Source organism: Phaseolus vulgaris, chromosome 1, assembly GCF_000499845.2.
Source record: "Phaseolus vulgaris cultivar G19833 chromosome 1, P. vulgaris v2.0, whole genome shotgun sequence".
NCBI lineage: Eukaryota > Viridiplantae > Streptophyta > Magnoliopsida > Fabales > Fabaceae > Phaseolus > Phaseolus vulgaris.
Genome location: NC_023759.2, coordinates 14,820,829 through 14,892,917, shown reverse-complemented (window position 1 = coordinate 14,892,917; position 72,089 = coordinate 14,820,829). Strand labels below are relative to the sequence as shown.

The 72,089-nt window shown below is 34.4% G+C and overlaps 5 protein-coding genes and 2 non-coding genes across 10 annotated transcripts; 5 read left to right on the top strand and 2 right to left on the bottom strand.

The window, feature by feature from the left end:
* The first annotated feature begins 6,485 nt into the window (after positions 1-6,485).
* LOC137813664 (probable protein S-acyltransferase 7) lies at positions 6,486-13,065 on the top strand. Its single transcript, XM_068616039.1, has 5 exons — positions 6,486-7,003; positions 8,605-8,787; positions 10,971-11,267; positions 11,647-11,880; positions 11,971-13,065. The coding sequence occupies exons 1-5, from the start codon at positions 6,917-6,919 to the stop codon at positions 12,475-12,477; spliced, it is 1,308 nt and encodes a 435-aa protein (XP_068472140.1). The 5' UTR covers positions 6,486-6,916; the 3' UTR covers positions 12,478-13,065.
* A 2,098-nt stretch (positions 13,066-15,163) lies between these two features.
* LOC137815566 (uncharacterized) lies at positions 15,164-15,694 on the top strand. Its single transcript, XM_068618681.1, has one exon. It carries the CDS (start codon positions 15,164-15,166, stop codon positions 15,692-15,694), a length of 531 nt encoding a protein of 176 aa, XP_068474782.1.
* Positions 15,695-22,949: 7,255 nt separating this feature from the next.
* On the top strand, positions 22,950-25,875 carry LOC137813662 (pentatricopeptide repeat-containing protein At1g77405). 3 transcript variants are annotated; one of them, XM_068616036.1, is made up of 3 exons: positions 22,950-24,538; positions 25,135-25,287; positions 25,437-25,875. In XM_068616036.1, exon 1 carries the CDS (start codon positions 23,064-23,066, stop codon positions 24,399-24,401), a length of 1,338 nt encoding a protein of 445 aa, XP_068472137.1. In that variant the 5' UTR covers positions 22,950-23,063; the 3' UTR covers positions 24,402-24,538; positions 25,135-25,287; positions 25,437-25,875. The 3 variants fall into 3 exon arrangements, with proteins under 3 accessions (XP_068472137.1, XP_068472138.1, XP_068472139.1); XM_068616037.1 differs by having other exon boundaries at positions 25,135-25,333; XM_068616038.1 differs by lacking the exon at positions 25,135-25,287.
* A 12,937-nt stretch (positions 25,876-38,812) lies between these two features.
* On the top strand, positions 38,813-38,915 carry LOC137816778 (U6 spliceosomal RNA). Its single transcript, XR_011081889.1, has one exon. It is a non-coding gene; the product is annotated as a U6 spliceosomal RNA (small nuclear RNA).
* Positions 38,916-39,474: 559 nt separating this feature from the next.
* On the top strand, positions 39,475-39,663 carry LOC137816770 (small nucleolar RNA U3). Its single transcript, XR_011081882.1, has one exon. It is a non-coding gene; the product is annotated as a small nucleolar RNA U3 (small nucleolar RNA).
* A 14,362-nt stretch (positions 39,664-54,025) lies between these two features.
* Positions 54,026-58,058, bottom strand: LOC137813661 (membrane-anchored ubiquitin-fold protein 3-like). Of its 2 annotated transcripts, none has more exons than XM_068616034.1 (3): positions 57,644-58,058; positions 54,589-54,762; positions 54,026-54,419 (listed from the first exon to the last, which is right to left on the bottom strand). In XM_068616034.1, exons 1-3 carry the CDS (start codon positions 57,771-57,773, stop codon positions 54,364-54,366), a joined length of 360 nt encoding a protein of 119 aa, XP_068472135.1. In that variant the 5' UTR covers positions 57,774-58,058; the 3' UTR covers positions 54,026-54,363. The 2 variants fall into 2 exon arrangements, with proteins under 2 accessions (XP_068472135.1, XP_068472136.1); XM_068616035.1 differs by having other exon boundaries at positions 54,026-54,509; positions 57,644-58,055.
* Positions 58,059-62,518: 4,460 nt separating this feature from the next.
* On the bottom strand, positions 62,519-63,348 carry LOC137813660 (glutaredoxin-C1-like). The gene has a single exon (XM_068616033.1). The coding sequence runs from the start codon at positions 63,229-63,231 to the stop codon at positions 62,851-62,853; it is 381 nt and encodes a 126-aa protein (XP_068472134.1). The 5' UTR covers positions 63,232-63,348; the 3' UTR covers positions 62,519-62,850.
* Positions 63,349-72,089: the final 8,741 nt, after the last annotated feature.

The window sequence follows — 72,089 nt, the reverse complement described above, 5'->3', positions numbered from 1 at the left end:
ATGAAAGTGAAACAAATTAAGAATTCCCTCCTAATTCAAATTAAATTCGGTGCCTAAACTAGCCATGAGTAAGGTGTGACATATTTTCTATTTCAGCACCTCCTAAAGTACTCCTACACCATCTCCTTAAGTCACATGAAAGATGTGACTTTGTTTTGTACATTAGTACTCCTTATTTAATATCTAAAACTATACAAGAGTAATTACAAGAAGAGTCATCAAATGATGCTCATCTCCCAAAGCTTTAGCCACGCTTCTAGTGATCCTTTGAAGCAAGAAGGATGCTGAGCTCATAGATTGGGCTTGGGCCCCCTCTTAGGCTTGGGCTTCGTGGGCTTGGGCCTCAGACGCCTTTTCTACTTGGTTTTCATCACACTTCTAGCTTAATTCTATTCGATAATTGTGTTTCATTTCTTGTATTTGAATTCGGTTCCAATTTATATTGAGTTTGTGAATTGGTTCTTTGTGGAATGGCACTCAATCATGAGTTTGGTTCATCATTTGGAAGACATTCCATTGATGTTTCCTTAAGTTCCTCCACTTGTACCGAATTTTTTACCTTTGTTTGCAGCTCCTATTTGTCATCATTCTTCACTTTTAATTGTGTTTTTACCTTGGACCTTTGGAAATGAACTTTCACATCTACTTAACACTTGTTAAGTTAATGTCCAGTGGGGATTTTCCTTAGGTGACTCGCCTTAAATTGCTAAGAACCTTGATTCTAATTCTTAAAAAGTGTCACAATATTAATGAATCTAAAATCAACTCACATCAACATTGGTCGAGCTCCTCATCCCTATAATTGTCACGCATTTGCCGGGGTTCGCCTCTATGCCCCTTTCAGTTAGTAGGAAGCAAAGCAAATTCCCTGCTTCTACCCCGAACACACACTTATCTGGATTAAGCTTTAAGTTATACTTCGCTATCATTGTGAATAACTCTTCCAAATCAACAATATATTGATCCTTCCTTTCCGACGTGACGACCATGTCATCTACATACTCCTGCACATTTCACTCGAGCATTGGGGCGAGAATCCGATCCATCAACCTTTGATAGGTTGCCCCAGCATGTTTAAGGCCAAAGGGAATGACCTTGTAGTAGTAACTGGTGACCTTGGCCATAAAGGTTGTCTTATTCTCGTCCTTCGGGTGCATACAAGTCTAGTTATAACCCGAGAACGCATCTAGAAAGCTTAATAACCGACAACCCGAGGCATTCTCAACCAAGGAGTTTATGCTCGGTAATGGGTAAGAATCCTTGGGGCAAGCCTTGTTCAGATCAGTGAAGTTGACACACATCCTCCACTTCCCGTTGACCTTCTTTACCAACACAACATTTGTCAACCACTCAGGGTATTGGATCTCCTTATGTGGCCAACAACCAAAAGCTTCTGAGTCTCCTCTTGGATAACTAAGAGCTTATCTTCATTGAACTTTCTTCTCCTCTGGACCACAGGCTTGACCCTTTCATCCATGGTAAGTCGATGGCATAAAAAGTTTGGGTCTATCCCGGGCATGTTCGCGGATGACCATGCGAAAACATTAATGTTCTCCGATATTACATTGGCTATCTTATCTTCTAACTCTTTGCACAACGAGGTGTTGAGCTTGAACTTCTTCCCTTTTATCTCCCTTTCCTGAACCTCTCCAACAGGTCTAGGTCGTCTCTCATTGCGTAAGTTCCCCTTTGAATCTTCAAACTACTCTTGTAGCATTTTCGTGTCGTCTTCTTATCAAACTTTATGGTAATTACCCCTCCTTCAAGGGAAGGCTGCTTCATCTTCATATGGGTTATTGAGGCTACCGCACCCAACTTGTTTAGGGAAGGTCGCCTCAAAAGCAAGTAGTAAGCAAAAGACGTGTTAACAACGATGTATCTAATGGTAATCGTCCTGATCGCGCTCTCATCGAAGAAGGTCATTGTACTTTTACCTGATCTCCCGCGAAGCCAACCAAACACTCATCGTATGGCCTCAACTAGTCAGGGGATAAATATAAACTGGTGAATGTTCCCCAGAACATCACATCAGCCAAGCTCCATCGATCAAGACTTTGTGTACCTTCCTTCCCACAGTGACGAAAGATATCACCATTGGATCATCCTCGTGAGGAACCACGTCCTCCAGGTTAGAACTCGTTAAAAAGAGAGTGGGCTCCAAAGGATGATCAGGTCCAAGGTTATCAGACTCGAAAGTCTACTCAGACTTGTGGGAGCCTTGTAAAATTGACTCGGAAACCAGACTTGTAAGAGTTTACTTCACATAAAAAATTTAACAAAAATAATAATTCATGATACCAATTCCATAATATTGAAATAAAGAAGTTCATACACCAACAAAATAACTAAAACAACACAAACATTATCATTTAAAAGTCTCATTCATCTAATCCTCTAAGGAAATCATCTCCAAGATCTTCATGATCATCTTCATCATCATCTTTTTTTCTGTTCCCTGAAGCATCAGTTCCACGCTTTCATCCAATATCTGTTCTATTTCCAGCCACATTCTTACTTTTAGGTGGTAGTGGTGGAAATGCTGAATTTGAATCAGTTCCAGACATCTTACAATGTGCCAAAAATTTTAAAAATAAACAATCGATTGGGAATTTTTTTTAAAAATTCCAATATATGCCCTAAAATTAAAAAAAGACAAATCTGCCCAAAAAGCTAAAAAAAATCAATCTGTCCTAAATCCAATCACCAAAAAAATCCCAACCCATTTTTAAAAGCCCCAACCTAATTTAACAAACCCTAATCAAAAACCCAATCTATCCTAACCCTAAAAGCCACCGCAGCACGATGCATTGCGGCGGGGATGCATGACGCGATGCGAGGCGACAAGCAGTGCAATGCAGTGTGACGAGATGCTTGGGCGATGGCGACAAGGAAGAAGATGGCACCGTGAGAAGAATGGAGCCAGGTAAGAAAAACCCTAAAAACTAATCTAATCAGAACGAAACACATTGTTTTGGGTTTTTTTTGTGCAACTCGGTGACTTGGCCTTAGACTCGCGAGTTTGACCGAGTCAACTCCGAGTTTACTCAAAAACGAGTTTTCTCCCAAGTTGACTCGGCAACCTGCACCTGACCCTTAAACTCGTAAGGGTTTACGAGTTAACCCTAGAGTTTGATAACCTTGATCAGGTCTCCTTGTATGCAGAGACATCACTGCTTGTGTGTATCGTTTACGTTTGGAGGTCGAGCTTCCTCCTTCGAAAAATCCTCCTGAGATGGTGTTCAACTCTCAATGGACCGGTATCTCATGTGCTTGGTCCTTGATAGCAACCTCTCCCTTTGGCTTTTCCTGGTTAGCCTCGAGATATTCCTTCAAGAACCCTTTCTTGACCAGGCTAGCCAGTTGGTGACCCAAGGCTATGCATCGTTCGACGTTGTGCCCAAATGCTTTATGGAACTCACACCAGGCATCTCTTTGTGATCTTAAGCTTCGATCCGTCTTCTGGGGAAACTTTAGCTTGTTTGCTACCCCTGGCATACTCAGGAGCTCTTTATAGGATACTCGAAATTTGGGTCGAGTTGTTGACTCTTCCCTGGCCTTCATCTTGGGCTCATCTTTCTTGGCTACATACGGTACGTACCTCGAGTCCGTTCTCTTCTCGGCGGAGGTTTCGTTGACCCGCATGGGCCAATCTAGGTTGCTCTCATTAGGCCTAGGTTGCCTTGAGTGCGAGATGTAATTCTTCCTGAGTACGGTCTCTTTCATCTCAATGTGGGTGATAACTCGTTCACGAACCTCGGAAAATGTCTCTGCTGAATTTCTGATTAACGAATCACTAAACGGTCCTACCGCTATCCCTTGTTCGAAAGCGGCGATCATCATCTCTTCATCATGTGTTTGAAGTCTTACCATAACCGCCCATAACCTATTTAGATAATCTTTTAGCACCTCTCCCTCCCTTTATTTGATGTTGAAAAGGTCATACAACCTCAGGGGTTTGACCTTGTTGATCGAGAACTGTTCTCTAAACATCCTAGAAAACTGAGGGAAGGAGGTGATTTGAGCATCCGGGATCCTGCTCAACCATTGTAGGGTTGTACCTGTAAAAGTGCCCATGGACATCTTACATCGGATGACATCCGATCCTCCAGAGATGATCATTTGAGCATTGAATTCCGTGAGATGATTTTCAAGGTCCTCTATTCTTGTGAAAAAGGCGATTTTAGGTGTAATATAATGAGGTGGCACGGGCTCATCCATGATTTCCTGCGAGAATGGCTTGGGATTATCTCTCGCTGACAATTTCAAAGATTGTTCCCTGGTGGAACTAGTCATGTTTGTGGAACGTAGTCTCCTGCTTGGTTTTGACTTTTTCTTGGATTCGCTCTTGCTCTCGTTTGTACTCCTCGTTTTCCTTTTGGAGGACCTTCATGGCATCCATGAGTTATTGTAAGGCGGGGGTATCGTTTCCTTCAGATCCCAGTGGTCCTTGCCTTGTGTTTCTCATCACGTCGGAAGGCACAATCACGAATGTCGATGAGATCAGGTTTTATCGGGCCCCACAGTGGGCGCCAAATGTTCTTGCCGATTGAATGGGCAATCTCCACTTCTGCTTCGTCTCCAATTGTTGCTTCAAGGTGCCACTTCACTGGGACAAAGGGAGCTCTACCTCTTGGTCACACTCCGACGATCAAGTCAGTGAGAGCATTCAAATATCAAATCAGTTTCAGTTTCAAGTATTTAGAAACAACATACCTTTACTAGGGGCCTCAAGCCCCTTTTATAGATATCCCTTCAACGGTTTTCTCCAATCTCAACAGAGCAAGATTTCATCATGGAGAATATAATCTCAATAAAAAACACATAATCATAACATAAAAAACATATTGCTTAAGTGCACCTTTATTTTCGGATGCTTAACAATAACATGCACCTTTATTCTTGGATAGTAACTACTTTATTTCCAACAACTTTTATTTATATTTAATTAGCATATATATTATAACCAATCTAAATATTTTTTCTATTTAATTATCTTTTTCGAATGTCTACAAACATTTGAGCCGAACTCATGAGCCACTCATTAAATCTGAACTGGTCCAAAAACTATGTTAACCTAAATACTTAGACCAAGCTCCCGAATAGTAATACAAAGATATTATTTTACATTTACGTTTAGCTTGTATTATTCAGAGTAAATGTTTCTTGTTATTAGTGCATAATATATGCATATTACTTTTTCGATTACGTGTGACATTTTCTATATCTTTTCATATTATAATATTGTTTCCTGATTTCGCTTGTTACACAATAAGTTCCTCACATATTTTAAAAAATTAATTAAAAAATTAATCAAAAAAATAATAAAAGTATTATTAAAATTTATATTAAAGTTAAAAAAAATTCTACATAAAAAATAATTTTTATATTTTGTAATTATATGATAGGAACTCACGTACATTTCTATCGAAACAAAAAGTAAAATTATAAAAAATATTTTAATTTTTATTTAAAATCGTAATTAAAATTATACGATAAAAACACTTTCAATTTATATGGGTAGTTTCTTAGATAAAAAAAAGTAAAAAAGGTTGGTTAACAAATATAGAAATGCAAAGAATAAAATAGGTAAAAGAAGTGCACACTAATAAACCGTTACAATATCTAATTTTCATTATTAATGGTTATAAATTGTATTTAATATAAAATATTCATTAATTTAATAACAATAATAATAATTAACGTTTAATAAAAAAAGTTACTGAAATCGAAACCTTACTAATTCAATATTATTTTCTTTTCAATCTAAATAAATAAAACATAGGAAGCAGAGATGAACAAAGTAAGAGCATTTTGACTCTATACATATTTTTCGAAATCAGTTCGTCCGAAATTTACTTTTGAGAGAATAAATTTTATAAAATAAAAATAGTTTAGAATTAGAGTTTGTGGGGGCTGAATTTAAAATAGAATTAAATTACCAAATATCCCTGAAAGACACCCAGCCACATACATATGAAAGAAGGGGTCACTATCTTTATTAATAATAATAATAATAATAATAATAATTATTATTATTATTAGAATAGTTGAGAGGAGAGGACTTCAATGCCACACCACATTCCTCCTATCACAATGTGGTCTAACCAAAATCACCTACCTCATGAGATGGGGTCCTAATAATATATTTTATTTATTTCCTAGAAGAAACCCTACCATGTAACTATTTTAACATTTCAAGATTGTACTAGCAAAATGTAAATTCACAAAGTAAGTTGTAATGTTCATGATCCCATCAAAATTGAACTCTAAACATTAGATTTAAAAAATATATATTTTTGTGTGTGAATATATTTCAAACATGGAGAGAAAAACACTAAATTATAGAAATAAAAATATTATAAACTTGAGAATATGACAACGCTAAATTCAGAATTGATTGATCCAATAATTAAAAGAAAGAAATAATTAAAAATAAATATTATTCAGAAAGTTGTACTAAATTTCCTCATCTATCCACATACAGTGACACAGTAATTGTCCAAAAGGGAAGAATCCTATTGCTAGTGCTAATCACCAAAACCAGCTCACACACATCACAATTCACAACACTCAACAATCATCACATTAGAAGAAAGAGAAAAAGAGAGAAAAAAATAATAGAAAAAAGTAAAAGAAGAACCCTCACTTGCACTGCATTGCATTGGACTGCACTGCAGCACCTCCTTTTGTTCCCTCCCAACCAACCCCTCATGCCTTGTCGCTGAACCGACCCGACCCGTTGAACTCGCCGGAAACTTTGTCCAAAAGGGTCTCCGGATTTGCCCATGGCCCTCCATATCCGACACTAGAGACCCTCAAGTTTTCGCCTTTTCTCATTTGCCTTTCCGTTTTGGGTCTCAATTTCTGAAATCACTGCAACTGAGAGAGATTTTTTGAGTACTCCTGCCTCGACGACATGTACGTGGTGCCGCCGCCGCAGCGCTCCGATCAGGAGTCAGGATCCGGAGATTTCCGGGTCTATCAAGCTTGGAAGGGTAGCAATGTAAGTTTCACTTCCGATTTTATTTTTGGTTATTTGCTTCAACAAGACTTGGATGCAGTACTTTTAAGTACTTGTGTTGCTGTTTTTCAATCAAAGATTACAATTTCATTTCATCTTGATAATCGTCATAATAAAAGTTTATTAAAGTTCAGTATGAATTAGATTAGATGTGAAACTCCGATTCTGACTTCAGAGCAACATGAAAATCACCTAAGCAACTATATTTAAGTCGTCAGTTTTCACAGTTTTTTTCTTGAGAAAAGGAAATTGCTTGTTGAATTTGTTAATTAGGGCTGTCACAGTTCTGCTGTCAGAAAATTTTCCCATTTTGCAAGTACTTTTATGCGTCTCAAATTAGGTAGCTTTTCTATTATTTGTGGTTGCTGTGGTCTTTTCTTTGTGTGGATTTAATTTGTACTGGTGTTGGGTTTTTGGGCTAGGAGTGTAATAATTTGGAAGGGGGTTCTAGTTGATATGTGCTGACTTTGAGACTCGTTATTGTAAAGAAAATGGATTGATTTCTGTGGATGGGTGTCAGGTTCTGAAGCAGTGTTATGAAATGACCAGTGATTGTAATGTAACCCAAAAACCACAACATCAACTGGTCTCCTTTGTTTGATTGATGTGTAATGTGTTAGGTTTAAGCTCATTTGTTTCCAGTACAATGTTTGAACCGAGTATTGATTGGACTTTTGTGTTGCTTTTTTAACTGTTACGGTCTTAGTGAAAGTGTGCCAAAGCTTTTATTTGCTCCGGAAAAAAATGGGAATGGATCAAAGATTTTTGCATTTTTAAGAACTGTAGAGAATGTTTACTCACTTACACACACACACACACACATATATATATATATATATTTGAAATAAAATATTAAAGCATAACATGGGTACAGGAAATCCTGGGTACAAGCTACTAGGTCTTCTTATTAACTGTACCATATTCAGTGGTTTTTGAACTACAGATGATACGGATCCAATACTAGCTTCCCTAGTTTTAGTTGCTTCTCACAGTTTCCTTCCTTCCTAAAATTATGCTTTGGAGAATCACAAGCACTTCACTTTTAGGATGTGTTTGGAAAGAAAGTCATCGGAGATCTGTTAAATTTTAAGAAAAAAAAATTAATGTAAATAATTTTTAATGTTATTTTAACAAGTCTGTCTGTGTCATAGTATTTGATTTAATATTATAATATTGGATGATTATTATATACTTAAGCAGTAACCAAATAAAATGAATCAAAACATTATACTTTGAACTATTGTGCTCTTTTCTCTCTAATCTTAGGCAAACCCAAAGAATAGGTGTAAGATATAAGAAAATCATTGAGGCAGCAATTTTCTGATGGTCTCTCCAAATTGATCATAAAAAAACCTACTAACCTTTGAGCCTCTACATCATATGATGTACCTTCTTTTGTCCTTTGATCATGAGGTGTGGAATCTTGATGTACTTATTGTTCAACTTTCATTTTATAGCTTGTTTGTTATACTTAATAAAGAATAGAAAAATATTAATTGCATTGAAATTTGAAATATGTTACAGAATCAATTCAGTTATGACTATGAGGGTGCTTATTCATTGCTTTGATCATTTTCTTGCAGAAATTTTTTCTTCAGGGAAGGTTCATATTTGGACCAGATGTGAGATCACTGGCGCTGACAATTTTTCTTATTGTTGCTCCTGTCGCATTTTTCTGTGTCTTTGTTGCCAGAAAACTGATGGATGCTTTTTCTGACCACTGGGGGATATCCATAATGGCTGTTGCTGTTGTGTTCACAGTTTATGTGAGTCTTTTTCTCTCATGTACGATATTTTCTTTCTCTGTCTGTCATTCAACTGTGTTGGTAATCTTCTATGATTAGAATCATAAGAAGCATTCCTCTATATTCAACCTCTCACACTTGATTGAAATGAACTGATTTGGTTAAGTTGTTAATGAAATACAGCATGCTTTTTAACATCTTCACTTCTTCATGTTTTCATTTGGAAAAAATAGTCAAAGCATAGTCATAGTCAAGCAGAACTAATGCATCCTAACAATTAAGGCAATCCCAATTGTAATGAGGAAGTTGGGTCCATGGTTAAGTCAAACGTCATGTTGTCCTTCTTTTAGATCAAAGACAATAGTTTAATAAGGGAGGGAATGACATCCTTCCTAATGTTGCAAATAATAATAATTAATCTTTTAAAAGACTTTTGCAAACCCTTTTTTCATGGCTATTAACACTTTGCGAACCCATTCTCAAATCAAAAGCTAGCTATTAAGAGCAAAAAACCAAGCACTAAATACTCTACCAAGCTTCCTATACTAGTCAATGTGGGACTTAGGCACCCCATAATACTCTATTGGATCATGTGTGAACAAATTAATTTATTGTAAGTCTATGGGTTGAGACTTCCCCTTGAATATCTGAATATTCTTGTGCCGTCCAGGATTCCAAAGATCGGACATTAGACGGTCGTACCATCCTAGTCGCCCATAAGGTGATGTCTCCATTAGAGGGTGAAAACGGTCTCTAGACGGTCATGTGATCAGTTCCTAAATGATCACATATTGTTAGTAAGGGATAGGCTTTGGGGTGATCATGTTACTAGGTTGTTAACCAAGAGATTGGCCTCTGAGGACCTCGTCAATCTCGGCTATATTCGCAGCATGATATTGAGATTCTCGCAAAAACTCTCAACTGGCTCCTAAAACATAGGCATTCATTTTCTGTTAGGCGGATTTTTCTGATTGTTTTCAGGGCTCTCTGCAGAACGTGAATTGTCTATAAAAACGGCATCTTTAGAAGAAAAAGGGTGAAGAATTTTTTTTGGCAGGACTAAGAAATTCTGAGAAACTTTCTCATTTATCAGGGAAGAGAATTCTCATTTGACTCTTTACCCGGAACAGTTCCTCTTTAATTAGAGGCACCAAATGAAAGCATATGTAGTGTTGTCATAAAACTTTGCGCTCCTTGCTTCTTCCATAGACACATCCAAAGAAATTCTCCAATCTATGGGCATCAAAGATTGATCGCCCACACAGATATAGAAGCCTACTCCATATGTAATCTGGCCATGACCTGCGTGAATTGCTATTTAAATAAAAGATTTTTGGAGGCAGTTTTTGGTTTCCAAGTTTCTTCATTTTCTTGGGGTACTTTAATGAAAAAGAAATCTTGTGCTCGTACACCTTTTCCTTTTATGTGATTTTTTATTCATGTGTTTTCTTTCTAGCATAGATAAAGGGATTCACTTGGTATAAAAAATAATGGCATTCTATCAAAACAAATATGTTTAATCTGTCATATAGTCTAGTCTTGTGGTGGTGGACTGTACTTGCAGCAATGACTTGATTATATAGTTTAGACTGTGGTTCGCAATGGTAATGCCATAATACTTCTACAACTCTACATGGTTATAAATGACTTGTGTCTGGAAAATTATAACTACAGGATTTAGGGAGCCAATGTGGATAGATCTTGTAGGATTAATGCAGTTGGCTCTGACGGTATTCATTTTATGCAATGCAAGGTAGCATGTGATAGTACAGTTGGGTTATGCTATTTTATCTTTGTTTGATTAATGTTTGGGTGAACCATCTCTAGTATCCAGTGACATATCAAACTTGAACTTCCTGGAGGCTATAATGAAATATAGCATTTGAAGGACTAAAATTAGTTCAGACAGCAGTTTTTGTTAGTTGAAAATTGTATTTCATACATGTGAAGAATTTATTTTGAAAGGTGAATTTTGTTATGCTACACGCCTACACCTAGATGTTAGTTCTTTATGTTCGTGTCTGGCTTATTAGTTGGTTGCCAAAATGATATGCTTTATTTTCAGCTATCAACTTCTTGTTTATTTCTTATTTATTGTTTGGTGCTTATGTCATATGATAGAGGAATATCACCAATTTACCGAAGTTTGCACCCATAATATGTTCTCTCTCTCCAACCCTATGCTGATGCTACAATATTTTCAGGTCTTAGTTCTTCTTTTGTTAACATCTGGTCGAGATCCAGGCATAATTCCACGCAATGCACATCCTCCGGAGCCAGAAGGTTTGGACAGTAATCTAGATGTTAGTGCAGGTCAGACTCCTCAATTGCGGTTGCCTCGCTTTAAGGAGGTTGAGGTCAATGGCATCCCTATTAAGGTCAAGTATTGCGATACTTGCATGCTCTACAGACCTCCTCGATGCTCACACTGCTCCATTTGTAATAATTGTGTGGAACGGTTTGATCATCACTGTCCTTGGGTTGGACAGTGTATTGGACTGGTAAGTTGGATCTTCTGTCTCCCAAGTGTTTCTTTTTTTATTATGCCCAGAATGTTTTGGGGGAAGAAGAGCTTGATCTCGTTATTAATTGTGACAGACTTTTCTGAGTCAGCTTTGAACTTGTTGAAATTGTTCATAATAATTTCATTTTATACAGGGTTTCTCCTGAGAAAACTCGTTTTATAAATTTATTAAATTCAATCTAGCTTTCTTGTAGTTTTGAATTTTAAGTTTAATTTTACTTTCAAGTTTATTAAGTAGCATTGCTTGCATTTGTGTTAATTATTTTTTTTGTCTTGAGATTACTTTTCAGTCACCATTGCTTTGTCATTCTTGAATATGCATTTTGTATCTTAATTGTTTGCACATTGTTATGCAGCGTAATTATCGGTTCTTCTTCATGTTTGTCTTCTCAACTACGCTACTCTGTATATATGTTTTTGCGTTTTGCTGGGTCTATATTATAAGAATTATGGCGGCAGAAGAGACAACAATTTGGAAGGCAATGATAAAAACTCCAGCCTCCATAGTGTTAATAATTTACACCTTTATATCAATGTGGTTTGTGGGCGGCCTCACCGCCTTCCACTTATATTTGATCAGTACCAATCAGGTAAGCACTGCTCTTTTGAATCCACATGCTTTAGATGTAAGCTAGCTTTTCCGATTATACAGCATGATATTGGCCCTTTTGCTCTTGCAGACTACTTATGAAAACTTCAGATACCGATATGATCGGCGAGCCAATCCATATAACAAAGGAGTGTTGAATAATTTCAAAGAGATATTCTGCATCAGCATTCCCCTGTCAAAGAACAAGTTCAGGGCAACAGTGCCAAAAGAACCAGCATTACCTACTCGATCAGTGGGTGGAAGCTATATGAACCAAAACATGGGGAAAGTTGGGGAGGACATAGAGATGGGAAGAAAAACAGTATGGGAGATGGGTGCTGGAATTGATGATTCTGAAGCTGGATTAAGCAATGATCGTGTGAATGTAAAGGATGGTGAATTGTCTCCTGAAATGAGGACCACAGTTGATGACACAGACCGTGCCGGAATGCATCCTAGGCGATCTAGCTGGGGAAGAAAAAGTGGAAGCTGGGAAATGTCCCCTGAAGTTTTGGCTTTGGCAGCCAGGGTAGGGGAACCAAACCGTGTGGGTGGAAACAGCAGTAGTAGTTTGACACAAGATAATCGTCATGTGTAGTGTAGCCAAATGGCATGGCCCAAGGGACCTAGACCTGGAAGATTTGATTTTACAGTCATGATAGAAGAAAATATTACACTGTTCATGTGGTCAGTCTACATCAAAATCATGTGCAATGTGGGGTTGTTAGTGTTTTTTAGGCATTCTGCTTCTAAGAAGAAATTGTTTGGTGTTCTGAGAGTGAGCTTTGCTTTGCTTTGCTTCAAATTGTATTATGCAATTGATTAGCCTTTCCACCTGTGAAAGTTGCTGCAGCTCTCTATCTGTGGGTGGCTGAAGGCTAGTCACATGAAATATCCTGGAGGAAATCAATGATTGGATCAAGCGGAATTGTTCTTGCTAACTTATCTTGATGCTTCAGTTAAATGTAGTTGTTGTGTTAGGATGAGAAACTTAATGAGACATAAATCTTCACTCTTTCTTACCACTCTAGTGCTATTGCCATTCTACTTTTAACTAGGAAGATTGCGTACCATGTATAATTCCATAATGTTTCTGTTACAAATACAATCCATGGCTTGGAACACACTTTTTATTATTCTTTTCATCCAATTATCTATCAATGGATGTTAAATCATTAAGTTTAAATCTGAATTAGTTGTTGAAAAGGGATTATTTAAATACTAAAACTTAAATCCATTCCGGTTTGTAATGTTCTTCTATTAGATTTAGAGTTAATAGTTAGGATTAGGTAAATGTCAATTTGTGTTAAAATTAAGTAATCAAATTTGATTGAAAAATAGTATAAACAATACTTATGGTGGGAATTTTCAAATTTGACTGAAAAATGGCATAAGTAATAATTGAGGTGTTGAATCTAAGTTTTATCTCACTTACACTATTTTTAATTGATCATACAATAATTGTCTATTTAGTTGTTTCAGAAACTGCTGTTGAACAATTTTGAATTTCTTTAACGGTTGAATGTTATCTTCAAAATGAAAGCAATTAATGTGCATGATAATAAAAAATAAATGCATTCAAAACAATGGAGGAAAGCGAATTTATGAAAATAATTTAATAACGTTGGAAAAGGAAAAGGTAATATATATTGATGTGATAAAGATTGGATGTGATAAGATTAATAAATTATGATTATTGTTCACGATCATTTTGATTATTATGATAAATTTATAATTAAATATTTATTCATAACTAATTATTAAAAATTGAGTAGTAGTTATTTTATATTGATTTTGTAATAATCAATTATGTAATAATTAATTATATAGTTGCAAAATTATTTTCTAAAGTTTCAAATAATTGATTATGTCATTCTAAAATTTATTTTCTCAAATTTCACGCTAAATCTATTATTTAAAGTTTTAATGGATTTGTTCTAGTCGGCTGACTTCGGTCGGTCTTCGAGTTGAGCTATGCTTTAACTGGTCTCCACTTGGACAAAGGGGGTTCTACCTGTTGATCACACTCCGACAATCAAGTCAATGAGAGCATTCAAACTATTAAATTGCTTCAGTCTAAACTATTCAGAAAAACATATCTTTACTCGGGGTCTCAAGCTCTCACTGACTTGATCGTCAGAGTGCGATCAATAGGTAGAGCTCTCTCTGTCCCAACAGAGCCACATTCCAGTGCGACGAGAAGACGCGAAACAGAATCTATAAGAGACAGGTTAGGAGAGGAGCTTTCCTCTCAAGTCAACTGTGCGAGAAAGTCAACCGTCGAGAACATTTGGTGCCCACCGTGGGGCCCGTTAAAACCTGATCCCATCCACATTCGTGTTCGAGCTTTCTGAAGAAATGCAAAACACCAGACAGAAACCATTGGGATCCGAAGGAAGTGATGCCCCCACCTTACAGCAACTCATGGCGACCATGAGGGCTCTGCAGGTAACAAATGAGGCATTGCGCAAGACCAACGAGGAATTGCGCAAGACCAACAAGGACTTGCGCAAGACTTTATATCAGCGTGACCGATGTTCTACAAGGAAGCAAGGGTTAAATTTTTCCTTGAGAGATCGTCCCAAGCCATTTTCACAAGCGATCATGGATGAGCTTGTGTCACCGCACTACATCACGCCCAAGATTGTTTTCACAGGGGTGGAGGACCCTGAAAATCATCTCACGACGTTCAATGCCCATATGATTATTTCCGAAGGAACAAATGTTATTCAGTGCAAGATGTTCATGAGCACATTCACTGGTATAACCCTACAGTGATTCAGTGGGCTTCCTGATGGCTACATCACCTCTTTTGAGCAGTTCTCTAGACTGCTTAGAGAACAATTCTATGCCAACCAGGTCAAGCGTCCAATGTTGTATGACCTATTCAATGTGAGACTGAGGGAGAGGGAGTCGTTGAAGGATTACTTGAACAGATTATGGGCACTTACGGTAAGACTCCAAACCCATGATGAAGATGTGATGGTCACCACTTTCGAACAAGGGATCGCGACATGACTGTTCAACGATTCATTGATCAGAAATCCGATGGAGACATTCTCTGAGATATGACAACGGGTTGTTGCCCATATCAATGCGGATGACGTTGTGGCCACGAAGCACGACAACTCGTTTTCAAGGTAGCCTAAGCCTAAAGAGAGTAGCCAAGATCGACCTTTGAGGGTTAACGAACCTCGGTCGAAAAGAAAATGAACTCGAGATACGCTCCATACGCAACCAATAGAAATGAGCCCAAGACGAAGGCTAGAGGGGAGTTGGCAGTGATGTCCCTAGAAGTGAGGAGATCTGACTATCCACCAGATCCTGTTTTCTGCTTCACGAGCTCTGACAAGGAAGATGTGGTTCCTCACAAGGATGATCCAGTGGTGATATCTGTTGTCACCATGGGAAGGAAGGTGCACAAAGTTCTCATTGACCAGGGGAGCTCGGCTGATGTGATGTTCTGGTCAACGTTCAAGAGTTTGCAGTTATCTCCTGACCAGCTGAGGTCGCACGATAGGTGCTTGGTTGGCTTCGTGGGAGATCAGGTGGAAGTGCGAAGGTACATCAAGCTAAGAACAAATTTTTCTGATGACACCTCGACTAGGACGATTACTGTAAGGTACATTGTAGTTAATGCATCTTCAGCCTATAATTTGTTGTTGGGGACCCCTTCCTTGAACAGTTTGGGTGCGGTAGCCTCAATGACCCACATGAAGATGAAGCTTCCTTCTCTTGAAGGGGGAGTAATTACCATCAGGTCTGATCAGAAAATGTCACGGAAATGCTATGAGAGTAGCTTGAAAAATAGGTGAGGAACCTACGCAATCAATGTTCAGGCAAGAGAGCCAGAATGGATCGCAAAAGCTGAAGTCGCCAATGAAAGGCGACCTGGACCTGTCAGTGAAGTTTAGGAAAGGGAGATAGAAGGAAAGAAGTTCAAGCTCGTTACCTCGATATGCAAAGACTTGCAAGATAAGATAGCTGAGGTCATATCAAAACACAAGGATGCTTTCGCGTGGTCATCTGCGAACATGCCTTGGATAGACCCAAATTTTTTATGCCATATGCTTACTATGGATGAAAAGGTGAGACCAGTGGTTCAGAGGAGGAGAAAGTTCAACGAGGATAAGCGTCTCATCATTAGAGAAGAGACTCAGAAGCTTTTGAAGGCTGACCACATAAGGGAAATTCAATACCCTGAGTGGTTGGCAAATGTTGTGTTGGTACAGAAGGTCAACGCGAAGTGGAGGATGTGCATCGACTTCACCGACCTAAACAAGGCTTGTCCCAAGGATTCTTATCCCTTCCAAGCATAGACTCCTTGGTGGACAACGCCTCAGGTTGTCGGTTGTTGAGCTTCCTAGACACATTCTCGGGTTATAACCAGATCCTTATGCACCCAAGGGATGAAAGTAAGACTGCCTTTATGGCTGAGTTCGCTAACTATTGTTACAAGATCATGTCCTTTAGCCTTAAGAATGTTGGCGCTACCTACCAAAGGTTGATGGACAGGATTCTCGCCCCAATGCTTGGACGAAACGTACATCCATATGTGGACAACATGGTCGTCACATCAGAAGAGAAAGACCAGTATATTGGTGACATAGAGGAGCTATTCACGACAATAGCTAAGTATAATTTGAAGTTGAATCCAGAGAAGTATGTGCTCGGGGTAGAAGTAGGGAAGTTCCTGGGGTGTTTGCTAACTAAAAGGGTTATAGAGGCGAACCCCGACAAATGTGTTGCCATCATAGGAATGAGGAGCCCTGCCAACGGGAAGGAGGTCCAACAGCTAACTGGACGCATGGCAGCCCTTTCTCGTTTCTTGTCGGCTAGTGGAGATAAGGGGTACCCATACTTCTAATGCCTCAAGAAGAACAACCGACTTGTGTGGACTGGTGAGTGTAAAGAAGCTTTCACCAAGTTGAAAGAGTACTTGGCTAGTCACCCTATTCTTGGTAAACCGCTTTCAGGTACCCCCATTCATCTTTATTTTGCGATCATAGATCGGGCGATCAACTCGGTCATTGTGCAAGATCAAGACAAGGTCTAGAAGCCGATCTACTTTGTGAGTAACGTGTTGCAGGGACAAGAGACACGGTACCAGGCCATTGACAAGGCTGTCTTAGTTATGGTATTCATAGCTCGACGACTCCGCCACTACTTTCAGAGCTTCATTGTGATTGTGATGACTAACCTGCCCATTCACAAAGTCCTCCAAAATCCCAACATAGCAAGTCGAATGGTCTGCTGGGCAGTTGAATTGTCATAGTTTGATATATAGTATGAGCCTCAAGGGCCAATTAAGGGGCAGGTGTATGCTGACTTCATAGTAGAGCTTTCATCTGAAGGTCAACAACCTAATCCCAATGACTTCTAGTGGGTCCTTTCGGTAGATGGATCCTCCAATCAACAGGGAAGCGGGATTGGGGTCATTTTAGAAGGGCAAGTGGTTTGTTAATCGAGCAAGCCTTGAGGTTTGCTTTCAAAGCCAACAACAACCAAGTTGAGTATGAGGCCTTGATAGCAGGGACGTTGCTAGCCAAGGAGTTGGGTGCTCAGAGTTTGTTGGTGAAGAGTGACTCGTTGCTTATTACTGGGCAAGTCACGAGTGAGTACCAGGCCAAGGATCCGCAGTTAGCCTCATATCGCAGGTATGCCATGCTTTTGAAAGCAGATTTCTCTACGTTTGAGCTTGTTCATGTCCTTAGAGAGCAGAACTCCCGAGCAGACCTGCTGTCCAAACTAGCAAGCTCGGGGAAGGGAGGTCAATAGAGGTCAATCATTCAACAGACCTTGAAGTCACCGAGGACCGCTGAAAGGGGACCATCAAGGTCAGTCACATGGAGATCTTAGGGGTAAGCCCATGAAAAGGAAGAAGGCATTGGTCGTTGACTCAGCAGACCTTGAAAGTTCCCAGGGTAACCACTTATGGGTTGTTGAGAGATGAGTTTCTTGAGGTCTTACAGGCCGACACCACAGAGACATGGCTAACCCCTTAACAACATTACCTAGCTGATGGGATGCATCCTGCAAAACCTATAGAGGCCAAGGCAGTTAAGAGGAATGCGGGGAAGTATACCTTGATAGATGGCAAGTTGTTCCGTTATGGTTATACCCACCCAATCCTCACTTGCTTAAGTGGGGATTAGTGCACTCGTATCATGGAGGAGCTTCATGAAGGCATTTGTGAAAGCCATATCGGAGGAAGAGCCCTTTCGTTGAAGGTCATTCGAGTTGGGTATTATTGGCCGACTATGAAGGAGGATTCTGTGAAGCATGCACAATGATTTGAGCAGTTCCAGAAGCATGTTGATTGGCATCACGCACCATCTGAGGATTTGCGGTCAATTTATAGCCCGTGGCTTTCCATACCTGGGGAATACATCCTAGGTCCTTTTCCTTTGGCAATAGGTTAGATGAAGTACCTCATAGTGGTCATTGAATACTTCACCAAGTGGATTGAAGCCAAGCCAGTCACACAAATAATTGCTCACAAGATGCAACATTTTGTGTGAAAGAATATTTTATGCCGTTTTGGGATTCCTAGACACCTAGTGTCTAACAACGAAACCCAATTTGCTAGTCAACAATTGTGTAAGTTGTTCTCGGAGTTGGGCATAAAGTAGATATTCGCCTCAGTAGAACATCCTCAAACAAATGGCCAAGTTGAGTCTTGCTTAGAGGGTTGAAGAGGAGGTTAGAGAAGGCCAAAGGAATTTGGTCAGAAGAAGTTCCTCTGATTCAGTGGGCTTATCACACCACACCTCAGTCATCAACAAGGGATACACCTTTCAGTTTGGTATATGGGTCAGATGCCATGGTACCAGTAGAAATCCAAGAGAGCTCTCATCGATTCCAGTACTTTGTTATTGAAGAGTCTAACGAAGGAAGGAAGGTGAACTTGGATTTGGTAGGCGAAGTACGGGAACATGCCTGCATTAACTCAGAGGCTCTAAAGAGAAGGGTGGAGTTGAGGTAAAAGACCAAGACGAGACCTCGGCAGTTCCAGGTTGCCGACTTGGTGATGCAAAAAGGCCCACCCTACCAACTAGAGAACAAGTTATCTCCAAAGTGGACTGACCCATTTCACGTAGTCGAGGTGCTCGGGAATGGAGCGTACAAGCTAAAAACTCTAGAGGGGGAGCCATTCCTCGAATGTGGAACGCGACCAATCTCAAGTTGTATTTTAGCTAAGATATTTTGATTTAATGCTTTCTTGTTGAACAATGTGATGATAAAGGTGATGCTCTTTTTCCCTTGAAGGGGTTTTTTAACGAGGTCATCTAATGATAAGTTTGTTCTTGAAAGATGATGCATTAGTTTTGTTTATTTGTTTAGAGTTAGCACATGTCGGGTAAGACGACCTGTCTTGATAAGATTATCCGAGTACGCGTCCTGTGTGTAAATTGATTATCTATTGTTAGGTAAGATGACCTATCTCGGTAAGATTATCCGAGTAGGCGTCCTGTGTGTAAATTGATTACACATTGTCAGGTAAGACAACCTTGTTAGAATTATAGGCCTTAAACAAGAGGGGGGTGAATTGTTTATGAAAGATTTTTGCAAACTTTGAAGGTAGAGTGAAAGAAAATGGAGAATTAATCAATTAGAAAATTGTTTAGCTAATTAGAAAACTTTTTTTAATATGATTGCAGAAAATCAACCTGTTGTTTTTACGAAACAATCGGTTGTTTTTATCAACAGTTTATAAAAACAAAGTTAAAAAAGTTTGTAAAAACAAAGTTAAAGCAGTTTATAAAAACAAAGTTAAAGCAGTTTAAAGAGAGTGTAAGGATAAAGAGATTCACACAGAATGTTTATACCGGTTCACTCTTAACCAAGAGCTAGTGAAAGACAATAGAGAATTAATCAATTATAAAACTGTTTAGCTAATTAAAAAACTATTTTTAATATGATTACTGAAAATCAGCCTGTTCTTTTTACGAAACAATCAGTTGTTTTTATCAGCAGTTTATAAAAACAAAGTTAAAACAGATTAAAGAGTGTAGGGATAGAGAGATTCACACAGAATGTTTATACTAGTTCACTTTTAACCAAGAGCTACATCCAGTCCTCAGAAACCACTGAGAATTCACTATGTAATCAACCCTGGATTACAAGTTACACACACCAAGAGTGATGATCTCGAACCCCTCAAGAACACACACCACTCCTTGGCAAAAACCACACCAAGAATGTTGATCTTGATCCCCTCAAGAACACAACCCTTCTTGGGAACACAAGTACAAAAATACAATTATAAAAAAAGAAGGGAATAGAATACACCTAGGTAAATCACAAGATCAAAGTTCAAAATACAAGACCCAATCTTATGCCACACTTGAGATGATCCAAAAGCCTTTTGAAAACTTGAAAACTATTTTTGATTGATCTCTCTCACTTAGTTAATGCATAGGAGCGTAAAACAACTTTTTTATCTTTCAATCAAATGGTTAAAACAGTTAAAACAAAGAATCAAAACCTGTTGGAATAATTTAAAACAGAAAAAACACTTAACAAAATTTTGTTAAGGTTTTCAGAAAAACAATCGATTGATTTATCGAAACAATCGATTGATTTTTGTTTGACAACAAAGGCAAAGGCAAAGCTTTTCCAAATCATTTTAAAATCCACTAAGTATCAAACAACCTGTTGATTCGAAATTTCAACCTGTTGATTCGAAATTTCAACCTGTTGATTCGAAATTTCAACCTGTTGAAATTTCATTTCCTTTTAGAAAACCTATCTTTTCAAAAGGTTAAAGATTCAAATGAACTTGGATCATCTTAAGGAGTTAATTAAGAAGTTTCAAACAACTACACACACAGCAGCAAGGTCTTCAAGATTTCCACTTGGATTTGGAGACATCAAAGCATCTTGTTCAACAGACCTGTCTCGATAAGATTATCCGAGTAGGCGCTCTGTGTGTAAATTGATTATCCATTGTCAAGTAAAACAACCTGTCTTGGTAAGATTATATAAGTAGGCACCCTATGTGTAAATTGATTACCCATTGTCAGATAAGACGACCTATCTCGGTAAGATTATCTGAGTAGGAGCCTGTGTATAAATTGATTATCCATTGTCAGGTAAGACGACCTGTCTCGGTAAGATTATCCGAGTAGGCGCCCTGTATATAAATTGATTATCTATTGTCAGGTAAGACAACCTAACCCGGTGTCAGTATGACCACCCGAGTTCAGACGCTATGCAGTTTGATTTGCTATGACTAATGTTGTTTGGCTCAAGCCAAGGTAAGACGACCTAACTCGGGGTGCAAGCGACCACCCGAATTCAGGCAGTCTGTGGAATGATTAAATAATGGGCAGTGGAATTTTCTGCTTATGTTTACGATGAATCGATCTCCGAGATGAGATTCACTTTGACTTGTCTCCTCGTGATGCTCCGAGATGCTGATCTTTTGGACAAAGGGGGCTCTACTTGTTGATCAGACTCTGACGATCAAGTCAGTGAGAGCATTCAAACTATAAAATTTGTTTCAGCTTAAAGTATTCAGAAAAAGTATCCCTTTACTCGGGGTCTCAAACCCCTTTTATAAACATTCCTTCAACGATTTTCATCAATCAGAATATTGTTTCAACAACAGGAATATAATCTCAACAACAAGAATATAATTTCAACAATAAAACATTCTGGTAACGTGCATCTTTATTTTCGGATGTTATGCCACATTATTCCGAACAATTTTTAAAGATATATACGCTTTAATTAATTTCGCTTATTCCTTTTATTATTTTTACTTTAAGTATCTTCTTTGTGTATACTATCAAACATCTGGGTTGACCTCGTAATGTGTTATTGGACCCGTACCTGTCACCGGCTGAACTGGGTATAACTTTATCTAACTGAGGACCGAGGATTCGAGCCTGTTTGGCCAGTACAATAATAATAGTAAACTTATTATAATAATAGTAAACTTATTATAATAATAATAATAAAGTTATAAATAAGAAAGTGAATTGGGCTAAATAGAGAACGCATCACTACACCATCAATTTTGTAGGACATAAGTTATCTATCCATCAACCATTTTTTAAATTTATTAAAATATAAAGACTATAATTTAAATAATTATAATTTTTATATTTTTTTACTTAAATAATTATAAACGCTATATAATAATTTAAACCATTAATACTTACAAATAAATTTTTTATTAATAATAATTAAATAATTTAATATTTTAAAGTAAAAATCTTATCAATTTATCCCATTAAAAACAAAAATTAACTGGGTAAAACTTATATAATTAAATGCATTTTTTAATGTATTTAAACATATTAATATATTTTTCAAAAATAAAATAGTAAATTAACCTATCAATTTATCTTAACTATAGTGTGTCAAAAAAATATATTGACAACTAAATAAAAATTTCCAAAGAAAAAAAAAACATAGGAATAAAAAGATGAATGGTAAAAGATATAATTTTTATTCCTTTCAAATAAAATGCATACACTCTTGTATTTTCATCACTTATTTATTCTATTTTACTCTAACGAAACAACTTTAGATTTTTATTTTTTTTCTCTTCTACACTTATAATTTTAAATCAGAACTAAACAAACAAACAGAAATAAGAAATAGAAAATTTGAAAAATAAAGTTAAATGGCAAACTAGATAAAAAGAGAAACAATATGTGAAATAAAAGCAAGAGAACAGTCATAAGGTGTATGAGTGTACAACCTCTGCATAATTTGTTGGTAAAACATAATTTAAGAAAAGACTAAAAAATAATAACTAAAACTAATAAAAATGCAGGTTGAAATATCGGAATAGGATCTGTGCAGGTCATGAAGCCAAAAGATCCCTTCCTCACTATCGACTCTAGAAGCATGTTGTTTGTGTTTGGCAAAGAACTTAGCAGAACATTCTTTAGTTTGTTCCTCTAACTGCTAGTTATGATACTAGATTTTAAGCTTTTATTTTGTTTTAGCTTCAGTTAGTAGTTTATCACTAAGCCCCACATTGTATAAATATATACATTTAAGTAAGTTGGCAAAAGGAATAAAAGTGTTGTCTATCTGATAAAATTGAAAATAATTGTCCAATTTTATTATATTTTTTTTCCTATTTTATGATTTCATTGGCCTCTGCTTTTATTTTTCCTGCTGAAGTGAGCAAACTGTGCAAATTGCAATACCTGCAAAACCTAAATGGTAATAACAAACCCTGTGCGTCATTTTCACAGACACCTTGCCAACCAAGTACTGGTCTTGGTAATCAAAGACCTTCCATTCGACGCGCACCCACCACAACCATCACCGTCAGGTGCGCCGTGGACAAATGACGCCGTCACGGAGGTTCTCCGCTCCATCTCCCGCTATACCCTCCAATCACCTCGCTCCATCGGTCGCCAGAGCGGCTTCCGCCACCGCACCCCGCTGCGGCAGCGCAACCTCAACCTCGAACACCACAAGCTCCGCAACAACACCCTTGTCTTGGGCCCCGCCGCCCACCAAGACCCCTACAAGGTCCACCTCGGCCCACTAAAGGCCCTCGAGTTCTTCCGCTGGGTGGAAGCCCGCTTCGCCTTTTCCCATTCCGAAGCCACGTGCCGCGAGCTGGCCTGCCTCCTCGCCCGCGCCAGCACAATCAAGCCCCTCTGGAACTTCCTCAAACAGTACCCTCACGTGACCACCGCCACCGTCACGTGCGTCATCAAACTCCTCGGAGAACAAGGCCTCGCCGACGAAGCCTTGCTCACCTTCCACCGAATGAAACAGTTCCGCTGCAAACCCGATACCCACTCCTACAACGCGCTGATCCACGCGCTCTGCTGCGTGGGGAACTTCACGAAGGCGCGTTCCCTTCTCCAGCAAATGGAGCTTCCTGGTTTCCAGTGCCCGCCGGACACCTTCACCTACACGATTCTCATTAGCTCTTACTGCCGCCACGGCAGGCTCACCGGCTGCCGGAAGGCCACGCGCCGGAGGATTTACGAGGCCGGGCGTCTCTTCCGGTCGTTGCTTTTCAAAGGGTTGGTTCCCGATGTTGTGACTTACAATGCCCTAATTGATGGGTGCTGTAAGACGTGGCGCGTGGAGAGGGCTTTGGAGTTGTTGGATGATATGAAGACAAGGGGTGTTGTTCCGAACCATGTTACTTATGGGTCTTTCATAAGGTACTATAGTGTTGTGAATGAGATTGACAAGGCTGTTGAGATGTTGAGGGAAATGCAGAGGTTGGGGTATGGGGTTCCCGGTTCGAGTTCGTATACTCCCATCATTCACGCGCTTTGTGAAGCTGGGAGGGTTGTTGAGGCTTGGGGGTTTCTTGTTGAGTTGGTTGATAGCGGATCCGTGCCCAGAGAGTATACTTATGGGTTGGTTTGTGATGCGCTTCGCGCTGCCGGGGAGTGTGGCTTGTTGTTGGAGGAGGGTGGGGTACACAAGAGAATAAAGGATGGCATATGGAATAGGTATAGGCAAATGATGAAGGTGAAACCTGTTATGGCTCGCAGGGGCTATCCTGAGATGGAGGATCCAGTTTGAGTTTGAATGCACAAATCTAAAGTTGGGTTGAATTTCTATTTGAATTTGGGCATGCTGCTGGTGAAGTCAATCAGGCATGCGGTTATCTTGAAATGATTGTTACTGAGCTAGTGCGGGAATTGATTCTTCAGATGCAGGTATTCCATATGACATTGTACCACTGTTTTGCTTCCAAAACATGTCACCTTCATAAGTGGACACATCATGTATATTTAGTCCAAATAACATGTTAATGATTTCAACATCTTGCATAGATTTAGAATATGAGATATATTTCCTTCAAAAAATGAGTTTCATTTGCACTGGAGTAACACCATGTTTTGACATAGTGATATATATAATTTTTAAGCTTATAGCAGTTCCAACATCACTATTTTTTGGTCGCTGGCCTGCTCATCTGACCAGCTGCACCTAATTGGCAAACCAGATTGTGTTGATGTTGCTAATGTTGAATTTACTTGCTCATTTTCCTCTTATTACCATTAGTCTCTTACAAAATTGTGCTGTCTGTCTTCTTTCATATTACTATATAAGTAACAATGTAACGCATAATTTATCTTTGTCCATCCCTGTCAGTTTTCAACATTATCCAATGGAGTGATTCATACGTAACACTGACAGTAAAAATGATAATGTAATGAAATGGATGGAAACCAAACCATACATAACTAAGATTTAATCTGAAGTGATGCATACAGATTTAATCACAATTGTCTGTTGGCCTAATTTTCAGCGTTGTACTGATTGAAGCTATTTATTAAGTTGATCTCCTGACTACTCCGAAGATTCTTGACATCATAATGCCTTTAGATAATTGGATATAGATGGCTGTATCATCAACATAGATTCTTAGACCCTGCGAGAGGGATTGAAGACTATATTTTCTGTAATGCTGGAAACCTTTCTTCATTTTTGGCATGTTTTAGAAGGATGTATCCTCCTCTTTGCCCTCTATTTTTTCTTTTATCTAAGAAAATTTAGTTTTCAAACTGAGATGTCAGCCAATTATTAATGGTTTTTTTATGGCCTTTCTAGAACCATGACTAATGGCTGGCGTTATGGAGATTATCACAAATTTGAAGCGCTGTAAACTTATGTGCTGAAGTTGCCACGACACAGTTGATACAAGACTGAGCTCAGAAAGAACTCTGAATGAGGAGAGTGACAGTTTGCTGCAATATTTATGATTTTGAGCTTATAATATTTGGCACAACTTGGGGCTAATCATATGTTGCCACTGGGATCATGTGAAGACAATGTTATAATACCCCTGAATATGCCACTAGTGGGAAATTAACGATGAGACCTGATATTTACATTTCTGGGGTAGTGCTCTGGGAGCTAATTACTGGATATAGAGCATACGATGTGATACCCATGGCTCTGAAAACTTTTTGTTGACTGGGTGTTGCTATAATTCTTTCCTTTTTTTTTCACCCAGCAGTAATAATATATTACTTTTTTTTCTTTCTCAGTTGAATAATATACATATTCTAACCTTACCAAATCACACTTGTTGCAATGTATGCGTTTTTTCATCAGTCTTGGAGTGAAATACTATGTTTGCTCTTGTAGTTTGTATTTCTAATTTGTCGTGTGTGCTTGAAAGAGGACTGAAGCAATTTCATATCTGATTAGCTGTTGCTAGTCAATGAATGTCAGGCTCGTTAATATTCTAGAAAGGCATGGCAATAGACTTATAATTAGTGCATATTTACTTTTTCAGGTTGCTACATTATATCCAGGTAATATTATTGCATTGCTTGTTCTGTTTGCGAGGTCTATCTGTATAAACCCTACATAAGTTCTTGCACCTTGATAAATATAGTGAAGATTTTTTTCCAGTTGCAAGACTAGCATGGCTTAGTTTCCTGGTGTCTGCAGGTGGCTCCCAATGTTTAGATAGAGACTAGAAATTTTTCATGATTGGTAGATTAACATGTGCAGGGTACCCAGGATCTGGTTTGGCAGATCAATACTAATACTAAATATATATACTCATTTTTTCAACTCATTTCTACTTTCTTTTCTTTAATCGAGACAAGTTTATTGCCCTCTCTTTCTCTTTCATTTTCTACTCTCGTTTAATCCAAACAAGACATTTGTCTGAGTTGTTTTGAGTTATCTATCATTCCCTCTCATCTGTTATCTACAAGTTTTACTTTAAGATCACCAACAAATACCGTTAATACTTCTAATTTTTATTTTTAATCAACAAAAATATTATTTTAGTTAGTCATTCTCAAACTTATTGTCATGTCTGTTGATGTAACCTGTAGAAGAAATTAATGTTATGATTCTTTAACTATTATGCTTTGAATGTCTTATGCTCTGAAATATGAGTAACGTGATATCTACATAATAAGATATATAGTTCTACTTTTGGTTAAGGTACCATGAATAGACCCCTTTTACGCAACAAAGTCAGACATTAGAAAAACACATTATTGTATGTCGTGCTAAACTGCAGTAGAATCACATCATACCAAATTCAATAAGATACACTTTAATTAAATTTTAAATCTTTTATAAACTTAAGTACTTTTAACAGAATATCAAATTTTTATATTTTCAACCAAGTTTATTATATTTTTTTTTTTTTGTTAACTAGGTGATAATAATATTTTTAATGTAAAATGTAAAATAACTTTAATTGCTTTAATTGAAATTATGTTAAAAAATCGAGGTTATCATACTCTTAGATAATTTTTACATTATTACTTACAAAGACTAAATTGATACGTTTTATCATACTCTTGTTTTATATTAATGATAACATTGTTTTATATTAATAACAAAATTTTACGTGTTTAAACACATTTGAAAATATGAAAAATAATTTAACAAGATAAAATTTGTATTACTTAATTAATAAAAATTTAAACAGAAAAAATTAATTAAAAAATATAAAATTTTAAATATTCAATAAAACAAAAAAAAATTAGTGAAAAATTTAATCCAAAATATTTCAACTTAATAAGAAATTTGAAACTTGATTAAATTTTGTTTTATTATATCATGAGATGATAAGATCATGTTAATGAATAAGAGGCTCTAGAATCTATATTTATTTAAATTTATATTACTTAAGTCTATTTAAATAAATTTATTTCAAAATTTGAATTCATATTTTTGGATTCTAAATTTAATCTTTAGATTTGAATTAAATATAGATTGGATAACCTTTTGGATTTTAAAAAATCGAAATCAAAGTGTGTCTCAATCATTTCAAGTTATGAAATGGTTGAGTCAAACCCAAGTAAGGTAACGACAGGTCGGACTCAAGTCGAATCAAGTAGGCTCAGACAAATATTGAGTCGAGTCAGTCCAAGAGAAGGTCAAGTCGATTAAGACCTAGGTTAAGTCGAGTTAACGTAGGTCTAGATCGAGTCTAGTCGACCCATGCCCAAGTCCAGTTGATTTGAGTTGAACACACATCAAGTTAAGTCGGCCCAGATCCATGTCGAGTCAAGTCGATCTCGGTCGAGTCTAGTCAGAGTCACCCCGAGCTCAAATCCAACTCAGACCTAGGTTGAGCCGAGTCGATCCAGAATCTAAATAAGTTGAGTCAACCCAAGTCCAAGTTGATTCAAGTTGGTCGAGGCCAACTCAAACAAAGTCAGCTCGAGCCTATATAAAGTTGAGTAGGACTTAGCCTAATTCTAGTCGAGTTGACCTAGGCTAGGTCCAACCGAGTTGGTCCATCCTAGGTTAAGCAACGTTGGCCTAACCCAGGTTTAGCTGAGTCGACCTAGTCCAGGTCAAATGTAACATCCTTATTTTTCTCACATTTAATAATATAATATGCATGAATTTTTAACATAAATAATTACATATGTACATATATCATCTATATAGTACTCCAAAATACATCTCTCTTTATAAAGAAAATAATACTTACAAACATCAAACAAAGTAATAAAAACAATATATATATATATATATATATATATATATATATATATATATTCCATCTGCTCACTAGGGAGCTCTCTCACCTACAATCTCATCTGCTCCCTGTAAAATACACAATCATCACAAATAAAGAAAACAAAAACACAACAAACAACAAGGTAATGTAGCTATAAAAATAATTTGCTATATAATTTCAATTTCAATTAATAAACATAAAGTTGTCAAGTCTCGTACATTTTCTCAAAAGCCATCAAGTGTCAATCATAATTCATCATTCACATTACTCGTGTTAGACTTTATATTCAAACACTTGACTCTACTTCCAGAAGACTCATGCATTGACTTAGGCTCAGAGATATGCATCTGTCATACTACTTCACTGTGAATCCACATTATGCACATAAATAATCTCAATATCATATCACCTAGTATGACAAGATTAATTCATATGATCTGAAAGAACAAATTATATTTCAAATCGCAAAAAAAAATCATATGAACCTCCTTATACTCTCAACACCTGATAATCTTCATCTATATGATTCCAATATATCAGGAGAGGCAAGATATCTCCTTCTAGACGAAATCCTAGTCAATGCACATCCTAAACAATCTTAACATAGTATTTTCTTTCCTGAAAATACTATGCCTTAAATAAGATTCATATTCCACATCTCACAATATCCATAAACACACAATTAAATCATAATAAAAAATAGAATTTCAAAACACAAAAATTCATCCATGGATCACATAAATTCATCCCTAGTTTTTTAAGACCATGCCATCTAATGGTGGCAACAAATTGTAATGGACATTGGGCTAAACAAGAGGTCATCCGTGGTCTCTTGGTATGAATTGAAAGCATGTATGCGCGTGCAGTTTGTTCCTCCTCCTTATAGGAAGGAACTCTTGTTGAAGCTCCAACAGCTTCATCAAGGACCTAGGACGGTAGACGAATATTTTAAAGATCTAGAAATAACTTTGACTAAGATAAATATGCATGATAGTGAAGAGTCAAAGATCACTAGGTTTGTGAGTGATTTAAGGAAAGAAATTAAAGATGTTGTAGAATTATGAGTACTCTTCTTTAAAGAACTTGGTTCACCTAGCCATCAAGGTGGAATCATCATGATGTCTTCTACAAATCTTCTGGAAAGGATAAAAATAACATTTCTACAACAACTTATGAAAATTCAAAAGCTTATGAAAATTTATTTAATATTTATTAAATAAATTAAAATTTATACTTTAAAATTATATTCATTTAACAATTTAATATAAATTTAAAAATTCATTTTGATGTATTATTCCTTGGTGGATTCTATATAAATTATGGTTTACAATTAAATCTAAATGAAAAGTTAAATAAAAAACAAAAACTAAACTAAACGCGTGGGCACGGTTTCATAGTAGTTTTCCACTTGAAACATAAGAAGAAATAAAAATAAGTTATTTTTATAAAATAGTTTGGGTTTTAAATTATAATTTTTGACCAAATAAAATGACAGTTGTTTTGCAAATATAATTAAACACTTATAGGTAGCTTAGTAGAACTTTTCATCTAACTTCACAATTCTATCTTTTCACTTTGTTCAAGGTGCAATGTTGTAATCATCTTCTTCTGATAACATCTGAAAAAAAAGTTTTTAATACAATAACACTAAATGCACACACATATTCAATAGATTGTATAAGTGAAAAATTCTTTATAATTAATTTACATATTTTTGTTTAAACATATAAGGAGATATTATAATTATTTTAAAAAATAATTTGTTTACAATTTAAGAACTTAAGGACATGTTCAGGATTGATAAAGAAAGAAATATTGCAATGAAAGTTGGAAAAATATGAAAATAAATTAATAAAAACATGAAAAATGATAAAAAAAAATTGTTTAAAACTTTTTCTGCCATGAAGAGATTTGTGAAAAAAAAAATGATTTGACATTATCTTTTAAAAAAATTAATAAATTATATACCGATTATATATGTAAATTATATTTTAGTATATATATAATATTTATTATTTCTTTATTAATTATTAATATTAATTTTCATATTATAATAAAATAAATAATAAATAAAATATTAATTTTAATTATTAATATGTATTTTTATTAAATTTAATTATTAATTTATTTTAATTTTAATCTATATTTTTAAATTATTTTATATTAAATTATTTTATAACTTTTTTTTAAAATTTATTATTTATTAAATTTGTAAACTTACATTTTATATGTTTTAAAAAATTTTAAAAATCTTTCATAATATTATATCAATTACAAATTTCAATAATTTTTTTTTTTCAGAAAGTTAAAAATCTCATTTTTCTCTCAAATCACTCTAAATCCACTCTTTCCATTTTCCATTTCTTCTTTCCCATATCTAAACATAATGAACATGTTAAATTTATCTGTACAAAATCTATCTGTACTTTGTGAGAAAAAGGATAGGAAAAAAATGATTTTATGTATTATACTATGAAAGAAAAAAACACTGAAACAATTTGTTAAAAGATATAACTATATTTTTACAATAACTTTCTGTCCTTATTTACTGTTATAATATAAAAAAATAAAGATGATAAATATTGATAAATTACATAAAATAAAAATCATGTGAGAGATACAAAGAGAAAAAAAATAAGAATAGAAAGATTGAAGAAATAAATAGAAATATGTCAAATCAATAAAAGTGAATGTAGGAGTAATGATAAGGCTACGGGAGCAGCTAAGTTAACAGTGTTTAAAGTGAAATTCTCTTAGGATGTGTTTGGATTAGAGGGGGTGGGGAGTGGAAAGTTGAGGGTGAGTGAGAGTGCAAGTATGAAGAAAGTGTGAAGAAAGTTAAGGTTGTTTGGATTGGGGTATGTTAGAGTGGATGTGTGAGGAAAGTTTATTGAAAATTGTGAGTGATGTGATAGTTGTAAGAATATTATAAATTATTTTGAATAGTAAAGTTTGTGAGATTACAATTTTACCCTTGAATATAAAAAAAAAATAATGATTAATCCTATTTCATATTAAAATTAAAGCATAATTATATTATTTAACATTTTATTAATTAAGAATTATTTTTTATTTAAGTTAATTTATTTACATAATTTTAATATTATAAATTATGTTATGTTATATATATATATATACAAATATATATAAAATTAATTTTAATAATAATTTTCATTATTATGAATAGTAAAATAAATTTATTTTAAAAAGAAAATAGAAATTTAGAATATAACATGAATATTAAGTAGGTGTCAAAATATATAATATAACGTCATTACATGAAGAACATAATAATGTTAATTAGAAAAAGAAAAGACATTCCTAGTAATAACATTTGAATCCTTCTTGTGGAGACCTTCAAACGGTTTTCTAGAAGACATATCTTATTCCGTTGTATGATAATAATTTCATCTTTTTCATCGGCAACGTCTTTAATGCACTATTTGAAAAAATTACAGCCTAGAACCATGCCACTTCTAATCTGTTTTGAAGAAAACAATAAAATTGAACAATGAATAAGTTTAAAATAACATTCTTAAGTTTGTTTCAAACCTAATTGAATAAATTTTACCTTGTAGTTGGGACAACCCCAAAAAAATTTTCCAGCATTTTTTTGTGTTGTCGCTATTCTCAAAACAGCAAATTGTCCACAATCACAAATAGGATCAACGAAGGCACTTGTGCTCCCAGTAGCATGGGTAAAAGTACCACGTTTTTGCACACTACAACCAGTACAACTAGATGACGACATGTTGTGATACGCAGACATTAATGACACTTAACCAATGCTGTCGAAGTAATAAGATGGTAAAAAAGTTGCATTAAAAACAATATGATTATGTAAATAAGTAGCATGAAAAGTAGCATAAAACATTAACAATAACAATGTTAATGTCAAAAATAACAAACGCAATTCATTAATGTTCAATATGAAAATTAGAAATAAAAATAACAATGACAATAACATAATAATAACACACTCAATGGCCTTGATGACGTCGAATGTCAGCCAGAGTAACCTCCATTCTGTCCATTCGGGTATTCATGTTTTGTATGTCAGACAAAATTTGATTTAACAATTCCCTTTGAGTGGGGTTTGCCTCCTCAAGTTGACCACCTTCAACATCTTCTTCGTTTGCATAGTGGGGTCTACCAAGTTGCCATATGCCATTGACCTGGAATATATTTAATTTTGTCATACTTTTTTTGCCAAAGTAATGATTCCAGCCTAGCATTATTGCTTGTTCATTCGACAAGTCAAAGCCATACACCTGCAAGATCCTCGTTATCAAATTTGCATATGGGAGAGACATCTTGTTATCCCGGCATTTGATGATGTGTTGCATTATGTAATGAGGCCAATTAATGCGTACATTATTCTTGATTAACCACATCATGAAAATATCTTCATTCAGTAGTTGTGCATAGTTGCTTCCTCGAGGGCACAAGATATGCACCCATGTGTAATGCAACAGTCGGTCATTCATTTTCAGACTACCGACATTTTTCAGATTTTCACCTTCAACATCTTCACGAATCATGGACGATAATGCTAGACCTCGATCAAAATTCAGTTCCTCAGGTATCGTCCCAGGGGTTAACTTAAGACCGTCATACTGTAGATGAGCAATGGTCATCCAATCTATTTCTTTAATGTGTATCATTTTTCCGCAAATCTCAATGGCAAGGTGACCAGCAGGTGTGAATTTTGCATTTGTATAAAATACTCTTACCAAATCCTCATAATACGGAAGATTAATTCCAAGGAAAGGTTGTAAACCTTGCCAATTCAGAAGATTTTGGAATTCAAATCCTGGACCAGCAAAAAATGGAGTATGCATCACTTTTGGTGGTAATACTGCTCTTGCGTGAAAGTTCTTTTCAAAAACCACCATTTGACGCCTGGTACTGAAGTATCTTGAATAATCAAGAACTTCTGGAATCCTTGTTGGTGGAGGAGGAACGTCAACATCTTCTGCTGGAGATTTACCCTTACGGGTTCTGTTACGTTTGTGGGATGATGATGCCATCTATAATGCAATTACTACAATAAATAACTAAACAGAAGTTAACATAATATCATAAAGCAATAATGCAAGTTCAAAAAGCAAAATATTACATTACTAATGAAAGTAGAAGTTCACAAAGCAAAATATTACATGTCCAATAACTAACAAAGACAGTCAAATATTACATGCCCAATAACTAACAAAGACAGTCAAATATTACATGTTCAGCTACTAACAAAGACAGTCGAATATTAGATTAATAATAATTAAAGGTAACCCCCACACAGAGATATGAAATCAATGCCTAGTCATAAATCCAAATAATTTTGTCATTCGACGCTCATATGGCATCCCAAATAGTTGCTTAACTCTTCCGGGATGGTCACATAAAAACTCATAGCATTGATCCATGAGTTGTTCATCTTGAATGTTTAGCTCCACGAGCATTGCCCAAATATCAGACTCTGAGTACTGGTATGAGGCATGGCGTCGATGGTGGTGTACATGCTCAGCATATAGGTCGTTTCTTCGTCTAATTTCGGCAACTATATCTTGAGCTGTCGTTGCTTGTGCACGAGCAATATTAACAAACTGAGAGGCATTTTCATTTCCATCCTTCATTGATGACACGCATTGTTGAAGATTAGTATTCAACATTGCAAATTGTTCATCAATGTCGTACATAGTGGGGCCTTTTCTCTTTGATCCTCGGGATGAGGATGTGCCCGCAGAGCCAGCAGACGGCATAGAAGGAGTGTTTGATGGTGTGTCTGAAGGAGTATCACTAGATTGGAATTGAGCAGTAGGTGATCGTGGGACGTAGTCATCTGCCTCCTCAACGTTCGGTTGTTCGGGGATATAATCAATATTATTCTCCCCAAGGTTGACACTGAAATTGGTCATGTCAGGAGGTGAATTCATGTCACGGGCTGTCCTCACCCGACTTCCCGTGGCTCTATCATTAGACCACAACTCCTCCATGAGGTCATAATGGCGAATGAGATTGAAACGCCATTTTGCCGCAGATGGTTTGGCCTACATACATTTCACATATTAGTATATCATGCGAAATGTGAAGTTAAATGTAATTGTTACGTAAAAAAGTACTTATCATTGAACCTTAATCAGCTCACTCCAAACTTCGTCCTCGGCTTCAAAAAGTTTGGTGGTCTAGTTCCATGCGAAACCACTCAATCCACCAAACAAATCATGGATTTCCCTCCACCTGTCCTTCAGGCTTTTCTGCCGGTTCTTCACATTATTTTTCTTAAGACCCGATAAACCAGCCTCATTTAAAGCCATAACTATGTTAGTGTATCCTTGAGTGGTCCAGCTACCATCAATTCTACAGCCTTTTCGTACCTCGTCAATCATTGCATTGAGAAAAATTAGGTCCATCTCCGTCGTCCACTTGGTGAACTCTCTATAAGAACCTGATGAATTTGAAGCCACATTTTTTCCGCGATCCATCTAATTAACTTAAATAAAGTTAGGATGACAAACATTGAAAAATGGTAGAAAATATATTATTTCATGAAATTAATTGTTTACATAATCTTGCCACATTTCGTTTGCTATAGTGTCCCTAATATCACACCCTATCCTGTAATCATGTTCACGAGCATGGGTGGTGCTTGGTTGGACATCTTGTTCTAACAATTCATTATCTACTTCTTCAAGCAGAGACTCATCATTGTCGATCCCGCGTAGAAAGTTATGCACAATACTACAAGCTAAAACAATTTTTGTCATAGTATCCACATCATAATGTGGCTCAGTCCCACTGGCTATAATTGGAAAACGTTTTTTAAACACCCCAAAGGTTCTCTCAATTACGTTCCTAAGTGATGAATGTCGATGATTAAACAACTCTTTTGCATTTTGTGGCCCTCTTCGCGAATATTCTTTCAAATGGTATCTCACCCCACGATAAGGTGTTATTATATTTCGTTTTAACATAAAACCTGCATCACCAAGATAGTATTTTCCTACAAAGATTGTGGAAAACTGGGTTAGTATATACCACTACAACCTTTTAATTGTTCTGCACACCCAATCCCCTATAACTAACCTTCTGGAATAACCAAAGGATCACCTCGTACCAAAGCATCTTTCAATATCCTTGAATCGGAGGCAGTTCCTTCCCAACCGGCTAAGACATATGTGAACTTCATGTCAAAGTCACAGGCTGCAAATATGTTTTGGGTTGGCTAATCTTTTTTCCCTAAAAAACGAGGCGCATCAGCACATGCAACCTTAGCACGTACATGACTCCCATCTATGGCCCCTAAACAATCCTAATGTAAACAAAAATTCATAACTTTAATTAAACACAAACTAAAGAAGACATTACACATAATTTCAAGTAATGTTATTATCAACAAACCTTAAAGTACGTGAAAAATCAATTGTTGTTAAGGATGTGTGGTTCTACAACCGTTCCATTTGGTTGAATTAAGAATTCCCCCTCCAACATTAAAATTGCACTCAAAACATTATGAAAGTGACAGGAAACTGTTTCTCCAGATCGATGGAAAAAAGAATGACACACTTCGATTCTTCACATTATGCCCAATAATGTGGAAAAATTTCGCTACTTGTTCTTCCACGGTTGATCGATATGCATCTTTAACAAGTCCAGTTTCCCGTATTCGTTCACATAATTTAATGAAAGCTTCCGGTCCCATGCGAATAATGTGACGAGATTGTTCAGTGTGAACCAAGTACTCCATCAATTCTTGTCTGCGACGCTCTTTTTGTGGTTGGGACTGACTGATACAGTTGCTTGTAGTAGGCATTGTGCGTAACAATTTCAATCCAAAAGCAATCATACAAAGAATCATGACTGATGCACCTTCATTATTTTTTTTTATTTGTTCTTCGATTTGTGAAATTAAATTCATGTTCGCCGCAACAAGATCGTCATAAATTGCAATTGTTTCCTCAAAGTGTACCATCTCTGCCTCGTCATAATTTCTTTCCGAATTCATACCGAACGCAGTTATCGTATCGGTGTAAAAGTACACCAATACAGTTACCCTAAAACGTACTTTTAATTAATTTTAATAAAAATAATTAATCAAAATTACTATATCATTCAATAACATAATTTAATCAAATAACAAATAAATATAAACAAATAAAATAAAAAAACCTAAAATTTCTATTTCTACTTCTAAAAATATTCATTTTAAATACATAAATTTTTATCTTTGTAATAATTTATGAACAATCTAAAATAATATTAACTACAGATTATGAATTTTTATTTGGATTCTGTAAAAATATTATTTACAAATAAAATATTATTTCTTATAAACAATTTAATTTTTAAACACTAATAACTATCTACAATTATTATTACAAATTCAAATTTCTTCTGTAAACTTTTTCTGACTTTTTAAATTACTATAAATTTTTTTTTAATATTTAATTCTAACACCAATAATTTATGTGAAATACAAATTAAAAAAATTTAAGTCAAAATGATATTTCTACTTTAAACTTTTACTGTTTTTTTTAATTACTACAACATTTTTATAATGTTTTTAATTATAACATTAATAAATTATGTTTAATCTACAAAAATGAAAACCCTATAACTTTAAAATTTTGAATTCCATTCTGTCAAAATAAAATATTTTAAATCTGTTTTATAAACAATTCATTTTGAAATAAATAATTACTTTCTAAATTTATAATTAAAATATCAATTAAAAATAGCACTTCTAAAATATCAATTACTTTTTAAAAAACCTACAAATTACAAATTTCTATTTCCACTTGTAAAAATATTCATTTTAAATACATTTATTTTTTTCTTATAACAATTAAATCTTATAACAAAAATTACAAAAACATTTTTTTTAATCTTTTCAAGTTTTCTTTAATCACAACAACATTTTTTTATTTGATTTAATTATAACATTAATAATTTATGTTTAATATAATAAAAAACCTAAACTTTACAAATTTCTGTTTCCATTCTCTAAATAATTCATTTCATACAAATAAATATTTTTCTTAAATGTTAAAAAATTAATAACTATCTACGAAAATTAAAACAATAAATCAACTAAAACAATTAATTTAATTAACTATCTAGTAACTCCTTAACATAATTAACTAAACTCTAAACAAATTATATTACAACAACAGCCTTAACATAATAAACTAAAATAAATTCTAAACAAATTATATTACAAAACCATAATCATTCAAACATCAATATAAAACAGAAATTAAATAAAATAACTTTACATAAAAAATTTAAAAACCTGAAGATAAGCACTCAAGAACCGCAATAGGGATGGCTTATAGGAAGAACAACACACCTCAAAACAACATAAAACAAATAAATTAAGTAACATTTCTATTTCACAAATTTTACAACATAATCGATTATCGCATCACTTATACACACATGATAATCGATTATGTTAGTAGGCAAAAAACAAGCATAATCGATTATCACAACAAATAATTGATTAAGACCCCTTTTACACACTTCAGATAATCGATTATCAGCGCATAATCGATTATGTTAGTAGGCAAAAAACAAGCGTAATTGATTATCACAACAAATAATCGATTAAGAGCCCTTTTACACACTTCAGATAATCGATTATGGCTCGAAAATTTTACAGATAATCGGTTACTCGCTTAACTTAATCGATTATCTACACCATAATCGATTATTTTGCCTGTGCTGTTTAAGCCATAATCGATTAACCAACAATCAAACACATAAACTCACCTCAGATGAACCCAGATGAACCCAGAGATGAACACAGCACTTTCAGATGAACAACCTATACGTTACTGAAGCCCCTACCACACACTATGACTTACGAATCTCTCCAACTACACACTCTATGCTTCGCTCTCTTTTCTTATGCTTCGCTCTCTTTGGTTATCTGTGAATGGAGGAAGCAACTACATCGTTTTATAAAGAAACCAGGTTACACACCTACCTCTCACCCACTTCATTGATGACCTTTCAAACTTTCACATGGTCAAACGATTCCTGAGCCAAGTCAGGAATCTCATGCTTTCATGTGGCATGCATGCAGGGCCACTGTTCTTCTTGATTCCAGCACAAAAGTAAGGGCAACATTGGAACTTCGTGTGGATGACTTGGCACTCCCACTGCACAGTGCAACTTTCTCTTCATCTTTCAGAAGAACCACAATTCACTCATGTTTCTCTTTCCTTGCACCTTCACCCGCACCAATACATGGATCCAAACGGGGCCTTATTGTTGCGTTTCTAAAACACAAAAATATATCTTTCTCTGCTCAGCTTAAGAAACAACTACACACATTATCTTCTCTATTTCCACTGGATGATGTTGTTATGCATACTCTACTTTCCTTGCACTGGTGGAAGATGTTTGGTTCCGTTGAAGTCCCACACCTTGTAATGTTACGAAAGCATTAGTGTTTATAATGAAGCCAACTACGCCCATGATTGTCCCTTTGGGGACATCTGATAAAATTGGAACGATACAAAGAAGATTAGCATGGCTCCTGCGCAAGGATGACACGCACAAATCGAGAAATTGTCCAAATTTTTTTTTCTCCCTACTGAGTTCGTTTTATGGAGGTTCAGGTGAGTTTATTCCAAGTTGTGTGTAATTTTTTCAATGTTTTATATTTTGAGTTTGAAGTTTATTATTGGTAACGCATGATAGTTGTATTGAGAGATAGTGTTGCTTCTGTCTGCTGGCATCATGGATCATGAAGAAGTGGGAAAGTGGTGGGTTTCTTTTAGTCTAGTTTCCTTTGAAAGCTTTTGTGCTGATTTCAGTTTTTTTAAACTCACCGCTCGTAATGATCAATGTTTGGCACCAGATGCAAGAAAAATATCCACAAAGGCTGTTGGACTCCTCGACCCCGTATCCTTCACTCTAAAATCTTTCTTCAAAAGATATTTCCTTTGAACTTTTCATAATCCACATAAAAAACCTGATCAAAAGTCATTACCGCAAACATCATCTTCAGCTTCAGATAGTACGCAATAAGAAACCAGATACACGGGAACTGTTTACCTTGGCAACAGCTAACATAGTCCCACATTGAAAACCTTAGAAAAAGAAAACAAGTTTGTAAAGGTACACCCAATGCACTTGGTCACGACCTTATCTCTGTATCCTTGAGTTCTAAGAGACAGGAACTGAAGTCTGGTGGATGAAACCTAACCCTGTGATCAGAGCGTGATTAATGGTGTGTTGTGTCTTCTCTATGTATTAGATACATCTTAGCTGCAGAGGATTGTTCCCATTCATTATGACTGGGATGGTCACAGGGTTGTCTGACAGATAAGACCCTTTTTTCTCCACCTTTATCCTATTCGATACGTTATGAATTAATTTGGAAAAATTTCTAGAATACTATACAAGGGTTAGGTTTACCATAGCCGTCCTTGTAAATCACATTTATGAGTGTGACTATGGTAATAGTCGCACTTTTAAGGCCTAGTCTTACAATGGTAATCCTCCATTGCATAACGTAATAGCCACACTCATAGCTTTTTGGTTGTTTATTACACAATAATTCAAGAAAAAGTAAAATTTAGTATATTGATAAATAATAAAAAGAAAGAAAAAAATTAAAAACATTTAGTCTTATCCAGCTCAAATTTTGAAAATTTGAATTGGATCGACCTCTTAGGATGTTATATCCATGCCATGAACTGGTTAATACAAAAAACTTCGTTAGTAGATGGTTAATTAGTAACATACAGAGTTAAGTTTATAGTGTACATACGTATCAATGATATTCTTAAGACTTGGGTGTTGAAGAAGAGCTTTGATGACTCCAAATCTCCATGGATTGCTTGAAGACTATTTTTTAGCTTAGTTGGGTGTGTTCGAGGGTAGTTTGAATTTGTTAATTCACTCTTAGTTTGAATCCAAAGTTGGTTTAATTCAAATCTTTTTGAAAATAGTGTTTTATGAAGAAGCAGAAAAAAAACCAGTAGTTTTATCGTTTAAATCGGTTGTTTCATACTTAAGGTTTTTTTAAATTGGTTTTGGCATATTTGAATTTGGTTGACTTTACTGTCAAACCAATTTAATCGGTTATTTCGACAAAACAACCGACTATTTTTTTAACTGTTTTAACAGAATTTCGTTAAGTTTGTTAAATCTGTTTTAAATGATTTGAAATTGATTTGGCTTTTACAATAAATGTTTTCAAACTGCTAATTGGAGTATAAATGTTCTGTTATACGCTCCTAGCATTAAGGTTACAAGTGTTGAAGATGGTTGCTGCCCCTTCAAGATTGTGTTTGATGAAGACTTGTATGTTGTGTTTGATGAAGACATTTATGTACTTTCCATGTATTTGTGCTTTGCTTTAAGAATGTCTTAGTTAGTGCTTAAAGGTTGTCTAAGAGTAGCTTTTTGCTGAGTAACTCACCTCATAACCACTGGCCATGTGTTAAGAACAAGCATAAGTTTTCTAAAACTGTTTTGCACATGTTTTACACAAAAACATGTTTTACTGCATAAAAATAAATCTGTTCTTTTCTAAATAAACAGATTCATTTTCTTCACTGATGCCTTGGCTAAAGTCTTGTAAAAATTTTATTTTGTGCATCAGGTATTTTGACTAAGTCTTCTTCTTTTCAAAACGACTGAGTTTCAAATAGTTAAACTTTCTCTGTTTTCGTTTTGAAAAATAAATCTGTTCATCTGTAAATGAATAGATTCTTTTTTGCCTCTGGTGCCATGTCAAGCTTAAACGTTTTTCAGTTTTATCTCAGCACCAGAATGGTTGACTAAGTCTCCTCACTTAACAAACTCTCTAACTGCTTTTGAAAATAAATCAGTTCATTTTATTTTCAATCTGTTCATTTTATAACAGCTTTAACTGTTTTTCAAAATTCTGTTATAAGCTGGCCTTCTATAAAATGCAAACTTGTTTTCTGAGTAAAATAACAATTTCATACATTTGCAAAAAACAAGTTTTAACAGCAGAGAGTTAAGTGTTTTCAAGGATTAGCATTTGTTCTTCAAAGATTTCAAAAATCACAAAGTGCTTGTTCTTGGTTTGGTTCCAAAAGTTTGGTGTGAGGTGCAGCTACTGTTCTAGCAATCTTGCCTACTGGTTTAAGGCTGATCTTTGTTACCTCAATCAGGTGTAGTCGTTTCACTTCTTATTACTTGTAATAGTTTGGTTGAATCCTCTTCTTGATAGGTGTTCTTGGAGAGTGGATGTGTGTGTATGAGTGCTGAAATAGGTTTTTTCAGCAAGAGTACCTAAGTTCTTGTAGGTTTCAAGAACAGTGGGAAGTGTACTTGATTGTACTGTGTGTTAGTGAATTCCACCTGTTGTTGGTGAAGACTGGATGTAGCTCAGGTTGAGTGAACCAGTATAATTGTTTGTGTTCATTCTCTCCTTCACTCTGCAATTTCGTTTCTGCATAATTGATAAAACAGCAGAGAAATAAATCTGTTCAATTGAAAATAAATCTGTTCTTTCTGGGCACAGTGCATACTGTTCTTGATTTCTGAAAAAACTGTTTTAATCTGATAAGAACATATAAAATCTGCTAAAAGCCACTGGAACAGATTGACTGTGATAGGTTGCTCAAGAAACTGTCAACGCCATTAATTGAACCTTAAACAATTGCTTAAAGTTGTAGCTTGCTGTTCTGTGATTAAGTGTTCTTAATTTCTGGAAAATTGCTTAACATCAAGAAGAACATTCATAGTCTGTTAAAAGCCACTGGAACAGCTTGTTTGCAAAGATCACTCAATTAATTAGCATGTTATCAATTGAACCTTAATTACTTGCTTGAAATTGAAGCTTGCAGTTTTGTGTTTCACTGTTTTTCAAATCTGATATTTGTGTGTGTGCTGCTGGAAATTTTCACTGCATAATCTTGTGATTAATCTTGCTGAATTAAAAGCTCTTCAAACAAAAATAGTGCTGAAATAAATCTGTTCATTTTCACATAAATCGATTTATTTTCTGTAAAACTGGGTTAAACACTGTTTCTGCGAAGAAGTTTTAAAAGGTCAATTCACCCCCCCTCTTGAACTTTGGCACTATTAAACCCAACAATTGGTATCAAGAGCTAGGACTTGTATTTTAATCAAGTTTGTTTGTAATAATGTCTGAGTTCAATGTGCTTTTTGCTGAAGGTTCTGCTGTTAATAGACCACCTATGTTTAATGGAATGAATTATGCATTTTGGAAAGTTAGAATGAGAATTTTTATGGAATCCATTGATGCATTAATTTGGGAAGCTGTGGTCAATGGACCTTATGTGCCAATGCAGGTTGTCAAGGATGAACAAGTTGAAAAGTCAAGATCAGAATGGAATGAGACCGAAAGGAGGAAGGCTCAACATGATCTTGTGGCCAAGAACATCATAACCTCTGCATTGACCATGGATGAGTTCTTCAGGATATCTCAATGTAAGTCAGCTAAGGAGATGTGGGAAGTCTTAGAAGTGACTCATGAAGGTACTGAAGAGGTGAAAAGGTCAAGGAAACATGCACTCATCCAAGAATATGAGCTGTTCAGAATGCAACCCGAGGAGAGCATTACTGATGTGCAGAAGAGATTCACCCACATTGTGAATCACCTCACTGGCTTGGGAAAAGAATTTGACAGAGAGGAGCTCAACACAAAGATATTGAAGTGCCTCGACAGAAGCTGGCAACCAAAGGTGACAGCTATCTCTGAAAGCCGTGATCTGTCAAAACTGGAAACTGCTGCACTGTTTGGAAAGCTGATGGAGCATGAGCTAGAGCTTAAAAGACTTAAAGAGCAGGAAACAACAGAGAGAAAACCCAAAGGGCTTGCACTGAAAGCAACTGAATTGGATGAGATCAAGGAAGAAAAAAAAGATGTTGAAGATGATGATACAATCAGCCTTCTTACAAAAAGATTCAGCAAATTCCTGAGGAAGAAAAGCAAAAACAGGAACCAGCAGAAAAAAAGGTATCCTAAACCCAATGATTCAAATTCCTCTAAATATACTTGCTTTGGATGTGGCAAAACAGGGCATATCAAAACAGATTGTCCAGACAATCAAACAAGGGACAAATCTGCCAGCAAGAAATTTGAAAGGAACAAAGGAAGAAGAGCCTACATCTCATGGGAGGAAAATGAAGTATCCTCAACTAGCAGCTCTTCAACAGAAGATGAGGAGAACAATCTGTGTTTCATGATGAAGGATGAGGAGTCAAGCTCTGAATCAATTGGAAGCAAGAAAAACCAGTGGTACTTGGACAGTGGCTGTTCCAAGCATATGACTGGAGATCTTACAAAGTTCACCAGCTTAAAGCTCAAAGCAGGACATGTGACCTATGGTGATAATAACCGAGGGAGAATTTTGGGCAGAGGAACTGTTGGAACTGGGAATTCAACAACCATTGAGAACGTGCTGTATGTAGAAGGACTCAAGCATAGTCTTCTCAGCATAAGTCAGCTTTGTGACAAAGGATACAAAGTGAATTTTGAGTCAAGTGGCTGCACAATCTCAAGTAATTCATCTAGTAAGGCATTGTTTACTGGTAAGAGAGTGAATAACATTTACTTGTTGAATATCATGGAAACTAACTCTTCAAATGAGTGCTTGCTGTCCAGAAGTGATGAGTCTTGGTTGTGGCACAGGAGGTTAGCTCACATACACACAAATCACTTGAATAAATTGAAATCTAAAGATTTAGTTTCTGGTTTACCTAACATTAAATTTCAGGATAACAGGCTTTGTGATGCTTGTGTGAAAGGTAAACAAATCAAATCCTCTTTCAAGTTAAAGGATATTGTCTCTACAAAAAATCCATTGGATGTGTTGCATATGGACTTATTTGGTCCATCTAGAGTTGCTAGCTTGGCTGGAAATTTGTATGCTTTGGTTGTTGTGGATGATTACTCTAGATTTACATGGACTCTATTTCTTGCACAAAAACATGATGCTTATTCTGCTTTTAAGAGATTGGCAAAAATTCTGCAAAATGAAAATGGTTGCTGCATTAAATCAATTCGAAGTGATCATGGGGGAGAGTTTCAAAATGCTAAGTTTGAGAGGTTCTGTGAGAAGCATGGGATAGCTCATACCTTTTCAGCTCCTAGGACACCCCAACAAAATGGTGTAGTTGAAAGGAAAAATAGATCACTAGAGGAACTAGCTAGAACTATGTTAAATGAATCTAAGCTACCTAAGTATTTTTGGGCTGATGCTGTTTATACTGCAGGTTATGTCTTAAATAGGACCTTAATAAGACCAATTCTTAAGAAAACCCCATATGAATTGTATAAGGGCAGAAAACCTAGTGTGAGTCACCTTAGAGTATTTGGGTGTAAATGCTTTGTATTGAATAATGGCAAAGAAAATCTTGGTAAGTTTGATGCTAAATCTGATGAAGGTGTGCACATTGGTTATGCTTTGAATGGTCATGCATATAGAGTCTTCAATAAAAGGTTGCTCATAGTAGAAGAATCAATGCATGTTGTGTTTGATGAAACTGATCATAGTATATCTAAAGCTGCTGATGAACCTGACAGTAATGAATTTAAATCTGTTTTAAATCAAAATGAATCGATTCATTTTGATACTGCTGATACACATGCTATACAAGAATCTACTGCAGCTGCAGGTTTGCCAAAAGAGTGGAAAACCCCAAGAGACTTAACCCTTGATAATGTCATTGGGAACATTGAGAAAGGAGTGTCAACTAGAAAATCCTTGAACAATTTCTGTGAAGCAATGGCCTTTGTATCTCAAGTTGAACCCAAGAATTTGAAGGAAGCTCTCAAGGACAGTAACTGGATTTTAGCTATGCAAGAGGAACTGAATCAGTTTGCTCTTAATGAGGTCTGGACTCTTGTTCCTAGAATACCTGAGATGAATGTAATTGGAACAAAATGGGTATTTAGAAACAAAATGGATGAGCATGGAGTGATCATCAGAAACAAGGTTAGGCTTGTAGCTAAAGGGTACAATCAAGAAGAAGGGATAGACTATGATGAGACATATGCACCAGTGGCTCGGTTAGAAGCTGTTAGACTACTGCTTGCCTTTTCATGCATCAAAGGGTTCAAGCTATTTCAAATGGACGTGAAGAGTGCCTTTCTAAATGGCTATATAAATGAAGAGGTATTTGTCTCACAACCACCAGGTTTTGAAGACCATCAACATCCAGAATATGTGTTCAAACTCCAAAAGGCTCTCTATGGACTCAAGCAAGCTCCTAGGCAATGGTATGAGAGGCTAAGTGATTTTCTAACCTCACAAGGCTATGAAAGAGGCACATCAGATAAGACCTTGTTCATTAAGAAGAAAGGAGATGACTCAATTCTAGTCCAAGTATATGTGGATGACATCATTTTTGGATCAAACAATGGAGAATTGTGTGAAGCTTTCGTGAAAGTCATGAAGAGTGAGTTTGAAATGTCAATGATGGGTGAGTTGAACTATTTTCTAGGTTTGCAGGTCAAACAACTCAAGGATGGCATTTTCTTGAGTCAAGCCAAGTATTGCAAGGATTTGCTAAAGAAATTTGAAATGGACAAGTGTAAACCTATCAGCACACCCTTCTCAACAAGCTGTCATTTGGATCATGATGAAGCTGGAATTTCTGTTGATGAAACCAAATACAGAGGACTCATAGGATCACTGCTGTATCTTACTGCCAGCAGGCCAGATATAATGTTTGCAGTGTGCATGTGTGCAAGGTTTCAGTCTGCTCCTAAAGAATCACACTACAATGCTGTCAAAAGGATTTTGAAGTATTTGCAAGGAACTAAAGAAGTTGGCTTGTGGTATCCAGGTAACATTTCATTAAGCTTGACTGGGTATTCTGATTCAGATTTTGCAGGTTGCAAAATTGATAGGAAGAGCACAAGTGGAACCTATCATTTGCTTGGATCAAGCTTGATCTCATGGCAATGCAAAAAGCAGGCTTGTGTAGCTCTTTCCACTGCTGAAGCAGAATACATTGCAGCAGGGAGTTGCTGTGCTCAAACTATATGGCTTAGACAACAATTGAATGATTTTGGTATCTTACTTAACCATATACCTCTGCTGTGTGATAATACAAGTGCAATCAACTTAACCAAAAATCCTGTCATGCATTCAAGAACCAAACACATTGAAATAAGGCATCATTTTCTAAGGGAATACATATCTAATGGAACATGTGATATTAAGTTCATTGGTACTGATTTATAACTTGCTGATTTGTTCACAAAACCATTAGCCAAAGATAGGTTTAATTTTCTGCTTAATGAATTGGGTATTATAAATGTCAATTGTACCTAGCAGTAAAAAATTAAATCTGTTTATTCGCAATTAAATGTGTTTATTTTCTGCACTGATACGCATTGATGACTAGGAAAGAGAAATTCTGATCTTTGACTGCTTGACTGATTTAGTGGGCATTAACCTCTGTACCTTTGACGGTTTTGGTCATGGTTATGTAACCGATTTGATGGTTTGGGTGCTCAATAAGAATTTGAGTGTATGCATCGTGACCCTAAAGATTTGGTGCTTATTTTCAAAGATACTCTGCACAAAATTCAGAAGCATAATATCTTCATGCATATCCACTCATAACTGCCATATCAATCCATTTATTCTGCTATAAATCTGTGTGAATACTTGCTACCCACATTGGCCATTCTCTTTCTATTCTCACCATTTGAAATCAAGAAAAGAATTCAGGTTACCATGGCTTCGTCTTCAAGACAAAAACAGAAAGGCAAGGGAAAGCAAACCACTTCTCAAGGTGTGTTAGAAGGATGGTTCGCTGGAAATGAAGAAGGCATCAATGCCTACATTCATGAAACAAGCAGGAAGCAGATCAACATACCCAAGGTGCTGGATTTCAACTGGCTGAAATCTGAAAAACTGGTAGAAACAAGGACTGTGTTGAAGCACCAGAAACTGAAAAAGATGCTGGAATTAACGGGTAATGTCTATCCTGACTTGGTTAAGGTGTTTTATATTAACCTCACATTGGATGGGAAGAATATTGTCTCTTACGTGAAAGGGACAAAGATGAAGATCACAAGTGAGGTATGGAATTCTGTGGCTGGAATAAAATATGCTGGACTGAAAGTAGGGAAAGGAAATACCAGTGGAATTTCAGAATTCAACAAGCTGCAATATTACAAAAGTTGCATGAGGAATCCTACAGAAAGCATAAACAGGTTCCATGCAGGGCATTTGAACCTCACTCCACGTTTAGTTGCATACATCATAGCTTGGCAACTGATTCCAAGAGGAACAAACCATGTTGTCCTACATGAAGAGGATCTTATTCTCCTATATTGCATCATGAACCAGATTAAGGTAAACTGGGTGTTCATTGTCAACGAACACATGCTGAAGTCAAAAAGGTTGGCTGATTACAAATTTCCCTATGCTATTCTTGTTTCCAAATTAATTGATTACTTTGGTATTGATGTTACAAATGAGAGAAACGACCCTATCAAAGCTGTAAGTGAGATTGATACTTCAACTCTCACCAAAATGGGTTTTCACAAAATTGAAAACAAGTGGGTGGTCCTCAAGGAGAAGGACACTCAAGCAGAACATGAAGATGAGGATGAAGCTATTCCTATGGATGATGACTCTCCTGCTGCCCAATCTGAACATGAGGAAGTTGCTGCAAATGCCATAGTTGCCTATCAAAGTCCAGAATACCGTGGAGAACCAATGTCTATGTTTGAGAGGCAAGTGTTGTACCGTCTTGATGTCATGTCTGCAGAACAAAGGGCACACTTTGAGGCTACTCATGCAAGGTTCCAACACCTTGATCATCAGATTGAAGGGGTTCAGGCACAGCTTGCAGAGCTTTACTACAAGGATCAGTAGTTTGTTTTTCTGCTTTTAATGCTTTCATTATCAGTTTTCAAGTTTATGTAATGTTGAACAATTTGGTTTTCTGGTTCTGAACTATTATGGTTATAATTTCTGCTTTATATCCCTTTATTCCCTATCCCTATATGCTGTTTGATGAATCCAAAGGGGGAGAAAAATAGCTCACCATGCTAGGTGATGCTAGCTGAAACAGGGAGTTGATTCTGCACCTTTAAACAAATTCTGCATGTTATGCAATATTGCTGTTTTCTGGTTTAAAGTCTGGTGCAGTGCAGGTACTTAAAGCAACGATGCTATGAGGTTAGCTATGGGGATTTGTCTCCATCAAACAGGGGGAGATTGTTGAAGATGGTTGCTGCCCCTTCAAGATTGTGTTTGATGAAGACTTGTATGTTGTGTTTGATGAAGACATTTATGTACTTTCCATGTATTTGTTCTTTCCTTTAAGAATGTCTTAGTTAGTGCTTAGAGGTTGTCTAAGAGTAGCTTTTTGCTGAGTAACTCACCTCATAACCACTGGCCATGTGTTAAGAACAAGCATAAGTTTTCTAAAACTGTTTTGCACATGTTTTACACAAAAACACGTTTTACTGCATAAAAATAAATCTGTTCTTTTCTAAATAAACAGATTCATTTTCTTCACTGATGCCTTGGCTAAAGTCTTGTAAAAAATTTATTTTGTGCATCAGGTATTTTGACTAAGTCTTCTTCTTTTCAAAACGACTGAGTTTCAAATAGTTAAACTTTCTCTGTTTTCGTTTTGAAAAATAAATCTGTTCATCTGTAAATGAATAGATTCTTTTTTGCCTCTGGTGCCATGTCAAGCTTAAACGTTTTTCAGTTTTATCTCAGCACCAGAATGGTTGACTAAGTCTCCTCACTTAACAAACTCTCTAACTGCTTTTGAAAATAAATCAGTTCATTTTATTTTCAATCTGTTCATTTTATAACAGCTTTAACTGTTTTTCAAAATTCTGTTATAAGCTGGCCTTCTATAAAATGCAAACTTGTTTTCTGAGTAAAATAACAATTCAAACAGTTCATACATTTGCAAAAAACAAGTTTTAACAGCAGAGAGTTAAGTGTTTTCAAGGATTAGCATTTGTTCTTCAAAGATTTCAAAAATCACAAAGTGCTTGTTCTTGGTTTGGTTCCAAAAGTTTGGTGTGAGGTGCAGCTACTGTTCTAGCAATCTTGCCTACTGGTTTAAGGCTGATCTTTGTTACCTCAATCAGGTGTAGTCGTTTCACTTCTTATTACTTGTAATAGTTTGGTTGAATCCTCTTCTTGATAGGTGTTCTTGGAGAGTGGATGTGTGTGTATGAGTGCTGAAATAGGTTTTTTCAGCAAGAGTACCTAAGTTCTTGTAGGTTTCAAGAACAGTGGGAAGTGTACTTGATTGTACTGTGTGTTAGTGAATTCCACCTGTTGTTGGTGAAGACTGGATGTAGCTCAGGTTGAGTGAACCAGTATAATTGTTTGTGTTCATTCTCTCCTTCACTCTGCAATTTCGTTTCTGCATAATTGATAAAACAGCAGAGAAATAAATTTGTTCAATTGAAAAATCTGTTCTTTCTGGGCACAGTGCATACTGTTCTTGATTTCTGAAAAAACTGTTTTAATCTGATAAAAACATATAAAATCTGCTAAAAGCCACTGGAACAGATTGACTGTGATAGGTTGCTCAAGAAACTGTCAACGCCATTAATTGAACCTTAAACAATTGCTTAAAGTTGTAGCTTGCTGTTCTGTGATTAAATGTTCTTAATTTCTGGAAAATTGCTTAACATCAAGAAGAACATTCATAGTCTGTTAAAAGCCACTGGAACAGCTTGTTTGCAAAGATCACTCAATTAATTAGCATGCTATCAATTGAACCTTAATTACTTGCTTGAAATTGAAGCTTGCAGTTTTGTGTTTCACTGTTTTTCAAATCTGATATTTGTGTGTGTGCTGCTGGAAATTTTCACTGCATAATCTTGTGATTAATCTTGCTGAATTAAAAGCTCTTCAAACAAAAACAGTGCTGAAATAAATCTGTTCATTTTCACATAAATCGATTTATTTTCTGTAAAACTGGGTTAAACACTGTTTCTGCGAAGAAGTTTTAAAAGGTCAATTCACCCCCCCTCTTGAACTTTGGCACTATTAAACCCAACAACAAGATCAGTTTTTGAAATCAAGTTTTCTCCAAGATTGCTTAAGGCTTTGGATATTTCTCTAAGAGTGAAGTAGGACTTGTTGTGTACTTTGATTTTTGATTTGTACCAGGTTTGTATCAATCATATTTCTTCTTGATTTGTAATTCTGTAAGTATTGGTGTTCACAAAGTCAGAGGGTATTCTGATCTGTGGTGTGCCAAAAGAAGTGTGTGTTCTTGAGGGGATCAAGATCACTTCTTTGGTGGTTGTGTGGTTGTAATATGGTTTTTTATTACTTAGTGGATACTCAGAGGTTTCTGGAAACTGGATGTAGCTCTTGATATAAGAGTGAACCAGTATAAAATAGCTTGTGTGATTCTTTCTCTCCCTTAACTCTTGTATATCTATTTTTAGTTGTTTTTACACTTTGTTGATAAAAACAACCGATTGAATCGCAAAAACAACCGGTTGAATAGCAAAAACAACCGGTTGAATTTTTGGAATTTAACTAAAATTGTTTTCTATCTTGTGTTCTTTGATTCCTTTGGTTGTGATTCTTCTTTGAATTTCATTATACTTTCAAAGTTTGCGAAAATCTTTTATAATCAATTCACCCCCCCCCCCCCTCTTGTTTAAGGCCCTCGATTCTAACAATTGGCATCAAGAGCTAGGTTCTTGAAAGATATTCAAGTTGATCAAAAGTTCTGAATTGTTGAATTGATGGCTGATAAACTACCTTTGAGGAAGGTGCTTCTATAAATAGACCACCACTGTTTTGTGGTGTGAACTACCAATTATGGAAGGTACGAATGGAAATCTTTGTTGAATTTATTGACAAAGGTATTTGGAATGCAATTAAAAATGGACCTTTTATTCCCATGGTTGAAAATGAAAAAGTTATTTATGAAAAACCTTGGTCCCAATGGACTGAGCAAGAAAGTAAGAAAGCTCAATATGATTGCATTGCTAAGAACATTATCACATCTGCTATAAGTTCTAGTGAGTTTTTCAGGGTATCTCAATGTGAGTCTGCAAAGGAAATGTAGGACACTCTTGAGGTGACTCATGAAGGGACAAATGATGTGAAAAGGACAAGAAAGCGTACTCTCATACAAAAGTATGAGATGTTTAGAATGCAAAAGGGTGAAACCATTGTCGAAGTGCAAAAATGGTTTACCCACATAGTAAATCATCGTATGAGTCTTGGGTAAACTTTTGATAAAGAGAAACTCAACATCAAAGTTCTCAAGTGTCTTGATAAGTCATAGCAACCTAAAGTCACTGCCATATCTGAATCAAAGGATCTCACCTCCATGACCATTGCCTCATTGTTTGGAAAGCTAAGAGAGCACGAATTGGAGATGGATTGCCTGAATCTTCAAGAAAATAAGGATAAGAGGGTGAAGACAAATGCATTGAAGGCTGTTGGGAACAAAAATTGTCAAGACTCTAGTAATGAAAGTGAAGAGGAAATATTCAGCTTGTTGTCTAAGAAATTAAGCAAGTTTCTCAAGAGGAGAAACAACAAAAATAACTCATCCAACAGGTATGACAACAAGAAATCTATTGAGTTTAAATCTAACAAATATACATGTTTTGGGTGTGGTGAACAGGGGCATATAAAAGCTGAGTGTCCTAATAAAGAAAGTCAGGAAAACAAATCTCACAAGAAGAACAAATCAAAGAGAGCCTACATTGCTTGGGATGACAGTGGTGTCTCTTCCTCAAGCTCATATGCAAGTGAAGAAGAAGAAGCAAAATTGTGCTTTATAACCAAGCAAGAAAGTGACACCAGCAGTGTAAGTTCTAATTCTTCTATTGATAGTGAAAATTATAGTCATATACATGTTTTGGGTGTGGTGAACAGGGGCATATAAAAGTTGAGTGTCCTAATAAAGAAAGTCAGGAAAACAAATCTCACAAGAAGAGCAAATCAAAGAGTGCCTACATTGCTTGGGATGACAGTGGTGTCTCTTCCTCAAGCTCATATGCAAGTGAAGAAGAATAAGCAAAATTGTGCTTTATAACCAAGCAAGAAAGTGACACCAACAGTGTAAGTTCTAATTCTTCTATTGATAGTGAAAATTATAGTCAACTTCTCAATGCTTTTAAGGAAACACATGAAGAAGCTAACAAATTGGCTCTTTCAAACAATAGATTAAGAAGGTTGAATAATTGGCTGGAAAAGAAAGTCAAAGTCTTGGAAGAAGAACTGAAAAACTTGAAAAATGATTTTAAAAATCTGAAACAGTCTTGTAAAAGATCTTCTTGCAAGAATGACTCAAATGTTTGTGAAAATTGTGAATCTCTTGAAAAGAAGATTCACTATCTTGTGAATAAGATTTTTAAAGGAAAATCAAATTTTGAAACTGTCCTAGCATCGCAAAATTGTGTTTTTGGGAAATTTGGACTGGGGTTTAATCCACAGAGCAAGAAGAGTGGTGTTTCAAAACCTTATTCAATTGTCAGGAAATTTTAACAGGTTGAAAAATCAAAACAACCGGTTGTTACTTACTTCTATTGTATGAAAAGAGGTCATTGTGTTAGGTACTGCAAAATTAGAAAAAAATTTGTTCCTAAAGGTGTTATGAAATGGATTCCTAAGAATCCTAAGGTTTCAACTGATACAATTAATGCTCATGGACCCAAGTTTGTAAAGGGACCAAATCTTGATGCTTGATTTTTGTCTTATGCATGATTCTTTGGTGGAAAAACAGCACATGTGATTTCATATAATGTATTGTAAATTTCTTTTGAAAATGTCATTTTGTAATGAAAACAGTGCTTATGAGATCTTTGAAATTATTAATACAAAATAAAATTGAATTATGCATTTTAAAATATTTTATAAAATTCTTATTCTGAAATATATTTTTCGAATGTAAAATCCAATTTATCCAATATATATATTCTTAAAAAATACTTTTTAAAAGTGAAAGGATTTTAAAAAATAATTTTCATTATTACACTACAATGGAAAAGTGAAAAACAATTATAGAGGTGAAGGATACAATTGCATAGAAAGCTTATGCTTGCATTTGCACCAAGCCCATTCCTGTTATCACTGAATTGAAACTTGCAATCTTTTATTTACATTAATTTAACCAAATATTACTCTTGGTTAACAAATAACTTTGAGTAAGTATTCAAATTAATCCAAAAAGATCGTTGTCCTAACTAAAAGGTCCTTGAATTAAAATTTTATGCAATTAAATTCTTGATTGTTCATTTGATATTTATGTTAAGTGTTTCTCTTAATGGAAAGTTAATAACAATAAAATGATTGTTGATGGTCACTGCATCCATGACAGATAAAATGAAACAAATAGCAGTGCAGCCATGGAGCCAAAGTCACATACTCTTTCTCTTCCTTTTTCATATTGCTAATTTGGCGCATTCATTGCTTTGATGCCATGTGACAGGAAGCAGGGATTGTTCGACATCCTTAGAAATTAGTGACTGAACCTTTTTTGTTCTACAATAGGGTAAAGTTCCTTTGGTGTTATGTAAATTTAATAAATTATTAAATACATCATCCCTCTAACATTTAAATGTTTTTTAAATCCTCAAAAATTTAAGCATCTTTGAAGTACTTTTCAATAAATATTCTTGTATTAAAACTTCATATCAACTTTCTATTTGTCATAGTCACCAAAACAAAATTCTAAAAAAAATGTTTAGACTTTAGAAGAACAAAAATGATACAAATATTTTTGGAGGATGTATTTAATAAATTTGAAAGTTTACATAATCAGAATGTATTCAACTCATTTGATATTATGACATAGACTGCTCCTAGTTGATACACCAAACATCTATGTTATAGAACATGAGAAAATCATCACTGAGACAAGCATTGCTACACAGGAATGCCCTCCAACAACCCTCAACTATGATGGGGTTTGGACAGTTATACAGATTATTGTCTTCCCAGCTACGCATATCCATGTCCTTTGGATATCCCACCAAACAACTAATGCAATATCAGAAGCTTAACTCTTCACGAAGATGATGATAATGATGATGATGATGGCTTCTCACAAAATCGAGCATGCACATATATGTTTTCTGGGCACCTCATCAACTTTTTTCTCTGTTTGCGCCAACAAAAGAAAATTTTCAACATTTTCGGTCGTAATACTTGGTCCTAGTTAGCTTTAGAACATTGCTAAGTACCTTAAACCTATACAGAACTGCTCTTTGAGGTATACATGAATGATTATAAAAAACTGTTACACAATATATTCCAGAATGAAATATACCTGCTTTCGCTTTGAGCAAAGATGGCTGGACCACAACATGCATGGTGATAATAAACCCTTTGGGAAGCTCTCCTAGAGGTACTCTACACTGGCCAACCGTTCTGTTGTTATCCAAAATTCTCCCACCACTTATCAGTTTTATATCATTTGCTGCCTTTGGTATAATTTTCTTGTCTAAGAACAACCAATACAATTTTTTTGTTAGAAACAAAACAAATAAATAAGGGAGAGGAATATAACACCACAACAACAGGAACTCAAGGAAAAATTAAATATAACACGTGTCCAAAATAAGACAAGGTACATAAAAAATTATCCATAAGTCATAATCCACCCGATAACAACACTAAAAGACAATTTTCTACATCAAATATATATCTTGTTGTTAAAGGGTAAATCATTTAGTGGAAGAGACTAAATGAGAACTTAACTGAAATTGCCGTCGAATTTAATAGTCAATACCAGAACCAGAATATCACAATATGAATGTCTGGTTATATAGCCAAACCAAACTACCCATCTTAATTCTAGTGAGCTCAAACAGCATTTTTTAACAATGATCTAATCTTTCTCCCCTACTTTTTACCCTTTTCCTCCCCTCCCTCCTCCCCTAACACTTCAATTGTTCTCTCTCTACCTTATATATATTATAATAAATCTGTCCAGATTTGGATAAAGATCACCTAATTATATATTTTTTTTCCATCCATTCATTGTTTTCCTTTTCTTTTTTCATTATTCAATAATTTTCATCCCCTCCAAATTATAAAAAAAAATAGTAAACTTAATTTAATTTATGCAAAATTAGTTTAAGAGAAATAAATAAAAATATTAAATTTATATTAATTTTCAAAAAAGTCAAAAAGAAATATTGATTGCAAAACATTTAACTTACATAATATTTTTGTTTATATTTAGATTAAAAAATGTAAGAATTTAATACAATGATGAATCATTTAAAAACAAGTAAAATAATAAATAAAGTAATTTTGAGACCATGTTCAAGAAGATATAGAGAACTATGTAATAAAAAAAATCTCAAAAAAGTAAAAAATAATATAGATAAACATCAAAATATACGAATGCAACAAAGTAATACAAAATATCATAAAATAAAATGTGTCAACAAGATTCGAGGAGTGGTTCAATTTAAAAGAACTCCGCATAAGCTTTTCTAAAGCGCCACCTACTAGCTTTTCTTAAAGCACTTTATTAGTTGTTCTAAAAGAAAGCAACTTACTTTTTTAAGAGCTTTTATTTGAAGAGTGTATGTTCTAGCTTTTTTAAGGAGAAAACAGGTAAAAATGAAATCGGGTCAAACGCTACCTAAGTGTAATGGTGTAAGAAGTATAATGGGGAATGCAGCAAGTTTAATAAGATGTGAACTAGCAAAATGTCTTGGAGGTAATTTGAGGATCATGTTATGCCCCAAGTCAGCTTTTAGGTATCCAGGATCAGTCAAACAAACTGACTGAGATTGATTCAGATGCCACATATAGAATTCAAACTAAACAGACAAAATGGAAAATCTCCAAGTACAATATATAATTGCAAAGGACATATCAAACTCAGGAAACTTTTTGCAAACAGTCACCATGCTCTATGGGAGTGGTTCTTGGTTTCAGAAGTGCCGCCAGCCACTAACAACAAAACAAGTGTAGCAGAGATCAAATTGTTTTTTTGAGGTGTATAGTGGACATACAAGAAATGATAAGATTAGGAACATGTATCTAAGAGAAATTTAGAGTAGATCCTACTTAGAATATGTGAAGTGAATGGACATAAATGTAATCGCATTCAAAATTCAAAGTAGAGAGTACATAAATGCATTGAGAATGTGGGGTGGCTGGCAAATGCATGTGCTTCAAGATTTGGTGGGGAAAAACTAGTAAGAAAGAGATATTTGCCAACCGTGAATAGAGGCCATAGTCCTCCCCCTATTAGGCAGCTACGTCATGGATTTGGCAGCTGCTATTGACAACTCTGGTTTTGATACAAGATTGTAATTAATGTTAAGATGAAAAAAAAAAATCACAGGCACTCGTATATATAATAAACCACAAAAAGTCATGATGAAAAGAAAGCAAGGAGCTAAAAGACGGTCTCAATGGCCAGTGACCACTATATGGACCCATTAACCAACCTTAACTCAAACACTTGATCACAACCAAATGTAGTCAAGACACATTTTCTCCCTGTATTTACAAACTAACAGAATTCCAGACAACATTCTAGCATCACATGTGGAAGAGGTTTATGATAATAAGGGTAAACAAACATGTGACCATCGATTTCTTTTGTTCACTGTTTGCATATCCAATCCCACAATTCAAATGTACATGCCTAGACATGAGGGTTGCAAAAATTCAACACGTGACGCATTTAAAAAAAAAAACATATCAAGTTGTTTCCAGCCCAATAATTATTAATGGTACCAAGGTTTCAAAAAAAATACAGTCCATTTCAGCCACAGAATGAAGGTTTTAAGGCTCTCCACAACCGAAATTTAAAAAACCTTGACCAGTCCTTCCCATAACCCGAAATTCAAAAAAACAAAAATGAAAGAGCTTTCTACCTATTTCATCAAAGTATCACATTCCCTAATTTTTAAAACCAGCAAGAAACAAAGAATCCACTTCACCTAAATCTTCCCCCATTCAAAACAAAAAACATTTTTTTTTCAAAGCAAGCCCTTCCAACTCTAACGCCCCACTCACAGAGAACTCCAAAACTAACAATCCAATTCGTGAGCAGAGAACACACTTTCAAAACAGAATCAAGCAACACATCACTTCCAACACCTTCACGAACACGGTTTTCTTTAAAAGAAAAACCAAAAATCATAACAACAGCCCTGTTTGCACAACAACAAAAAAAAAAAGGAAAAACACACGGAAAGCTCGCAGCAAACACGCAGAGCCACTGACTTCACGAAAGTTCAATAACTCGGAACCAAAGCACTGGTAGTAGGTTAATTGAAGGCAACACCGTCCTCAGAATTAAACTAAACAGCAAAGAAAAATTGACCATGGAAAATGAAAAAAAAAAAGTTAACCTTTGGGCCACTCTGCAAAAATCCGGTCCTTGAGCATAGATACGGTGGAAGCAGGGGAATAACGAAAGGGTCCCATATCGGATCCATCGTAGAGACGAAACTTGAGCTCAACTAGTTCTTCCTCCGGCATCTCTCACTCTCAATTCCAATCGCTGATAATAATTACAATAAATGCTTCTTTCGAAACAAAATAAGAATAAGCTTCAAATAGATTCTGCGGGATTCAGACAATAAGAAGCAAAAGGAAAAATCAGACAATAAGAAGCAAAAGGAAAATTGCCAACGTCACAGCAAACCCTATCCCCCAATATTCTCTCTCTCTCACACACACACACCCTTTTTCTTTCTTTTGCCAAATCTATCTATGACTATTAACATTTTCTTTTTCTCTCTTTGTCAATGGAGAAATCACAATAACCTTCTTTCCTTATTTATTTATTTATTTATTACTTCTTTGCTTTGTTCCTATTTATAAGATACACATTAAAAATGGTGTTGCATCTTTTTATAAGATTTATATATATTAATTACTATTTAATTAATTAAAGTCATTAGGAAACAATAGTTTATATTGTATTAACTAAAAAATACAAAATATATATTTTTCTTAAAAGTTCACACGTATTTATGTCATTAAAAACAAAAAAATTATTGTGATTTACTTATATAAATTAAATAATAATAAAATTATATTAAAGGAAATAAAATTATTTATTATATAAAATATTTAAATGTTTGTTATTTATTCATTAAAAAGATTGATAAAATTTATTAAATGCTTGGTAATTAATATTCCTCAATATATTTAGATAAAATAAATTTAAAGTTTGATATTATATAATAATTAGGGGGAAAATATGCTTGTAACATATTATAAAAATTTGTATTAATTATGATTTATAATCAATTGAAAATATAACATTTTTAATGGGTGGGTAGAAATGTGAAATGGGTTCATTCTAAGAGTTCATTTAATAAATTATGTCACCTTGATTTAGTTCGCATTTTAAATATATAATTTTTTTTTCTCCTAATCTTAAGTCGTTAAAATTATTTTTTAACTAACTTAAAAAATAACTAATTAACTTAAAATAAGTATATGTTTTTAAGATTTAGGTTATATTAATTAAATTAATTTTAATATTATTTGATATATAAATTATAATGCATGTATATGATTTAATATTTTATTATAATACTTTTAATTTTTAAAATATAATTATTATTTTATAAAATGGATAGGTTAGATCGAATTTATTCTAGAAAAAGTGGGCTAAGTAAAAAAATGGTTTGATTCAATTTATACCACAAAATTCTTTAGTCTAAACTGATTTATTTTAAAAGCTTTTTGGAATGAATTTTAAGATCAGCACATTTAACATCTATAAAAATCTTTAAAAAATATAATATTAATTTAGTTTAACATTTTTTAATTTGTATATTTTATTTTATTTGAAAATATTCCCGCTAACTTGCTAGCTTTTACGAAAATCATAAATAAACCTTAATTAAAATTTAAAAAAATGTAAAACAAAAGTCGTCTTTTTAGGTATAAACATTTCTCCCAGTGATTGTGGTCAAATTCAAGTATTCAACATGCAGCGAATTGGGATGACAATTCCTTGGTCTTCGATTCTCGTCCACTGAATTTATTTTCTTCTTTTTAAGGAAAGAAAAAGTGAAATTTGAGTTAGTGAATGAATCAGAGGAAGTTGCATTTGGCAATTACTACCGACCAAAGGATCTTTTGTTTTTGCTTGTCTAAACATCAATAACTCAAAGACGTAAAACAATCACAAAGGTAGATTTTAGAATCCCAATAGGTTTCAACTTGTCAATTGTCTTCTAATGATTTTGACAATTCACATTTTGTCCTGCTTCTATTTAACAACTCTATATATTGATAAAATATTAAATTAAATTATTTAATAAAATATTAATAAAAGTAGTTGTAGGACTGGTATAAATTTTGATGGATGTCAAACTATCATAATGTAATGACGAAAGTAGTTCTGATTTTTGTTTTTATCTGAAGGTAAGAAAGGGGAACAAACAAAGGATGACAATAAGAAGGATGGCTTTATGAAACTAGGAACTCCCTCACCATTTAAGTGGGTGTGTTCTTAATAAAATACTAAAAGTTCATAAGAATGAAAATAAAGATAGTTGATTAATTTTTCAAATAGAAATGGATGAATGTGATTATAGGAAAGTGCCATTAATAATTTTGACTAAGTCAAAGGTTTTTTAAGGTATTTAAAAAATCACATCATTTTAATAAATCACTTGATAAAATGAAACAAACACAAGTAGAAAAAAAATATTAAAGATTTAAGTATAGCATAATGACGCATCATTTTTACATTTGTAAATTATATTTGTTTACTTAGAACTAATATCAAACAACATGTCATGTCATATATTTCTCAAGGCTTATAAATATAAACACTATTCTATATTAGAAATATATTATTTAAATATTATATTTTTTTTATCGTTATGGCTAAAATAAAATGATCTCATATAAGGTCTGATTTAGAAATGAAAATTTGAATAGAGCTAAAATATTATATTGAAAATTTTCATAAATAGTTTTAACTAGCTCCACGGGTTGTGTAAAGGTTTTATAAACGCGATTACAGAATACTTTTTAAAATAGTTTTACGTACAGGTAAAAGAAGTATTGTGTGGGTAATAAAAAGAGACCATGGAAATTTTAATGTTTTATACTAGTTCACATGTAATTTAAGTTACATATAATATATTTTAAAAAATAATCATTTAAGAAAGGTATTAGAATTATGGAAAACAGATTTATAAGACTTAAACAAATTCTGTTAAGATTTTTCATTGAAAACTTGATTCAACCAATTGAATGTTAGGTCAGTCAATTTCAATTTTTTCGAATCCTTTTCAAAACTATTGAGTATAAAACAACCGATTAAAACAATAAATCAACAGGTTATTTTTCACTACTTTAAAAAATATTTTTCTTTTAAAAGAACTTGATTGATCTATTTTAGATTAAGTTAAGGGTGGAATGACAAATTCTAATCTAACCAGAACCCATGTCCACAAGCATCAACCCAACCTTCAAGCAATCTTCATGGATTTAGAGACATCAAAGCTTTAAATTCAATAATTTCTTCCCTCCTTATACTCTTGTATGTTATAACTTTTGCACTAACTTAAAAAAATAAAGTTTACCATTGTAAATCCATTTTCTAACAGCACATCTTTAAATAATACTTGCAAAAAATTACAAAAAAAAAATTCAAAATATAATTCCATCATCTCTTTTAACCATTCTTTACAAAAAAAGTCTTTTTCTTCCTTTATCTAAAATTGCTTTACAAAAAAAATTTCAATTTTCTTTAAAAAGGAAATAAATAATTTAAAATACAAAAAAATTTAAAAACTAAAACCAATTTACCTTCTTATATTACAATAAAAATATAATATTTAAAAGAGCGAATCATCTATATATGTTTACAAATCTTATACATTATAAAAAAATATATATTATTGTAAAATATTGAATAAAGTAAAATCAAGTGAATATAATAACTTATAAATTTTAAAATATATAATTAGCTAGTTTTCCTTTTAAAGAATTCTAGAGATGTTGAGTTAACTAATTATAATTACACTCAATATATAACCTATTGTATATAATTTTTTTTAGTAAAAATAAAGGGGGGGAGGGGGGTACATGGATCAATGTCAAAGGGAAAAAAAAAGGAGGGGAGTAAAGATGGAGTAGGAAAGCACTTTCTAAACCGCTGATTGCACTTAACAATTTGAGGGTGCCCTTAGTATTCCTAAGATAAATTAAAGTAATTGACATCCAATTTAATGGGCTATAGTACGATTTCCCTAAAACTTAATATGAATTGGGTTCCGCACAGGCTATTGTTAATTGTACTTCTCCTATTTACTAATTCACTGTCCTTTACTTCTCTTCCCAAAATTACCCTAAAAGGAGACTTCCTTCCTCATTCTTCAATACCTGATTGCCTTCACCCTCACTGGTTGAGCTCAGATGGATCTTCATATCATATTTGTCATCCTTTTGCCCTCACCCTAACTGTTTTTGTTTCTATCTCACCGTTATTTGCTCAATTAGTTGTTTGTTCTTACTGTTTTGGGCTCAGTTCAATCTTCAATGCAGATAAAAAAAAAAAAAAAGTTCAATGTTCAATGATGAGAAATGCATTTATCATTCTAAAAATGTACATATGTTTCCTGTAACACCACCATGACCATAAATTTTCAAGTGACCTTTATTCTCATTTTCATTTTTAACTATATAAACTATAAACTTGATTAGTATCTATTTGACTAAATATAAATAATTTATTTATATCGGTCAAACTTTATTTGGTTTTTCTTGAAAGATTTGTTTTCCTTAATTGTTTTAAAATGAAGGTGATTTTAAGTCGTTTTGGAGTCCTGTTTTTCTAGTATTTGGTATAGTAGAAAGATAATGGTAAATATAAGAGGGAAGTGTTATTAGTATGATTTTATACATTGCATCAGTTTTTATTTATTTATCTTTTATTATTGATAAAAAAGTAACAATTTTAATAAAAGAATTTACCTTTACAAACTATTAAAGCATTTTCCTTCAGATCCTCCTTACTTACTTGCCATTGAAAGGGGTCAACTTGTACACACTTTTTTATCCTCACAACTCTTCACTGTTATCTTCTCTCCATATCAAAGGAAACATCCTCTTTCATGACTCCCCACTTACCAACACAGTAAAAAGACCAGACTTTAGAACCATTTTGGGACAAAGCCCCAAAACTCAACAAATAGATTAAACAATGAATAAATATGCCATATAACTCTTTAAAAGACAGAAACAAACAGTAAAACTAACTCATCTTTTTTTTTCCATTATGCTGCCTTTTATCTTTACAAAGCTCAACACAAACAACCCATAACAAACCCAAATACCACCCAACCCAACCAACAAAACCAAAAATCATAAGAAAACATTAAACTGAAAAAAAGTAGAACAGTGATTAACAGGTCAGTAAGAAGGTGGAAGCAGAAGTGTATCCAAAATGGAACGGAAGAAGGGACTCTCACAAAAGACCACTTCATGCCCTTCCTGATGATGATGAAGATGATGATAATAATATAACACTGTGTGATAGAACCCTTTTTTTAATTTTATTTTTATATATTTTGATAGATGACTAGAGCCAGAGAGCACCAGCTTCTTTGAGGAGAGGGACGAGGGTGCCATTGATGTGGCAGGCCATGACTCTGTCCATGGTTCCCACAAGCTTGCCTCCGATGAAGACGACAGGAACAACAGAGGGAGAGCCTAGTAACCTCATCAAGGCTCGTTCGAGGTCCTTCCCTCGGGGATCCTCGTCCAACTCGTGCACGGTTGGGTTCACCCCCATGCCGCAGAAGAGCCTCTTGATGGCGTGACACATGCAGCACGTGCTCACACTGAATATCACCACCGCATTCTCTGATGCCAGCCTCTCTATGCGTTCTAATGGATCTCCCACCACCGCGTTCCTTGGTGTCACGTAGCTCCCCCACGAAGTAGCTGCTTGGTAGTGCATTTTTCAAAAGAAGAAAGAGTGGTTCTCAGGTGCTAGATAGCCACACACAGAGAATGAGTATGAGAATGAATGACTGAAGTGAGTTTGGTAACTTGGTTTGGTGTTTGGTGTTTGGTGTTTGAGCATTGATATTTATAGAGGTGAAGAACTAACACTGCCTAATGGGGTGTGCAATATTGTGCTTTTTTACCTGAATATTATTATAATATGGAAACCTGGTCTCACTCTCATCTCATCACTAGTCGTCACCTTATGCCATGTAAGAGAGAGACAGAAAGAGGAGAGAGAATTGCATGTGATTATAGTAACTAACTACTTATGATTAATGGAAATTTCTATTTTCCTGCTTTAGAGTGTCATACTCAATAATGAGGTTTATTTGCTTAAGCTTGGGAGAGGCAATTCTTCCTGCCCATCATTATGTTAGTGGAAAACAGTTTTCTCAATAATTCTCTTTGCTCAAGAGTTAGGAGACAGTATCAATTATATTTTCTTCTTAGCAGAGCCTAGATCAATTAGGGCTAACAAACACAATAAAAAATTGGTATAAGAAAACATATTTTGTTTGACATGTCAAAATATATGTTAATGAACACTACTGAAATTAGGAAAGTAAGAGAGTTATTGATAGAAGAGATAAAGAAAAAGGTAACAGAGAAGACAGGCTTTAAGAAGAGGGAGTTGTTGGGTAATAGACGGCTGAATCCGTCCTAGTTGTCGGCCCTACACTAGCTATGAAAAGGCATGAAACTGGCCATTACAAACCTCTCTTCTCTTCCCTTCTTCATCTTCTTCTTCTCTATTTCTGTTCCTTCCAATTCACACCTTGCTGCATGTGCATTTGCTTTCTTCAGTTTCTATTTCACTATACATTACTCTAGTTTGTCTAGACAAAACGTGATTACTACCTTTAATCTTTCAATTATCCATAACCCTTTCTATGCTGTCTCCTCTAATAAAGACTAATGCTTTTCATTATTACTATTTCTTACCATTTAAGATCTTAAATTAAATAACACCAACTAGTTAAACAAACATTTTATAATAAAAAATATTAATTTAACTGATTTAATGAATAGTTTGATTTTAAAACTATTCTTCTTAGTTTGTTATATTTATATCTCTCAAAAGGAACTTAAAATAATATTTCGTGAAATTTCATTCACCTATATATCATGTAAATCAAGCTACATGCTGATATTTGCGAAATAATTATACTTAAACAAAAGTCAAAATGCAATAAAAGAATTAAGAAAACATGCAATAATATTTGTCAATCTTTCTAAATTCATTATATGTGTTATTTATAGAACAAAACTACCAAATATCTTATCACCATAATCTACTTAATTTGGTTTCATAATTGCGATATAATTAAAGTTTTGATAAATGGATAAACCAAAAGTTGAGAAGATATGAAAGAGAAGGGTCCCAGTTTTTACATGCGGCCTAATATAAGTGTCATATCAACCAGATCCTAAAATTTCAATGTTGGTTAAAAGTTTTTACAAGTATGTGTACTTTACTAATCTGTAATTTTATTTTAAATTTGGACAATTTCTGCGTCAAATTCAATCAACTCAAGGGATAAATGTTCTTTTGTCAACTTAAGACATATTCTTTTATAGATTACAATCTTACTTAGGCATCACAGACTCAAAAGACCTATGCCAAAATATCCAAAGCTTAATTTGGTTTCACAAGTATTTACATATAATATATTATATTATGCCTCTTTAATATCTTTATACTCTTTTTCAGTGGGTACATTTATTCTGGTTTTCACTAGACATGAGGATCAGTGGACGTGGGGAATAAGTGTCATTCTCTTATTCTCCACACAGTAACAATAGTACGATGATCCAAAGTATAATATCTATAAACCACATGCGATTTATTGGATTGGATTGCATTAAGGTGAGCTTCATCAGAATATTTGGTTTCAATTTAAAATGCATAAGAGAAAAATTTACATGCCCATGCCCCATTATATTCTATGAACATAGTAGAAATTTCCTTTTTTCCAATCAATCAAAGTTTTGTTTAAAGATTAATCTATACTTAGTATTGTATCTGCTTTTTATACCAAAACAATTCTGCATGATGTGCATCAAGTATTGTGTTTTTAAAAGGCAGAAAGACAATAAGATCACCAAAATTACTATTGGTAATCATACAGTCTTGTAGATAAGTTGTAATTTCTCAGTAGTAGGCAAAAGTATTTAATTAAATAGAGCACATGCTTTGTTTGTTCCTTTGGCTTACATCATGCATGCATCATTTGTGCCCGGAAATGTACACAGCAGGGTCCAATTTTAAGACACTGCCCTTTTCATCAAATTGGTTCAACACCCTCTGTGAAAGTATAGTTTAAATTTTTCCATCAAGAATGCAAGTTTCGCTTTTACTTTCTTGTCTTTTCTCCTTTATTTTCTAAAAAACAATACAAAGACAAAGTAGCTGGTAATTAATTGCAAACACTGATGTAATTACTCCTGCGTCTGTTACATGATGTTCCCTCTCACAGAAAAGATAATGTTGTTCTCTGAAGTATTAATTAATTTAGGAGGGTTTTGTGTTAATTACATAAGGGGAGGAAAGAGGAGGAACATAGACAGAAATGGGCATGTTTTTGGGGTGAGAGGGGACTATGAAAAGGATGAATGAAAATGAGAGATTTATGGGGAAGAAAAAGATAATGATATTATTCGATTGTTGTTGTCGGTTATTTATTTATTTTTTCTGCATAGATTAGTATTACGAGTGGTGACGTGTGTACTTGTATATGCAAAGGCCAAAGTAGATTGATATGAATTACAATGAATCTGTCATTTGGGTCAGCCTTTAAACAAGGGGAGTGTAGGTTGTAGAGTGGTCATGCTCAACAAAGCCTGGTGTCTGCAAAAATAGTGGATATGGCTAGTACAACTCTCTCCTTTCAAGTGACTGAAAAGTTTGAAAGGATTGAAATGCCATAACATACTTATACGTGCATTTACTTCTTCCATAGGTCACAAAATTAATATAAGTTATTAGCAAAGAATTCACCTTTATGCCCAAAAGTAAATTAACGGTTTTAAAAACAAATAATCAAGGGAGGTGAGTGAGTTCATTCATGGAATTTTTTACCCAGAGAGAGGGAATGAAAATGAAAAGCAGAGTTCAATATAATAGTGTCTAACTTTTATTCTCAAGATTTTACCATTTCTGGTGGAACAAAGCAAAAGAGTGAAAAAAAAAACTTAAAAGGTGAGGAGTGCATAAGCTGGGAAACTTTACATGAAACGTCTCATCAACATGAGAAGAGAGAAGAGAGTAGGACCAATTATTTATGTTCTCTTGATCTCTCCCTTTCTCTCTCTGCATTTCTTCCTTTCTTCTTTGCACCAAGACGCAGGTCTTTTGTTCTTTTATGACCATAAAAAGGTTAAAACAAATAGAAAAGAATGAGTTCCAATTCATGCTACAACATTTAAAACTTTAGCTCCATCATTGGCCTAACAAATAATGAAATTTCTCTTACCTGGTATGACATCATTCTCGTATAAATACTGAAAATTATTCTCTCTACCAATGTTTGCGTTAAGTTCACTTCAAACGCTAATCATAATCACTTCAGACCCATTCATACATGGTAGTCTTCCACTTACACAGTCAAAAGGATGCAAAACAAAAAGAAAAAAAGTACAACTCATACAAAAAAAAATCCAAAATGCATTTCATAAGAAAAGTCTAATCCTGGTATAAAATACCACCAATATTGATAAATTATGCATATTATCTTTAATGAAAAATTGAATGAGCTTAGTAATGTGATGAAGATGAGAGAATTAATGTGAGAGATAATGGTTGTTGGGGAAGGTAATGGCACACAGGAACATGTGGCCGCACAAAGCCGATGTTACTGTTCTGGTATGCTCACGACAACCCAATTGCGTGTCGGCCATTTCTTTATATAACTCATCTCTCTGTTCCTACCTTTCTCAATTGCCTAACCACAAAATTAAATAAATAAAAAATTATGTAGTTGCTACTCATTTTAAGATTACTACCCATTCCCTTGTTATCTTCTTCCTTTTAATACCTTATCATTCAATCCTTCCAACTCAATATTAGGGTTTAAGATTAGATCATTTTAAGAAGATGTAAGTATATTTTATCTCAACAAGTTTAAAATAATATTATATATTTAAAAATTGAATTCAAGAATAACTGTTTCTCTCACTTTCTACAAATTATCACAAAAACTATAGAAAAGGCCCTCAGATTCTTCTTACTTTTTTGTTAGTCTATTCTATTTTTGTTCTGTAAAGATGAGTGAGCATTGTGGGCTGGAATATATTGTATATGCTTTTATTTATTTTTTATTTAGGACTAAAATACTGCTGTAATCTTATCAAATCTGCCATGAATTTCAATATCCCATATCATTTAAGAGAATATAATAAGTAGGTGTGATTTAAAAGAATTAAGAACTAAGGCGAAAACATTCTTAAAAACAAAAGAAATGTATATTTTTATAATAAAAAATGCTAAACTCGGTATAAAAAAAAATAATAAATAAATAAATATATATATATATATATATATAATTGAAATCTATACTAGTAAAATGAAGTCAACAAAGATGGATATGCTGTAAAAACTTAACTAAAAGGTATGTTTGTTAGCTTGAAGTTTTTTTCTTTCTTTATTTTTATTTTTTAAATGTAACTATGATATTTGTCTTTAGGATTTATTTTAAATTTATATATAATTTAATATAAATTATTTAATACATTTCAATAAATTTTATGAAAAGAAAGTAATTTTCCATTAATAAGAAAGTGTATGTTTAAATTAAAAGTTTATACAATTTTTACAATAAAATAATATAATATACTTCTTATGTTTTAAATAAATCCATTTATTATGCCTTTGAAGATTATAGTATATTATTAATTTAATTTTCATTAAAAATAATGTTTCAATAAATATTTTGTTATTTTAAAATAAAAATTATTTTTCTACAAATTAAAATAGATTATTCCTTAAAATAAAAACTTGCTATTTTTATTTTTAATTTTTAAAATAAATAATTCCCTGGTTATTATTATCTTAAAAAATATAATTTTATGAGTAATATAATTTATCATAATTTAGATGCATTTTAGAGTATATTGAAAAATAATATATCTGTACTTTTATATCTTTAAAAGTTAATATTTGTATAAAAATATATTTTGTATTATATTTAGGCTTAGTGTTTGGTTAATTTGATATTTAGGCAACACAATCCTATGAGTAATGAGTATAAAAATAGTATGATTAAAAAAAAGTTAGAAAAAAGAAGAAGAAAAATAATTGTAAATAAAGTTTTGAATAAAATAAAAGGTAAATTTGGAGTGAGTAGCTTTTTAGTAGTTTGGAAAAAGAGAAGAAAAGGAGTGGTGGAGTGTGAAAGAAATGGGAGACAAGCATGGTTGGATGGCAGGCGTGGGAGTGATAAGTGAGTGTGGAAAGTACAGAATCGCACAAACACAACACAAGCCAAGATATTGGGTGCACTTCTCCTCATTTTCTTTTAGCTTTTCAACTCACTTCACCTCACACATTCACTTCACTTCACTTCCCACTAATCATTCAATTCAACTTATATAATACTTATTTATATATATATATATAATAAATATAAAACTGTTTAATAATAAAATAAATGATATTTTTATTTGATTTTACAAAAGTTAAAAGTATGAAAAAACATGTATTATTATGATGTCAAGAAACCAACTTAACTGAATTAATTTGAAATAGATAAACCAAACACAAGAAGAAAGTATAATAATTTGTGTATGGATGGATGTAAAAGATAGTGATTGGTAATGAAGATGAGGAAACTCGTAGGTTATCCATGGAAATAGTGTATGGTGGTGATGGAGGCAGTGAGGACCCACTCCTTAAGAAGAGTAACATCACAATGTTCCTAGTCCTAGGCTAATTAGGATGTTGCCTGCACTGTCTCTCGGTCTCCTTAGCCACTTTCATCTCATCACTCAATTTTGTTATTTATCAATTTTTGTTTTTAAATTCTTTTGGATTTTTGATATATACTCAGCAGACAGGGTTTTGCACACTTGACACTATCACAGCACGCCCTCAACCAAACCTCACTTAATTAACACATTTTGTTACACTTACACACTCTCTCTCACACACTTACATACCCACAAAGAAAGAGACAAACCCAAGGGAAAAGACACGCCCATACGTAGAAAAATAATGGTGTCGTCATGGCGATGATTTGTGAGAAGCAAAGTCTGACGCAAACCCAACTTTGTTTTTAACACTACAGAAAAAGTAGGACCAAATCAAACCCTACTTCACAAACATCACATATTCAAAACTCTGGTTCAGCCGTTAAAGCATGGGACATGACGGCTTTTCTCAGCTTTTGTTCCTCAACTTTCCTTACCAGCTGACGTTAGCCCAAACTTGACTGCTTTTTCTCTTCCTCCTTATTTCTTATACATATTTCTTCCAAATACACCTTCTTTAGTGCTTATTTCGTTAAGGACTTCTTCATATTATAATTGGATACACTTCTTCTCTCTCAAAACCATCTTTTTCAAATTAAATCATATTTTTTATATGTTCGTTCATCAAGATCAATTTATAAAACCATCTCCCACAGATTTACCATAACATTTCTCAGGATAAAAATATTATTATGAAATCATCAAATGAAAATGTCTTAAATATATATAGTGACTATGTTAAAGATATATAAGTCATAATATGATCACATGCATTTTTTATTTATTTATTTACTTCAATTTTTTTTATTTTCTTATCATAATAATATATAAATAAACCATGCAAAATACCAAATTTTTTCCCTAAACATGTGTAAAAATGGATGCTAATTATGTGAATAATAAGTATTTTAATTATTTGTTTCTTTTAAGGTGAGTACATATATGGATACTGCTGTTTATATTTAGTAATTTTTATTTAAATATATTTTAAAATTCTTAAATAAAATTATCAGCGAAGAAAATATTAATAATTTAATATTTATAATTTAATTTTTTAGATTTAATTTTTATTTAGATTTACAACATTAAAATTAGTTTTAAAGAAATTAATTTCATTTAAATTTAATTTAAAAGGACTAATTTTATTTGAATTAATATTTAAGATCAAAACTTTTAGTTTATATTTTAAATAGTTTCATTTAAAATTTTAAACAAATATCCATAAATATCTACGCGATCACTAAATAATTCACTGTATGTAACAATGCACATAACAAACAACAAACTTTCTTAATCAGAACCAATAACAAATAACTGCTATAGGTATCCCACCCACTATTGTCAAATGGGTTTACTTTAGGGGAATGTGTGAAGACTTGTATAGGAAATGACAGGGATGTAGGTGGAAGATGCACTTAACTGATTCTACATAGTATACACAAAATAATAGATTTTTTTGTTCACTTTACATAATGAGTTATAGTGAATACACTATTAATTGATTGATTTATATGGTTTTATAAATAATATTTATCAACTTTAATTTTTATCATCTAACAATAGGAAAGAGATGTATTTGGATATTTATTATTTTTTGCATTGTGTGTATTATATTTTTGTAAGTCCCTGAAAAAGTGTATATAGTATTGTGAGTGCGAGGGAATAAAGGAGTGTTTGTGGTTTGAAGTTTGAAGAGCAACAGCAAACAGCAGCAGCAGCATGCAAGAGTCCCACCCCACCCGAGAAACTGAGCAGAAGAAGTTCCATTCCTATAATAATCCTGAGAGGGTGAGAGAGGGGCTTCAAGACCCAATGCCATGTTCATGCCCCTCTTATTTTTAGGAACCTAATGGCAACTTTTTCAGAATTAAATAAACTGTGTGTGTTCTTTTACAAACTATTTTATTTGAGAGTTATACACATAGAAGCATAAAGCAGTGAAGTCATGTATGCATCTCTCTCAAGGGGGTGTATCGGTGTTGGGATCTGGCGGTGCTTTTGTCTCACCTTGTGTTTCCACACTGTCATTCAGTTTCACTGTTTCAGGGTATGTCTGTCTGTCCATCTGCTGTTTGGGAACCCAAATATCATATCCTCATCAAGGATTGGTGCACTTCCCTTTCACTCAACACAATGGTGCTTAATTTCTCAGACAACTTTCTCTTTCATGCCTTCCAAACTCCAAAACATAACCATCCATTTTGCACAACATGTCTTGTTTAGTTGAAGCCTGCAGGGACGCATGCATGCATGCCACATGCTATGCTCAAATACATGCACATATGTAATAATGTATAGTGCACACACAAAGTGCATAGTATTAATTCTTTTGAGTTTATCTTTAAGCCAATGGAAACCAAAAGGGTATTTTTTATGTCAGGTAAAGGGTTTGTACATGAGCACTTGAAGAAAGTAAGGGAGAGAGAAAAGGAGGGCTAGGAAGGAAGACTATATATAGATAGATGGATAAATAGAGATCTTTAGGGTGGGACTTGACTTGAGAGAAAAAGTTATAGGTCACTCTTATTTTGTATCCCCAACAAACTTTTGCTACATCTCTCAACAACTTTTTATTTTCTATATTGCAATATACCTATGGGTTTGGTCCTAATTAGTAACCCTTGAAATGAAGGCGTGTTATAATCCCCAAATTCATGGGAACTCACATTTGACCCTTGTTTTGACTAGAAAAAGTAGAGAGGGAATGAATAATGTTGATGACGGTCAAATTAAGACTCCAAGGCGCGTATCATGTCTACATGTTCTTTATGCTGTCCATGTTATGTTATGATCAGAGAGTGTGGACAATACCCCTCTTCCCTGCCCCCTGCCATATCCACTGCC

Bases quoted from the DNA above. Each gene is read 5' to 3' on its own strand.
- LOC137813661 (XM_068616034.1), bottom strand. From the start codon at position 57,773: ATGCCGGAGGAAGAACTAGTTGAGCTCAAGTTTCGTCTCTACGATGGA. The intron at 54,763-57,643 runs GTTAACTTTTTT...GGTTGTTCTTAG, and splicing joins TTTTGCAGAGTGGCCCAAAG to ACAAGAAAATTATACCAAAG. The intron at 54,420-54,588 runs GTATATTTCATT...TGGCGCAAACAG, and splicing joins TTTGCTCAAAGCGAAAGCAG to AGAAAAAAGTTGATGAGGTG.
- LOC137815566 (XM_068618681.1), top strand. From the start codon at position 15,164: ATGTCCCTAGAAGTGAGGAGATCTGACTATCCACCAGATCCTGTTTTC.
- LOC137813662 (XM_068616038.1), top strand. From the start codon at position 23,064: ATGGTAATAACAAACCCTGTGCGTCATTTTCACAGACACCTTGCCAAC.
- LOC137813664 (XM_068616039.1), top strand. From the start codon at position 6,917: ATGTACGTGGTGCCGCCGCCGCAGCGCTCCGATCAGGAGTCAGGATCC. The intron at 8,788-10,970 runs GTGAGTCTTTTT...CAATATTTTCAG, and splicing joins CTGTTGTGTTCACAGTTTAT to GTCTTAGTTCTTCTTTTGTT. The intron at 11,881-11,970 runs GTAAGCACTGCT...TTGCTCTTGCAG, and splicing joins ATTTGATCAGTACCAATCAG to ACTACTTATGAAAACTTCAG.
- LOC137813660 (XM_068616033.1), bottom strand. From the start codon at position 63,231: ATGCACTACCAAGCAGCTACTTCGTGGGGGAGCTACGTGACACCAAGG.